Consider the following 72,089-nt stretch of genomic DNA (forward strand, 5'->3'; position numbering starts at 1 on the left):
ACATAAACAATAAAATAAATTAGTTTGATTGTTGATTAAGTCACACGATTCGGGTCTTTAAACCGAATGACACCACCCACCATTTTTGGCAAATTCCATATCCCTCAATAGAATCCGAGAGTTATGTTGAACTCTTAGCGGGGTATGGGAGACTCACCATTACCAAGCCCACCTCAGAATTATATCATGTTGGTTAGCAAAAATAATGATGAGAGAATAACACTTTAGTCATTTACAACTCTTGTAATTACCCATCTAGTTTGGCCTCTAGAGAATGAATGCCTCAGAATTATATCATGTTGGCACCATTGCACTTAGTTAAGTTATTCCCACCATGCTTAGTTTATGTAAAGGTTCAAGCATAACCTCAGAATTATATCATGTTGGTCATACTCGTTGTCTACAGTCACCTCATCATATGTTTATGGACTCCTCCTGGATGTAAGCACATACTTTGAACTTCCCCATTATAGGGTGAAGCCGGTGTACAAGTCACAAACGATTGGAGCCCACCACGGTGGAAGGCCTACGAAGAAATGTTCAAAGCATCTCTCGCTTATCAACTTAATATTCTTTGTTGGTTGAGGGATTTTAAGGTCTCATCAATTTTATTTATTTAAACATATTCAAATAAATTGTCCTATTACAACTACTAGTCCAAAGTTAATGAAATTAGTAGCATATGATATCCCCACTATTCGTTTTCATAAAACAAATCAATATCAAAACATTTTTCAAAATATTGGAGATATATATAACTACTAATTGAAATCATTATAGTTTAGTAGCGTATGATACTCCCACTATTTGTTTTGAGAAAAACAAATCAATATCAAAAACGAATTTTTCAAATATTGGAAGTAACTACTACTACTACGGTTTTTGCAATCCTTTGAAATTGGACTTTATAGTTATCTTAGGCTCTTGGATGACCATGGACTTATTGGGTTATTGCAACAACGAGCCAACATTGTTGAATAAGATCTCGGGGAGGTTGTGTCATTTTAATTACGTGCTTTTCAATCCAATTAAAACATTTTCATTGAGCCATTAGAAATGAAAGACAATCATTCATTGCTTATTAGGGCGTTGGACCCATTTAATCTTTAATCTCATGTCAAAACCCTCTTTTAGTTATGTCTCCTTACCAATAGTTAAAGAAACTCTAGTCTAGCACTAGAGGGAATCAACTAACTAAAAGAGATTAAGAAGTAATAAGAATTACAAACCGATTTGTACAAATTCCTACAAATTACACATACTAAGAGGGAGAGATAGATTAATGTCGAAACGTGACAAGGTCCAATTGAAACAGTAATTAAAACACATTCCCAAGGTTCAAACAATTTGATTTTAGCGCCTTAACTCATAGCTCAATTATCGTTTAAGGCATAAGTCCATAGTCACCCATTTTCTAACTACTTAATCACATTAAATAATTAAATGGAATGCAACATAATCAATTAGATTTAGTGCATATGGGCATAATTAAATGATGAGTTTAAACTTTAAACAAAATTAAAATCAAACATTTCAATTTTTTTAAATAGTAGGGGTCTAAATGCAAATATGAAAAAGTTAGGGGTCAAACCATAAATACTAAAAGTAATACCAAACTTTTCATGATTACAAAAGGACCCTCAAGTGGGAAAACCACTTGAGTTGGCCGGCCAAATGAAGGGGGAAGTGGGTAGGTCTCACCCACCTTGCATTATTTCAACATAAAGAAGAAGAAAAATATATCTTGTTTGCCACTTAGTTTTGCTTTAAGGACTTTAGGGAAAAGGGTGATGGAAATATATATCTAGACAAGTCTAGGTATTAATTTAAATTTTTGGTGTAGGCTATGGATGGTATGTACATCATCCATAACCACAAAACAATGCATGTAAAACCATTTTCACCAAAAACCAAACCATGAACACCAAGAACAAAACCATGAACATATTTTTCAAGATTTGTATGTTCTTGGTGATTTTTCAAACCCAAAAAACAAAAGTGACAAGATCACTACTTTCTAGCTTCAAAGTGTGTGTGTGAGGTTCAAAACAAAACACAAACACTATCAAAAAAATCCCCATTTAGCCGAACCCCCTTTAAGGAATAAAACCCCAAAATTTTTGTTTCTAAACCCTCTTTTCATTCATGCATCCAAAACATTTTTGCATACATATCTTTCTCAACTATTGATACACCTTTTTCAACATTTGAAAAGACAAAAGATAAACATATTTTGAATGAAAAACAATTTAAACTCAAACTTCATTCATGCATCAAAAACACTTTTCTTGCATATCCTTTTCAACTTTTGATTTACAATTTTTCAACACTTTGAAAAAACAAAAGATAAACATATTTTGAATGAGGCAATAATATGACATACATAAAATTAAAACCCATATGCATAAAATCTAAAAGGACACATCATACATAAACCTTTGGCTCTTGATACCACTTGAAGGGAAATCTATGAGATTCATGTGGGATTTCTAGTGACTAGCATGCATATACAATTCAAAATTTATATACGAAAGCAACGGAAGCATGTCATACATTTTATCAAAGCTATAGTCATGCAAATCCCCTTCAAGATGCATAGGTTTATATAAGATGCATCAAAACAAAATTTATAAGAAGAACAAACTAGAGGTTTAGTTTTATACCTCTTGATCTAGATCTTAGACCAAGGATGGACCACCTCCAAGATCTTTGCTCCTCAAACTCCTTGAGCCTAGCCTCCCTCCTTGCTTCCTCCACTTTGTATAGTAAGTGCTCCTAGGTTCTCTTCAAGTTTCCAAAGATATGAAAACCTCTAAAGATCCTCACCCACTTTGTAATGAGAAAGATGAAGGAATAACCAAAAGGGTGTATAGATGATTAGTTAAATCACCCCCTTGGTGGCCGGCCCTTTGTGTTCAAGAGAGAGAGCTTTTCTTTTTCTCTTTTGTTGTTTTAGAACACATCAAAACCCTTATGAACTTTGTGTTATAAAGTTCCTTTTATAGACAAAAGAAACAAGTCAACATTTTAACCTTTCTTTACCTTGGTGGCCGGCCCTTTGTGTTTGGTTTGGGCTTTGGGCTTTTAATTATTTCAAGTCATCCAATGCTTGAATAAAAGCCCAATGGGTTTTGGCCCAATGGGCCTAATTAAACCCGAACGTTTCTTTAAGCCCAAAACGATCTTTATCGCTTTTATGATTTCTTTAGACTTTCTAAATTAATCAAAACACTTAATTAATCCAATTAATTATTTCCTTCATCCATTAGTTACTCACTACAAGAGTGTATTGGTGAACAATCTTTTAGGTTCTAATTAGCAAGGCAGTGAGGTGATTGGCACCAATCCAATTTATTATCTAATCACTTAGTGAATTAAAACTTACTTTTAATTCACCTTCCTTTTGATGACGACTTTTAATCATCTAGAAGAACTCACAAGCCATGAGTGACATCTAACCATATATCATGGCTACCCAAGCTAATGTAGAAGTTATTCGGAGAACCTATTCAGTTGGAATTACAATGTAATTCGATCCTTCTCTAAAACAATACTCTCAATCACATTACTAGGGTATGGATTTATAATGTCAAACCCCTAATGTGATTATTCCTTCTTATATGATTCATTTGAGACGTATAGGAACGCTTTCCTTTATTACGCTCGATACTTCGGCCGAAGATTCCCGAATCATATCTTAGAGTATTCATCCTCTCTTATCGAGGATTAGAGATTCCTTGTTGCGCATTCACTTGCCTTCATGGCTAAGTGGCTTAACCCCAACGATGCCTTGGACACTCGCGAACGGAATGACTTTAACATAATCAAAGATTAAGTACTTAACCACAAGACAACGACGATGCCTCAGGTCAAAGGATTACTTACATTATTCCAACCATTAGAGTTACTTGCTTGACATGTGAGTAGACCTCCATGCAAGTACTCTCGTTCGATTGTGTTCAGTGAACTCATTCCCTTAATGAGCACCTACATACTTGTCTTAGTGTCGCTACACGAATGGGATGAGACTTTCCATCCTTCCAATTGAAGCGGACATAGTATGTACCGGTCTATGGATTGTCAGTATCCCTCCAACAATCCTATGACCAGGAACCTTTTTGGACATGATGGTTATGAGAAGAAGGTCTCTGTAATCTAACATCATTAGGTTACTTCTTCCATCGATCCATTGTCCATGGATTCACTATTTAGGACATATTTTTGTTCATTGAGATAGTCCTAATTAGTATCTTTGCCTTCCGATGTATAAGAGTCATATATACATCAATTCATTGTCCTGAAAGGTTTCTTCCAAAGATTGACTTTCAGGGCATATTTCCAACAGTGTGAGTTCCCAAAAACAAAACCGTGAGGGTGTGTTGGGGGCCCAAAACGGACAATATCGTGCTACGGTGGAGTGGGGCCCGGGAAGTGGTCCCGCCTGGGCCGGGATGTGACAATTTGGTATCAGAGCCTAACCCTGGCCGTGGTGTGCCGACGAGGACGTCGGGCTCCTAAGGGGGGTGGATTGTAACATCCCACATCGCCTAGGGGAGTGATCCTTAAATGTATATTCTCATCCCTACCTAGCACGAGGCCTTTTGGGAGCTCACTGGCTTCGAGTTCCGTAGGAACTCCGAAGTTAAGCGAGTAGCGCGCGAGAGCACTCCCAGGATGGGTGACCCATCGGGAAGTTCTCGTGTGAGTTCCCAAAAACAAAACCGTGAGGGTGTGTTGGGGGCCCAAAGCGGACAATATCGTGCTACGGTGGAGTGGGGCCCAGAAAGTGGTCCCGCCCGGGCCGGGATGTGACAGCATTAGTGAAAGCTGGCTATGGGGCCAAGGTTGCCCCATTCGTAAAACCAGCTACTGTGGTGGACGTGAGAAAGCAAAACAGAGAGTTATCTCCAAGTTTTTTGCGCTGGCTTGGTGAATGCAACCTCTCTACTGATGACCGTTTAATGCGCCTCAAAGAAGGGTATGCTGCTTGCTTGTTTCTAGTCATAATTTTTACATGGTCAGAGATTTTTGCATCTAACTTGTAACTAGAAACTCGTATATGATCATACAAATTGTGAGGTTCTGTCCTTCACAACTTATAGGCTTTTGAGAATATGTTTCCTCCTCGTCACGTATATTAAAGAGGGCAGCACTGTAAGTGTGATGGGGGTTGTCAGACGCCACGATAATGTGGTCATGATTGTTCCTCCAATGGAGCTTGTGTCAACAGGCTTTCAATGGTTTCGCTGCCTTCTCCTGACCTATGTTGAAGGTCTCATTCTGACGTGCGATGATAATCAGAATGTTGATGTGGTTCCTGTGTAGATGTATTCAGTTTCATGATAGTTGTTTTTAGAAATGGGATTTGCACTTTCGTCTGATGCTCGATTGCAGTACACAAAGTAGTTGCTAGGGTTTCTGTGGTTTCCTTTTTTGGTTATAAACCGTCCGGCCTCACGTGTATTTGTATTTCATCTTGTAATGTGTATTGTTTGTGACAAGAAGGAAATGTTATTATTCTATTAAGCATGGGATTATGTAGCGTTAATGTTTCGTGTCCAAGATTGTAAATGCAAAATTTACTCTACTTGCGAGATTTATGTGTATTATTATATATTCCGGTATCAGATTGGAAAGAATGACGAGACATTATGAGATGGCAAAAATTAACGTTGAAAATCGATAGGAGTGAATTTTATTGATATTTGCTTCAAGGTCCAATAGTTACTATGAAAAAAAAACACTTGTTCTTGTAATGATTCGAGCAAAAACATGTTGATAAAGAAGGGAACTAGAGTCTATGTAACAACCCGTCCCGGCATTTACGGAAGAAAATGGGTATTTTTGTATTTTCACTAAATTTGGGGGATATTTTCCTTTTTAAAATTGTTTTTGAGCCTTAATTGGTGAGCCCAAGGGGCCCACCCCCTGTTTTGTCCCCCGGTTCCTTCCCTTTCCCTTTTCTTTTATTTCTTCTTACTCTCTCTCTCTCTCTCTCTCTCTCTCTCTCTCTCTCTCTTTCTTTCTCTTTGTCTTCCTCTCCCTCCCTCCGAGCAGAACACACACACACACACCCATGCTCACACCTATAGCTCTTTTCTAACGCTGTGGTTGTGTTTTGGACGTCAAATCACGAAGAAACCACCCCGGAGACATTTCCCAGTTTTCTGGCGGGCACCGCCCCTTTCGAGGAAATTTCCGGCCAAACCACGGCAAGTTGGTTAGCGTGCAAGGTATCAATCTCTTCATCTCGCTGAGTACTATAACTTTCCTTTTTGTTTCACCCAATTTCATTGAATATTGAAGAAGTTATACTCATTTGAATCTTACCCAGTTTCTGGCGACCTCAGTGACTTTCGAGGTGTTTTCCAGCCAAACCACGGCGAGTTAGACGTCGTGTGAGGTACCATTCTCTTCGTCTCTTCGAGAGCTACGATTTTCATTTTTGAATCACTTGATTTCGTCGAGTATTAACATAGTTATGGACATTCAAAGTTTGTCTAAATTCCGGCCGAATTCTGGCCTTCTTCTCCAGCGTGAAACCCAGCCCAAGAAACCACCTAGGCCTTCAGGCCGTTTCCTTCCCCCACGGGCCTTAGGCCTGTTTTGGTATTTGGCCCAAAACCCTAACCCTTTCTGTTTTTATTTTTATTTTTGTTTACTTTAAAAACCCAAAAGCCTTAGGGCCGTGTGAACCAAGCCCAAAACCCTTTTTAATTGGGCCATTGGGCCGTGAGGTTAAAGCCCAAACCCAACCCACCTAAAACCTAAACCCATTTCCTTTCTAACCCAAACCCAGCCCACCTAAAACCTAAACCCAATTATCCTAACCCAAACCCTTTAGGCCCAAACCCGGATCCAACCCAAGTCCAAACCCTTTAACCCAACCTGGATCCAAGCCCAAACCCGTTTGACCCGTTGACCCGGTCTGACTGTTGACCCGGTCAACGGTCAGCGTTGACTTTGACCGGTCAACGGCCAACGTTGACTTTGACCGTTGCTTTTTGGGTTTCGTGTGGGACCCCTCCTAAGCTAATTTCGACGTCCTGAACCCGTTTCCGATGTCCGTTTTCCCAAATTCAATCGTTTGAGTAGAGTTTGACTAAATGTACCATTTATGTGCTTAGGGGCAATTATTTGTGGTGTTTCCATCTTCGCTAGTGGCGTGGCTTTTCGACGGCGAAATACTGTGAGTGGATCCCTTCTAAAAATGCATGTTTTGATAGTATAAATGCATACATGAAAAGCATGATTTGATGATTATGTTTTATGAAACGTTTTACGAGATAACATGCTTACTGAGGCTAGTTTGAATTACTACTATTTATCCTATAACCCATGTTCTTATAGAATATCTGATGGATGACAATATGATATTTAGAACATGTTTAGAACACCTCGTTATAGTATAGATGATGGATGACTTTATACTATGAAGTTGATTTTCAATATATGTATGTTCACTGGTTTTGTACTTACCTAGTGGTCCTTTCCGCTACGGGACGTAGGGATAGATCCGGTCCGTCCCGGACGACGGTTTGGTGTTGGCATAGGGCCTGGAGTGTGTTTTCCTCTGACTGTCTGCTCAGAGACGGGGAGCCGGCATGGGGCCTGAATTGTATTTTCCTCTGACTGTCTGCTCAGAGACGGGAAGCCGGCATGGGGCCTGAAGAGTTGTATCGGACATTCACTAGTGTTTATTATTTATGCGAATTATGATTTGAGACATTGCACGACATGTTAGGTTTCGGAAAACCTATGTTTATCATTATATATGTGTTTTCATAAAACCTGGGGGTTAGTATGTTGATAACTGTTTTATTATATATATATCAACTTGGTCCACTCATGTTTGTTTTGCGCTCCCTTCAGGATTTAGAATCGAGGCATACAATCCCGACGTCCAGGCACTTCTGCATCGGCATCTTCGAGTCCTCTCGGTGTAGGACCCACTCCTTTGTTTCATTCAATTTTATATTATTTTCTTCTAATGTTCTAGATTAGAGGTGTGCTCTGAACACGGTCCTTATTTGCATATTCATTATTCTTTTATATTTATAAACCTTATTTATCCCTTGTTTTCAGCATTTGCACTCAATAAATGGCTTTCGTCACCCTCGGGTGTCGGCCAGCACGTGCCTATCCTGGTATTCGGGGAATATCGGGGTCGGGGCTTGTCAGTCTAGAGGGGCATCCCTCCGGCCACAACTATAGTTTCTCCGGTTATGTAAGAAGCATCATCGGATGCCAAAAAGGCAGCGGCAGCAGCCATGTCTCCGGTGGTACCGAGCCTGTTGAGTAACGTCTTCTCCTTGAGGGCCTTCCTCTGCAACAAAATACCATTCGAGTTCAGTCAACCACAAAGGTCAATGGCCATTGCCCAAGATCCATCAGAAAGGAACTATATATCCCAACGTTGGCCTTTATATATGCGCACATATATACTTACCACGGCATCAGTTTTGGTAATGTATGAAGCAAAGTTTGTAGGAACAAAACCCGGAGCAACACAATTTACACGAGTATCTGGCGCCATGTCACCGGCAAGGGCCTAAGTAAGACCAGCAAAGAATAAGCTGAAGAAAATGTGTGGCTTCCAGAGCTGAAGAAACAAACGGTGTAAAACAGGAACCACCTACATACCTTGGTTAGCCCAAGAAGGGCTGTTTTAGTGACCCCATACATAGCCATGGCAGCTCCTAGTGGATCGTAGCCAGCAATTGAGGAAATGATAACAACAGAAGAACCCTTCGTCAAGTGCGGAGATGCATCCTGCACATATAATATAGTATTATAACCTAGCAAACAACACCAAAAATTTATGCATATCGAATATGCGAGGAGAGGACAAAATAAGTCATATAAAAGTCCATATTGGCAACTGTTAATTGCAGCTTGAGCAGAAAATTTCCATGGGAAAAGAGCTATTGGTTGTTCGATCACGTCTTCCTGTGGCCTTTTATCTTGAGAAGAAGTATAGTAGCTTTGACGTTGATTTCCCATAGCTTGTCAAGCACAGATTCTTGGGGTTGCAATATGGGGTCAACTGATGGATTGGCAGCAGCGTTTGATACTACCAGATCTATTTTTCCATATTTCTGCAAACAAATCAGCAAAATTCGAACGTTCAACGGAATGACATTGAAGAATCATTGAAATGGAGAAGTAATTGTTTATAAGGAAAAGAGAGAGACCATCTCATTTGGAAGATGACTCAAATCAGAGGTTGTAATCAAGCATTTTTCGTAGTTTTCTGTTTATATTTCGCGTCTTGCTTCAACAGTGAATGTAAAATCATGGACTCGACGAATGTTCTTACCTGCACAAACTTGTTGATGAGATTCTTTCTTTGTTGCTCATTTGAAATGTGGCAAACGACTCCCAGCGCCCCAATTCCTTGAGCTTTAAGTTTCTCAACTGCTTCATCAACGTTTTTTTGGAACAATTTGATCAAGCAAGAAAAAATACGCATCAGCACAACCATTAAAAACAGCATAAAACTCAAACATGTACCATTTAGCTTGATTGAAGTTCATGATATGCAGTATTTAACTTTCCTCTCTTCATCTTTCCCAGGGATATTTAAACGAGAACGGACTGCTGTTAGAAAGGCTAAAAGCACATTCTACTAACTTAAAATGACTGAAAGCGATTTTAATGAAAATATTTTAAGAACCAATGTTAATTAAAAATGAAAGTAAATTTTAGAAAAACACTTTTAAGTTGCTTCTTGAAAGCAGCATATAACTTGTGCTTCTTACGAAAAGCCTTTCAAGTGCTTTTGGAATCCAAAAATATTTTTTTTTTAAAACGCTTTTAGTCATTTTAAAAGTACATACAAACCACTCCTAAAGCTTTTGATCAAAAAACACTTTTGGTGAGCAGTCAGGAAGCACTTATTAGCATAAGTGCTTTCTCGAGAATTTGTCCCAAAAAATCCTGATTTCATTTTCAGCAATCAACCACAGACAACGAAACTCAGCGGTTCAATTTTCGATCCCAATATCCACGGAAACCAGAAAGAAATCAAATTTAACTAAAATTGAAGAAAAACCAAGATGAATTTCATGTAAAAAAGTCAAAGATTCAGGAGGAGAGGATTGATGAGTGTCGGAGACTGACCTGCTTGCCGGAGGAGATGACGACGGAGGCGCCTTCCAAACCTAGGCACTCGGCGATGCCGAAGCCGATGCCCTGAGTGGAAGCCGTCACAATCGCTACCTTGCCTTGGAACCTCCTCCCAATCTTTGATTTCTCCATTTTTCTTGGGTTTCTCCGTAACTAGACAGATTTGTTTTCCTTAGCTGAGCAAAGCGCGGGCAGAGACAATATTGCTTCGCTCATCTTTTTTTTTTCCCCTTATTTTTTTAACTGACAATTATTGCCTCCTGACACCGAGGAAAACGGTTTAGAAGCCAATTACATACTTACCCGCCTCGTTTGGCAGTTCAAATAAGAAACCGATAGTACTAATAATTCGAAGCCATTGTTTGGTGTGTTTATGTACCAAATAGTCACCGAATAATTAATCTGGCCCTACCAGTTTTATACGGCACATGCTCACTTATTTATCCTCTCCACAACTTCCGCGTTATTAGCCGGGTACTTCGTTTTTTTATCCAACAATCTCTCGTTAGCTGCACATTGTCCATGAAGTCCTCCCCATGGACTGGATCTAATCGAAGGACTGACAATTGCAGCAATGGAAAAGATAAAGACTGAATTGGCCATCCCAGAGATTCCACTACCACCCTTCTCCTTTGTCTCCTCTCTACCCTTTGAATTTGGAATTGAAAGTTATGGCAATGATTTGAGATTTCCACCAGCCTTCTCTCTTCTTCATCTTCAGTCTCAATTTGATTTATTGGAATGGCAAAGAAAAGGCTTTTTTCTTAATCTTGAGATATAAATAGGATAAACCGGCTATGTCATTATGCATAAAACTGAAATTACTAAAATACCCACATATAAATACTAAAAATCATTAGCACATTGCATCACTTTTTTCATTTGGGAGAAAGGGATGCGGAGAGAACTCTACATTTTTGGGTTCTGAGCTCAAATTTCGAAGAAAGGGAAATTGTGAGGTTCTGTCGTTCACAAGTTATAGGCTTGTAAGAATATGTTTCCTCCTCGTCAGGTATATTAAAGAGGGCAGCACTGTAAGTGTGATGGGGGTTGTCAGACGCCACCATAATGTGGTCATGATTGTTCCTCCAACGGAGCCTGTGTCAACAGGCTTTCAATGGTTTCGCTGCCTTCTCCCGACCTATGTTGAAGGTCTCATTCTGATGTGCGATGATAATCAGAATGCTGATCTGGTTCCTGTGTAGATATATTCAGTTTCATGATAATTGTTTTTAGAAGTGGGATTTGCATGCAAAAATATGAAAGGCTGAAACCGAAGGAAAAAGCACATGCGACAACCGGCTCTGTTCTTTCCTTTCGTGGTTAAGTGTATGTAAGCCTAAAGATGCAGTTCTGAAAGACTAAAGATAGCTCACTCTGGATTAATATGCTGTGAAGGTGGTAATGTAATAGGGTAAAAAGGCCCTACGACCACCCTTTGAAGAAGTTTGTAGATGATGTAACGTCGGAAATCAGGAAGCTCTGATTTCGTGTACATAAAGTCATAGCTTCATAGAGTGCCCAAAGGGGTTCCGTCTGCCCTTCGTCTGATGCTCGATTGCAGTACACAAAGTAGTTATTAGGGTTTCTGTGGTTTCCTTTTTTTGTTATAAACCGTCCGGCCTCATATGTATTTGTATTTCATCTTGTAATGTGTATTGTTTGTGACAAGAAGGAAATGTTAATATTCTATTAAGCATGGGATTAGGTGGCATTAATGTTTCGTGTCCAAGATTGTAAATGTAAAATTTACTCTACTTGTGAGATTTATGTGTATTATTATATCTTCCGGTATCAGATTGGAAAGAATGACGGTATATTATGAGACGGTGAAAATTAACGTTGAAAATCAATAGGAGTGAATTTTATTGATATTTGCTTCAAGGTCTAATAGTTATTATGAAAAAAAACACTTGTTCTTGTAATGATTCGAGCAAAAAGGTGTTGATAAAGAAGGGAACTAGAGTCTAGAGGGCATCCCTCCGGCCACAACTATAGCTTCTCCGGTTATGTAAGAAGCATCATTGGATGCCAAAAGGGCAGCGGCAGCAGCCATGTCTCCAGTGGTAACAAGCCTGTTGAGTAACGTGTTGAAGATCAACACCAGCCCAATTGGTGTTTGGATTCTAGAAAAGTCTAGCAAATACAAGTAGCAAGCTTGGAAGGTAGAAGCTTCTAGAAGACTTTGTCCAGCTGCAAATGAACTAGACCATTCTAGCAAGTTGTAATATTATATGGCTATTAGCCATATGTCGGTGGCATGCATAATTAGTAGCTAGAATGATCTAGCAATGTCCAAAGTCGGCAAACATGTCCTATAAATATGGGTGTGGTGCTATGTAACCAACCAAGAAATCAAGAAGAATCAAACCAATCAAGTAAGCTTGTAATCAAGCAAGCAAGTGAGAGTGAGAAGAAAGAATAGTCTTGTAAGAGTGTGAGTGCTCTAGAGTTTGTCTCTAGAAAGTGAGTGAGTGTCATAGCTTCTCAAGAGTGTTTTTGATAGTTTGTGTTGTAATATTTTGTTTGTGTAATACAAGTAATTTGTTTACTTGTATTGTCTCTTCAACACTTGTGTTAGAGTTGTGTACTCTAAGTTTTTCCCCAACAATTGGTATCAGAGCGGTATGATCAAGAACCGTCTCTATTGAAGCTTCCGAGAATCGTGAGAAGTTTAGTACTTCGCAAGATTATTGGTTAATCTTGTTCGACTTATCGAAGCTCTGCCGACACGATGGGAGACCTTCAAGTTGTTGGAGGAATAAAGAAGTTGAACAACAAAAATTACAACACGTGGGCAACGTGTATGGAGTCTTACCAACAAGGCCAAGATCTTTGGGATGTTGTCGGCGGTAATGAAGTTACGCAGCCAGAAGAAGACACCAGTGGCACTTTGAGAAAGTGGAAGATCAAGGCAGGTAAGGCCATGTTTGCCTTAAAAACTACAGTTGAAGATGACATGTTAGAGCACATACGGAAGGCCAAGACACCAAAAGAAGCATGGGACGCCTTCGCCACACTCTTTTCAAAGAGGAACGATACAAGATTGCAGCTTCTCGAGAACAAGTTGTTATCAGTGGCCCAAAGGGACATGACGATTGCGTAGTATTTCCACAAGGTAAAGTCTATTTGCTGTGAAATTTCTGAATTAGATCTTAGTGCTGCCATTGTAGAAACCAGGATAAAAAGAATTATCCATGGATTGAGACCTGAATATTGAGGTTTCATTGCCGCTGTACAAGGATGGCCGACCCAACCATCACTTGTTGAGTTCGAGAATTTGCTTGCCGATCAAGAAGCTTTGACAAAGCAAATGGGCAGGGTCTCGTTAAGAGGTGAGGAGGAAGCGATCTACACCAAAAGTAAAGGCAGCTTTAAGCAGCGTGCTGGTGGTGGATCTAAAAGAAATGGTGACAAGGAAAACGGTCATCAAGGAGGAGGGAGTTCTCGACCAAGGGGAGCTCCAAAGCATCACGTCAACTGTGGTCAGTCCCAGAATAATAAAAGGTTTGAGGGCAAATGCTACAATTGTGGATAGAAGGGCCACATGGCGAAGGATTGTTGGTTCAAAAGGCCTGCAGAAAGTAACATCGCCAACTCAGAGAAAAAAAGTGAAGATGATTGGGACGTAGTTGTGTCTCTAGCCCTAGAGGAAAAATGGGACGCTGAAGCATCTGTTGCTATAGAGAAGAAAGAGCTAGCTCTCATAGCAACAAGTCCGGAGGTTATTGACTACCAGAACGATTGGATCGTGGATTCAGGCTGCTCAAACCATATGACAGGTGATGAGAAAAAGTTACAAAGTCTGACTGAGTACAAAGGAGGCCGCTTAGTGGTAACAGCTAACGACTCGAGGCTACTAATTGCTCACATCGGTAAGACAGTAATTGAGCCCCGATACAGCACTAACCATGTGCCGTTTCAAGATGTCTACCATGTTCCAAGTACGAAGAAAAATCTGCTTTCAGTGCCGTAATTAACGTCGTTGGGAAATTATGTCTTGTTTGGTCCACGAGATGTGAAGGTGTATAGACACCTCAAGATCTTAGGGACGCCAACAATGGAGGGACGACGACTGCAATCAGTCTATGTAATGTCAGCAGAAACTGCATACATAGACAAGACAAGGAAGAACGAGACAACAAATTTATGGCACATGAGATGGGGTCACGTTAGCTATCACAAGCTAAATGTGATGATGAAGAAGTCAATACTTAAGGGGCTACCTCAGCTTGACGTGAGAACAGACACGGTTTGTGCAGGATGCCAGTATGGTAAAACACATCAACTACCATACGAAGAGTCGAAGTTTAAAGAGAAAGAGCCATTGGAGTTGGTTCATTCCGATGTGTTCGGGCTCGTCAAGCAACCATCGATAAGTGGGATACGGTACATGGTGACGTTCATTGATGACTTCTCGAGGTATATGTGGGTTTTCTTTATGAAAGAAAAATCTGAAACATTCTCAAAATTTAAAGAGTTTAAGGAGACAGTTGAAGGAGAAGTAGGAAAGAAGATCCGTTGCATACGCACGGATAATGGAGGGGAATATACCTCGAATGAGTTTTCCCAATATCTACGAGAATGTAGAATACGTCACCAGTTCACCTGTGCCAATACACCACAACAGAATGGTGTAGCGGAAAGAAAGAATCGACATCTTGCAGAAATATGTCGAATTATGCTCCATGCTAAGAATGTACCAGGAAGGTTTTGGGCTGAAACAATGAGAACTGCAGCTTATGTGATCAACAGGCTTCCTCAACCCAGGTTAGAATTTGTCTCACCATTTGAGAAACTGTGGGATATGAAACCTACAGTTAGTTACTTTAGAGTCTTTGGCTGTGTGTGCTATGTATTTGTTCCAAGTCATTTACGTAGCAAGTTTGACAAAAAGGCATTCCGATGTATCTTTGTGGGATACGACAACCAAAGAAAAGGTTGGAAATGTTGTGATCCTACGAATGGAAGGTGTTACACATGTGACATCCCACATCGCCTAGGGGAGTGATCCTTATATGTATATTCTCATCCCTACCTAGTACGAGGCCTTTTGGGAGCTCACTGGCTTCAGGTTCCATTGGAACTCCGAAGTTAAGCGAGTAGCGCGCGAGGGCACTCCCAGGATGGGTGACCCATTGGGAAGTTCTCGTGTGAGTTCCCAGAAACAAAACCGTGAGGGCGTGGTCAGGGCCCAAAGCGGACAATATCGTGTTATGGTGGTGGAGCGGGCCCGGGAAGTGGTATCGTCCGGGCCGGGATGTGACAATTTGGTATCAGAACCCAACCCTGATCTCGTGTGTGCCGACGAGGACATCGGGCCCCTAAGGGGGGGTGGATTGTGACATCCCACATCGCCTAGGGGAGTGATCCTTATATGTATATTCTCATCCCTACCTAGCACGAGGCATTTTGGGACCTCACTGGCTTCGGGTTCCATTGGAACTCCGAAGTTAAGCGAGTAGCGCGTGAGGGCACTCCCAGGATGGGTGACCCATTGGGAAGTTCTCGTGTGAGTTCCCAGAAACAAAACCGTGAGGGCGTGGTCGGGGCCCAAAGCGGACAATATCGTGCTATGGTGGTGGAGCGGGCCCGGGAAGTGGTGCCGCCCGGGCCGGGATGTGACAACACATCACGAGATGTGGTGTTTGATGAAGCATCTTCTTGGTGGTCCTCAGAAAATGAGGCGTTGCCTGATTCAAGAAAGATAGAAGATAAGTTGCAGCAAAAGATGGGGGAGCAAATTGTTTGAATCCAGTCGAAACCAGATGAGTATGAGGATTCGCTTGACGGTGATGATGTTGAGCAAGCAGTGCCCCAAAACCCTTGGCAAGCTGACATATATCAACAACCAGAAGAAGATAGACCTAGTGAAGTGGAAGTATTAACTCCACAATCACAACTAAGGAGGTCAACAAGAATCAGGAAGCAAAATCCTAAATACGCCAACGCAGCCATAGAAAAAGAAACAGATGAACCTGAGTGCTTCAAAGTTGGGAGAAGAGGTCATTGCAGCAGAGCTAAATCAAGCTTGGAATCTAGTGCCAAAGCGAAGAGACGTGAAACCCATATCATGCAAATGGGTTTGTAAGAAAAAGCTTCGTAGTTAACTCGACATGGAGGAAAGAATGAGCTGGTGTTGAAGGGGAGTGTTGAAGATCAACACCAGCCCAATTGGTGTTTGGATTCTAGAAAAGTCTAGCAAATACAAGTAGCAAGCTTGGAAGGTAGAAGCTTCTAGAAGACTTTGTCCAGCTGCAAATGAACTAGACCATTCTAGTTCAAATTTGCATGTTAAAGTCGGTGGGCATGCATAATAAGCTAGATAATTCCAGCAAGTTGTAATATTATATGGCTATTAGCCATATGTCGGTGGCATGCATAATTAGTAGCTAGAATGATCTAGCAATGTCCAAAGTCGGCAAACATGTCCTATAAATATGGGTGTGGTGTTATGTAACCAACCAAGAAATCAAGAAGTAGAATCAAACCAATCAAGTAAGCTTGTAATCAAGCAAGCAAGTGAGAGTGAGAAGAAAGAATAGTCTTGTAAGAGTGTGAGTGCTCTAGAGTTTGTCTCTAGAAAGTGAGTGAGTGTCATAGCTTCTCAAGAGTGTCTTTGATAGTTTGTGTTGTAATATTTTGTTTGTGTAATACAAGTAATTTGTTTACTTGTATTGTCTCTTCAACACTTGTGTTAGAGTTGTGTACTCTAAGTTTTTCCCCAACATAACATCTTCTCCTCGAGGGCCTTCCTCTGCAACAACATACCATTTGAGTTCAGCAATCCACAAAGGTCAATGGCCATTGCCCAAGATCCGTTGGAAAGGAACTATATATCCCAACGTTGGCCTTTATATATGCACATATATACTTACCACGGCATCAGTTTCTGTAATGTATGAAGCAAAGTTTGTAGGAACAAAACCCAGAGCAACACAATATACACGAGTATCTGGTGCCATGTCACCGGCAAGGGCCTAAAGTAAGACCAGCAAAGAATAAGCTGAAGAAAATGTGTGGCTTCCGGAGATGAAGAAACAAACGGTATAAAACAGGAACCACCTACATACCTTGGTTAGCCCAAGAAGGGCTGTTTTAGTGACCTCATACATAGCCATGGTAGCTCCTGGTGGATCGTAGCCAGCAATTAAGGAAATGATAACAATAGAAGAACCCTTCGTCAAGTGCGGAGATGCATCCTGCACATATAATCCAGTATTATAACCTAGCAAACTACGCCAAAAATTTATGCATATCGAATATGTGAGGAGAGGACAAAATAACTCCTATAAAAGTCCATATCGGCAACTGTTAATTGCAGCTTGAGCAGAAAATTTTCATGGGAAAAGAGCTCTTGGCTGTTCGATCACGTCTTCCTGTGGCCTTTTACCTTGAGAAGAAGTATAGTAGCTTTGACGTTGATTTCCCATAGCTTGTCAAGCACAGATTCTTGGGTTTGCAATATGGGGTACACTGATGGATTGGCAGCAGCGTTTGATACAACCACATCTATTTTTCCATATTTCTGCAAACAAATCAGTAAAATTCAAACGTTCAACGGAATGACATTGAAGAATCATTGAAATGGAGAAGTAATTGTTTATAAGGAAAAGAGAGAGACCATCCCCTTTGGAAGGTGACTCAAATCAGAGGTTGTAATCAAGTATTTTTCGTAGTCTTCTGTTTATATTCCACGTCTTGCTTCAACAGTGAATGTAAAATCATGGACTCGACAAATGTTCTTACCTGCACAGTCTTGTTGATGAGATTCTTCCTTTGTTGCTCATTTGAAACGTGGTAAACGACTCCCAGCGCCCCAATTCCTTGAGCCTGAAGTTTCTCAACTGCTTCATCAACGTTTTTCTGGAACAATTTGATCAAGCAAGAAAAAATACGCATCAGCACAACCATTAAAAAACAACATAAAACTCAAACATGTACCATTTAGCTTGATTGAAGTTCATGATATGCAATATTTAACTTTCATCTCTTCATCTTTCCCTGGGATTAAACAAGAACGGACTGCTGTTAGAAAGGCTAAAAGCACATTTTGTTAAAATGATTGAAAACGCTTTTAGTGAAAATATTTTAAGAACCAATCTTAAGTAAAAATGCAAGTAAATTTTAGAAAAACACTTAAAAATGATTCTTGAAAGCAGCACAAATTGGTGCTTCTTGCAGAAAGCACTTCAAGTACTTTTAGACCCAAAAATATTTTTTCTAAAACCCCTTTTAGTTATTTTAAAAGAACATACAAACGAGTCCTAAGACTTTTGATCATAGAAGCACTTTTGGAGAGTAGTCAGGAAGCACTTCCCGGTGCTTTGTGGAAAGCACTTGGATATTTAATTAAAATAATAAACTATTTCTAACATAAGTACTTATAAGTGTAAAGATGTATTAGATGTTTCAAATGTTGACAAGTGAACGTAGATTAGGTTGCTAAGTAGTTAAGTTTTTTATTATTCATTCAATACATACAAGATATAATTCCTTTCTCTCTCTCTCTCTCTCTCTCTCTCTCTCTCTATAAAGAACACATATGATGAACAAGAATTTCTTTGTATTCTAACATGGTATCAGAGCCAGAGATGAAAATTTCTCGATCCTGAGCTATTTTTTTGCTTCCGCATTCCTGATCAATCTGTTATGGTGTGAATTTCTGCTCTATTTTCTCTCTCCATAGCTCTGTGCATTTGTGTATCTACGAAGTTGTTTTGTGAAGTATATGCATGATTGTGCGCACCAAGAGTTCGATTAATTGCTTCTTACAAGATCTGTTTACATTGATATCAGTTTCCAAGATCTCTACAAGTTAAATTCTTTGTGATTTTGCATGATTCCTTTTTCTGAAACCCTAATTTTGTGATATTTTTCACGAATTCTCAAATTCTTGCATAGTTATCTTTGCAAATATGGTGACTGCTGCACAATTACATATTGTACAGTCTCCGATCATGAATCTCATTACGAATGTCTCTAATTCTGTTATCGTGAAGCTTGATGATACAAATTATCTTGTATGGAACTATCAAATTCGATTACTTCTTGAAAGTCATGGTATCTTTGACTTTGTTGCTGGCACTCATCCATGTTTTACTCGGTTTAAAGATGATTCAGATGTTGGAGGTGTTGAAACTGAGGAGTTTCAGAGTTGGAAAATGCATGATCATGCTCTTATGCAGTTGATCATTGCTACACTATCTTCCACAACCATGTCTTGTATCATTGGTTATCTCACTTCTCATGATATATGGACTAATTTGAAGGATAGGTTCTCCACAGTCACGAAAGCTAGTATTTTTCAGTTGAAAACTGAGTTGCAGAATATAAAAAAAGGTTCTGATTCAGTTTCTCAATATCTTCAAAGGATCAAGGATGTAAGGGATCATCTCTCTGCTGCAGGAATGATCTTTGAAGATGTTGACATTGTAATTTTGGCACTTAAAGGCTTGCCTGCTAAGTATAATACTTTGCGAATAGTTATAAGGGGGAGAGACAATGTCATTTCCTTCAAGGATTTCAGGTCCCAGCTATTAACAAAAGAAGCTGTTGTTGAAAATATTTTTGTGAGTGAAACCTTTGTGTCTGCAATGATGGAAAATGAGCAAAAAGACAAAGGAAAGACTCTGATGTTGGGAGAAAGGTTTAATCAATCTCAATCACAGAACTATACTCTTAATGGATTAACCAGCACTGATACTTATAATGGTGGCTCTTCTAATCATAATGGAGGGTACAGTTCCAATTATAGAGGAAGAGGAAGAGGCAGAAACAATTATAGAGGAAGAGGAAGAGGAAGAGGCATGAATTCTTGGTCTAGGAAAACCACATGTTTCTACATGTATTGATCATGGTTATGATATTCCAACTTGCCAAATTTGCAACAAACGAGGTCACATTGTTGTTGACTATTTCGAGAGACATTCATCCACCACTACTCCATCCTCCAGGCCACAATGTCAAATTTGTTGGAAATTTGGACACACTGCCTTGCAATGTTATCACAGAATTGACTTCTCATACCAAGGAAGGGCTCTCTCTCCCAATCTATCTACTACGCATACAACTTTTCAACCATCAGCACCTCAGGAACAGTTTTGGGTGGCTGATACATGAGCAACATCTCACATGACTTCTGATTTGGCAAACCTTAATCTTGCAACCCCATTCTCTGGCATAGATACAATAACCACAGCTAGTGGTTCAGGTTTGCACATTTCTCATATTGGCTCCAGTACATTAAGGACACCTAAATATGCATTTGAATTAAAGAAAATTCTGCATGTCCCTCATATATCTCAAAATTTATTATCCATTTATAGACTTTGTAAGGATAACAAATGTAGATTTATATGTGATGAGTTCTCTTACTAAATCCAGGACAAGGTCACATGGAGAATCCTTATCCAGGGATTGTGTAGAGCTGGCTTATATCTCATTCCCTTCTACATTCCACAACATCTCATCAATCAAGCACAACAACCATCTGTATTCACTTCAACACAATCATGTTTTCTTGGACAGCAAGTCAAAATAACATTGTGGCATCACAGGCTAGGACATCCTTCCAACATTGTGACATTTGCAATGTTAAAACAATCCAATATACCTATGCCTGTTTCTCATGTGTCTTCAGTTTGTAAATCATGTTTAGAGGGCAAATTTACAAAACTTACTTTTGTTTTCCCTGCAAATAAAACTGTAAAACCCTTGGAGGTGATACATAGTATGTTTGGGGACCTTCATCTACTGTTTCAGTTGAAGGTTACAAATACTATGTTACATTTGTGGATGAATGTACTAGGTTTACCTGGATCTTTCCAGTGATAAATAAAAGTGAAGTGTTCAATATCTTTGTTCATTTTTATCAGTTTTTCAATACTCAATTTTCTGCCCATCTCAAAGTCTTTCAAAGTGATGGATGAGGTGAATACTCTAGCCATCAGTTCAAACATTTCTTACTTGACAAGGGTATAGTTCATAAAAAATCATGCCCTTACACCCCTAAGCAAAATGGTCTTACAGAATGAAAGCATAGACATATTTTAGAAACTGCTATCACCTTTTTACAAAATGCTTCCATGCCCTTTAAATATTGGTTTCATGCATGTGCTTATTCTGTGTACCTTATTAATCGAATGCCCTGTTAAACCTTACACATGTTTTCACCATATAAATGCCTTTTTGGTCAGCCTCCTCAGATTTCTCATCTTAAAATCTTTGGTTGTGCGTGCTATCCTATTTTAAAACCCTATAATACCACTAAGATGCAACCCAAAACAACTCAGTGTGTGTCTATAGGATATGCAGGCCAATACAAACGTTATTTGTGTCTTAATCCACTTACTGGAAAAATCATGGTTTCTAGACATGTGTTATTTGATGAATTTGATTTTCCATTTTCAAATTCTCAGACTTATTCACTCACTCTCAAAACATTTCATCTCAACCACAAGTATCTGTCCATATACAACAGTCATTACCATCATTAGTCACTTCCCAAAACATAGTCATTCCTCCTCACCCATCTCCTTCACTTGCTTGATCCCCTACAGCCTTAGAGTCTTCGAATTCCATAACTACTAGAGCCACAGAGTTATTGTAAAACCTTCCCTCTAATGCCTCATAATCTTTGGATTCCTCTAACCATATTCAATCTTATGAGCCAGCATCTCAGAGTTCTACACAATCTCAAATCCCTGTTGATCCAGATTTTCAAACAGAAAATCTACCTGTTGTCATTCCCAGTCCTTCAGTTAGTTTGCATCCCATGCAAACTAGGTCCAAAAGTGGAATCTCTAAAAGGAAAGTGTTCACAACAAGTGTTAAATCATCTGCAAATGCCATTGAACCTACTTCATACATATCTGCTTGTAAAATTCCTAAGTGGCAAGAAGCTATGCAAGAAGAGATAGATGCTCTTTATGTTCAGAAAACCTGGAGTATAGTTCCTCTACCCTTTAGGAAGAATTTGGTTGGTTGTAAGTGGGTATATAGGATTAAAACACACTCTTATGGTTCTATGCCTTGTGAGAATTAGATGTTAAGAATGCATTTCTGCATGGTGAGTTAAATGAAGAAGTGTATATGACCCAACCTCCAGGATTTCAGAGTGCAATTCATCATTCTCAGTATATGTGTAAGCCAAATAAGTCATTGTATGGGTTGAAGCAAGCTCCCAGAGCTTGGAATGAAAAATTTACAAGCTATCTGCTTGGTTTGGGTTTTAAGTCCTCTTTTGCAGATCCTTCATTATTTGTTAAACATAATACTGTTGGTACAGTTATGTTGTTACTCTATGTGGATGACATTATTCTTACAGGCAATCCATCTACAATGATTGATGATGTTATTATGGAATTAACCAAAGAGTATGAAATTAAGGATTTGGGCCAGTTGAATTACTTTCTAAAGTTGCAGATTACTTATCAATCTGGTGGCCTGTTTGTCTCTCAGTCCCAATACATCAAGGATATGTTACACAAAGTTGATTTGCAAGATTCCAAGCCTTGTCCTACCCCTTGTTTACCATATCACAGACTTCTCAAAGATGATGGCACTCCATATCATAGTCCAGAGCAGTACAGGAGTATTGTTGGGTTCTTGCAGTATGTGCCTCTTACAAGGCCAGACATAGCTTTTTTAGTAAATCAATGCTGCCAATTTATGCATAATCCCATGAATTCTCATGTTATTGCAGTTAAGAGAATTCTTAGATACCTCAGTGGAACAATAGACTATACTCTGAGCTTCAACCCTGGAAAATCACATCTGCAAGCATACAGTGATGCAGATTGGGCAGGTGATCCTAATGATCGCAGATCAACTTCTGTTCATATTGTATACTTTGGTTTAAGTCTAATATCTTGGGCTTCTAAGAAGTAACACACTGTGTCAAGATCTTCGACTGAGGCTGAATATAGAGCATTAGTTATTGCAGCTACATAATTGGCTTGGATCAGACAATTATTATGTGATCTTCATGTTTCTGTGTTCACTGCACCAGTGATTTACTGTGATAATATTTCAGCAATTGCTTTATCTTATAATCCAGTGTTTCATTCTCGGGTGAAGCACATTGAAATAGATTACCATTTTGTCAGAGAAAGGGTGATTTGAGGAGATTTGAATGTTTGTCACGTGTCCTCCAAAGAACAGTTTGCAGATATTCTCACCAAGGGTCTTGCTGCACCTTTGTTTCAGTCTCATTGTTCCAATCTAATGCTTGGTTCATCCAAGCATGAGATTGTGGGAGGATGTAAAGATGTATTAGATGCTTCAGATATTGACAAGTGTACGTAGATTAGGTTGCTAAGTAGTTAAGTTTGTTATTAGTAGTTAGCTTACTTAGAGACTAAGATAGTCTTGTCTATATATATGTGTAGCTGTTGTAACACAAAATTATTCATTCAATACATACAAGATATAATTTCTTTCTCTCTCTAGAAACTGCTATTCTTTCTCTCTCTCTCTCTCTCTCTCTCTCTCTCTCTCTCACTCAAGAACACATATGATGAACAAGAATTTCTTTGTATTCTGACAATAAGCAGAAGTGCTTTCTCGAGAATCTGTCCCAAAAAAGCCTGATTTCATTTTCAGCAATCAACCACACACAACGAAATTCAGCGGTTCAATTTTCAATCCCAATATCCACGGAAACTAGAAAGAAATCAAATTTAACTAAAATGGAAGTACAACCCTGATGAATTTCATGTAAAAAAGTCAAAGATTCCGGAGGAGAGGATTGATGAGTGTCGGAGACTGACCTGCTTGCGGGAGGAGATGACGACAGATGCGCTTTCCAAACCCAGGCACTCGGCGATGCCGAAGCCGATGCCCTGAGTGGAAGCCGTCACAATCGCTACCTTGCCTTGGAACCTCCTCCCAATCTTGGATTTCTCCATTTTTCTTGGGTTTCTCTGTAACTAGACACACTTGTTTTTCTTAGCTGAGCAAAGCGTGGGTAGAGACAACATTGCTTCGCTCCTCCTTTTTTTTTTTTTTTTTTTTCTTTTTTTTAACTGACAATTATTGCCCCCTGACACGGAGGAAAACGGTTAAGAAGCAAATTACATACTTACGCTTTCGCAGTTTGTATAAAGAATCGGATAGTTGTGATATCCCACATCGCCCAGGGGAGTGATCCTTAAATGTATATTCTCATCCCTACCTAGCACGAGGCCTTTTGGGAGCTCACTGGCTTCAGGTTCCATGGGAACTTCGAAGTTAAGCGAGTAGCGCACGAGAGCACTCCCAGGATGGGTGACCCATCGGGAAGTTCTCATGTGAGTTCCCAGAAACAAAACCGTGAGGGCGTGGTTGAGGCCCAAAGCGGACAATATCGTGCTACGGTGGTGGAGCGGGCCCGGGAAGTGGTCCGCCCCGGGCCGGGATGTGACAATTTGGTATCAGAGCCTAACCCTGTGTAACAACCCGTTCTGGGATTTACTGAAGAAAATGGGTATTTTTGTATTTTCACTAAGTTTGGGGTATACTTTCTTTTTTAAAATTGTTTTTTTAGCCTTAATTGGTGAGCCCAAGGGGCCCACCCCCTGTTTTGTCCCCGGTTCCCTTTCCCTTTCCCTTTTCTTTTATTTCTTCTTACTCTCTCTCTCTTTCTTTCTCTTTGTCTTCCTCTCCCTCCCTCCGAGCAGAACACACACACACACACACACCCATGTCCACACCTATAGCTCTTTTCTAACCCCGTGGTTGTGTTTTGGACGTCAAATCACGAAGAAACCACCTCGGAGACATTTCCCAATTTTCCGGCGAGCACCGACCCTTTCGAGGCAATTTCCGGCCAAACCACGGTGAGTTGGCCGGCGTGCAAGGTATCAATCTCTTCGTCTCGCTGAGTACTACAACTTTCCTTTTTGTTTCACCCAATTTCATTGAGTATTGAAGAAGTTATACTCATTTGAATCTTACCCAGTTTCCGGCGACCTCAGTGACTTTCGAGGTGTTTTCCATCCAAACCACGGCGATTTAGACGTCATGTGAGGTACCATTCTCTTCGTCTCTTCGAGAGCAACGATTTTCATTTTTGAATCACTTGATTTCGTCGAGTATTAACAAAGTTATGGACATTCAAAGTTTGTCTAAATTCCGGCCGAATTTCGGCCTTCTTCTTCGGCGTGAAACCCAGCCCAAGAAAACACCCAGGCCTTCAGGCCGTTTCCTTCCCCCACGGGCCTTAGGCCTGTTTTGGTATTTGGCCCAAAACCCTAACCCTTTCCGTTTTTATTTTTATTTTTGTTTACTTTAAAACCCCAAAGGCCTTAGGGCCGTGTGAACCAAGCCCAAAACCCTTTTTAATTGGGCCATTGGGCCGTGAGGTTAAAGCCCAAACCCAACCCACCTAAAACCTAAACCCATTTCCTTTCTAACCCAAACCCAGCCCACCTAAAACCTAAACCCAATTATCCTAACCCAAACCCTTTAGGCCCGAACCCGGATCCAACCCAAGTCCAAACCCTTTGACCCATCCTGGATCCAAGCCCAGACCCGTTTGACCCGGACCTGGTCTAACCGTTGACCCGGTAAAAGGTCAGCGTTGACTTTGACTTTGACCGGTCAACGGTCAACGTTGACTTTGACCGTTGACTTTTTGGGTTTCGTGCATGACCCCTCCTAGGCTAATTTCGACGTCCTGAACCCGTTTCCGATGTCCGTTTTCCCAAATTCAGTCGTTTGAGTAGAGTTTGACTAAATGTACCCTTTATGTGCTTAGGGGCGATTATCTGTGGCGTTTCCTTCTTCGTTAGATGGCGTGGCTTTTCGACGGCAAAGTACTGTGAGTGGACCCCTTCTAAAAATGCATGTTTTGATAGTAGAAATGCATACATGAAAAGCATGATTTGATGATTATGTTTTATGAACGTTTTATGAGATAACATGCTTACTGAGGCTAGTTTGAATTATTACTATTTTTCCTATAACCCATGTTCTTATAGAATATCTAATGGATGACGATATGATATTTAGAACATGTTTAGAACACTTCTTTATAGTATAGATGATGGATGACTTTATACTATGAAGTTGATTTTCAATATACGTATGTTCACTGGTTTTGTACTTACCTAGTGGTCATTTCCGCTACGGGATGTAGGGATAGATCCGGTCCGTCCCGGGCGACGGTTTGGTGTTGGCATAGGGCTTGGAGTGTGTTTTCCTCTGACTGTCTGCTCAGAGACGGGGAGCCAGCAAGGGGCCTGAAGTGTATTTTCCTCTGACTGTCTGCTCAGAGACGGGGAGCCGGCATGGGGCCTGAAGTGTTATATCGGACATTCACTAGTGTTTATTATTTATGCGAATTATGATTTGAGACATTGCACGACATGCTAGGTTTCGGAAAACCTATGTTTATCATTATATATATATGTGTTTTCATAAAATCTGGGGGTTAGTATGTTGATAACTGTTTTATTATATATATATCAACTTGGTTCACTCATGTTTGTTTTGCGCCCCCTTCAGGACTTAGAATCGAGGCATACAATCCCGACGTCCAAGCACTTCCGCATCGGCATCTTCGAGTCCTCTTGGTGTATGACCTACTCCTTTATTTCATTCAATTTTATATTATTTTCTTTTAGTGTTCTAGATTAGAGATGTGCTCTGAACAGGGTCCGTATTTGCATATTCATTATTCTTTTATATTTATAAACCTTATTTATCCTTTGTTTTCAGTATTTACACTTAATAAATGGCTTTCGTCACCCTCGGGTGTCGACCAGCACGTGCCTATCTTGGTATTCGGGGAATATCGGGGTCGGGGCGTGTCACCCTGGTCGCGTGTGTGCTGACGAGGACGTCGGGCCCCTAAGGGGGGTGGATTGTGACTCCTACATCGCCCAGGGGAGTGATCCTTAAATGTATATTCCCATCCCTACCTAGCACGAGGCCTTTTGGGAGCTCACTGGCTTCGGGTTCCATGGGAACTCCGAAGTTAAGCGAGTAGCGCACGAGAGCACTCCCAGGATGGGTAACCCATCGAGAAGTTCTCGTGTGAGTTCCCTGAAACAAAACCGTGACGGCGTGGTCGAGGCCCAAAGCTGACAATATCGTGTTACGGTGGTGGAGCGGGCCCGGGAAGTGGTCCGCCCCGGGCCGGGATGTGACAATAGTACTAATAATTCGAAACCATTGTATGATGTGTTTATGTACTAAATAATCATCGAATAATTAATCCGGTCCTACCAGTTTTATACGACACATGTCCACTGATTTATCCTCTCCACTACTTCAGTGTTATTAATTGGGTTCTTCGTTTTTTTTTCGACAATCTATCGCTCGCTGCGCATTGTCCGTGAAGTCCTCCCCATGGACTGGATCTAATCGAAGGACTGGCAATTGCAGCAATGGAAAAAATGAAGACTGGATTGGCCATCCCAGAGATTGCATTACCACCCTTCTCCTTCGTCTCCTCCTCCACCCTTTGAATTTGGAATTGAAAGTTATGGCAATGATTTGAGATTTCCACCAGCCCACTTTCTTCTTTATCTTCTATCTCAATTTGATTTATTGGAATGGCAAAGAATAGGCTTTTTTCTTAATCTTGGGATATAAATATGACAAACCGGCTATACCACTATCCACAAAATTGAAATTACTAAAATACCTACGTATAAATACTAAAAATCATTAGCTCATTACATCACTTTTCTCATTTGGGAGAAAGGGATGTGGAGAGAGCTCTGGATTTTTGGGTTCTGAGCTCAAATTTCAAAGAAAGGGAAGTCCAAAGAGAGGTGAGAAGAGTGAGCTAGATTTTGGGTTGACCTTATACCTCTGATTTTGAACAAAAGGATGCGAGAGAGGTGAGAGGAGTAAGCTGGAGTAAGTTGGGTTTTGTACCATATTTTCTGTTTTGGCTGGAAAATTCTATATTTTTTTGCTACTGAAGCTTTGGCAGGCATAGTAAAGTAGGGTGTTTAGTTCCAAGTTCTATATTAGTTATTTATGGAATAAATGGGTTATTTGTAAGATGAATTAGTACATAGAAGTTAAATTAGGGTTTGTGTTTCATCTTGGGGCCTATGGGTTGTGGAATAAACTTTACTTTTTGATGTGCCACAAAATTGGGATGGAATAATTTCTAACTAATTTTTACCTGTTGTGGTTTACTAATACATCTATTTACTGATGTAGCACTACTCGGAGCTCTGTTGCAGACTTACAGTAATTACTTGCAAATTCAAATATTACTTTATAAGCTGGGAATAATATATTGAATGTGATGCATTATCTGAGAATTAATGTTATTCTTCTGCATAATGGAATATATACGATCAACAAACAAAAGCTTTAGCATATGGAATAAAGGCTTTTTCGAAAGTGTTTTCCAATCTAGTGCTTTCCCACATGGTCGAAATTCCAAAGTAAAATAAAAGGATTTCATGCTTGATATCTACATTTTAAAGAATAAAAGCTTTGCAACGCAATTCATCTTTCTTCTACATTATCTGAGATTAAATGCTATACTTTGCATAATGGAATATATATGATCAACAAACAAAAGCATTAGCATATGGAATAAAATGCTTTTTCGAAAGTGCTTTCTAATCTAGTGCTTTCCCACATGATCGAAATTCCAAAGTTAAAGAAAAGGAATTCATGCTTGAAATGTATATTTTAAAGAATAAAAGATTCGCAACGCAATGCATCTTTCTTGTCCTCATCCGCATGTTGCGGGGACTTGTGGAAATGACTGGCTTAGCCCTGTATTCCTATGTATATGTAGTGAAAACATGATTGAAGACCTGCACGAAGAGATGGCTAATAATAATGGAGCGCAAGAACCCGCAGCAGCAGACCCACATAATTATAAAATCATTCTGGAAAATTTTGGCGCACGTATCGACATGTCCTCACCTGAAAAAGTCCGTTCGGAGCTCCGAAGACCAGGAATTTTCGACCAACAGAAAACGGTGAAATCCATGCATTTAACTTTCTGACAATTTTTTTCAGTTTTTGTGTGAAATTATCAAACATACTTCAGAAATGTGAAATTGTTCTAATGCTTACTGAAGTTTAGCACGCTCATTTTCTCCGTCTGGACACCGTGTTTGTTTATTGCATTTGAATATTTGTATAAACAAGGGGAGAATCAATTAAAGGGCAGAAATAAACAGGGTGTGCAACGGAAGAAAACGGGTTTGCGGAAATCATTGCCTTTCAAATATATTAAAAGATGAACTCTTTGAAATATCAACAATCATGTTTATCCCATTATTTTCTTGACTATTATTAGCGTAGGTATTGGGTTGATGACAAGGGCAGGAACTGTTTTATGGTGTACGCAAGAGCTCTCACAATTACTTTCGCTGACGACAGTCGTTACTGGCGCTGGCACACCGTGAAAGCAGCCAGGTACCGAAAACTTGAATCCGTATATCACAATTGATATTGGTTACTGCTATATAGTAATCGGTCCTAACTTAGGGTTTAACTGCAGCGATGTCAAAGTTGAGGTTGCTGAACTGTTAGATGTATTATCGCTAAACGTGCACGGGACTTTTGAGACCAGATACCTGACACCCGAAACTTATTATGAAGTTTCATATGTGATCACGCTGAAGGACCCAAAATACGGATGGGAAGACGAAGTCGACTTCAGCCTCACTCTCCCTCAGAACAGGTCGAAAACCCGTAAATGTGATCTGAGGAAATTACCAAGACGAAGATGGAGTTATGTCCGAGTTGGTGAATTTAAACTATCGCCTGGGCAATCTGGCCACATGGAATTTACGCTCAATCAAATTGGGAAATGGAAGAAAGGGCTTCTTATCCTGGGTGTCGACATTAGTCCTAAAATCTAAGTTGCAGAGTACCTAGCAACTTCCCTTACGAGCAGAGAAATAACGTTCTGGTTTTTATTTTATTAAAGCAGAAATCAGACAAGTGCGTATGTAGGAAATGATGAGAACAGAATAATGATGAAAGGATGATACACTTTTAACTACTGCCCAGATTTACATTTTTCTTTCTGCTTCGGTAAAGAGAGAGTAGTGAGTCCACATAGGACCAATTTCTTGACGATAAAGAGATCGAAGATTATTTCTGAATCACAGCAATTCACAGCTATTCCACTTGCCTAAAGCAACATAGGAAAACATGCTATGCTGTACTAAAACCCCTAAATCAATATTCATATCAGTAACGGAAGACATGCTGAGATATAACATATATATCACGCGCTTGAAATGCACTTTACAGCGAAAGTCACCAATGAAACAATGAGAGACCACCTTCCTGTGGAAGATATCTTCTCAGCATCATTGGCAAAAACAAAGAAAAAATGAACTGTCAGGCGCATCAAATGTCTCTTGTGTAATCTTCGGGCTTGTACCACAATGAGAAATCGATTCCTTTGCTCTTCAATTTCTCTGTTGCAGATGCAACCCTCTCTAAGAGCTGCATTTTACAAAAATTAAATTGATTACAATCTACCGCATCTTTTACAGGAAACTATAGCACTACTAAAAACTCTGTTACGGACTTACAGTAAACATCTGTTCTACTCACCTCCCACCCACCCCCCGACCTATCCTAACAGAAAAATTTGAGGAAAAATATGGAAAGGGAAGGGAAAGCTTGCCACTTCATGAGTAGAAACATACATCAAGTTAGGGAAACTAAATTGACCTTTGACTCTTCGGAAATGGTTATATAACTAGTGAACAAGATTAGTGGTAGTAACAGAAAGGCAATGAAGAGTTAAGATCTTGCATTCTATAACCGCGATCTTAACACGTAAGGTTTTGTAATTAGATTCTGGATAAAGCAGAAGACTAACCTTGCCATGCAGCACACAGTTGGATACCAAGATAGATCTATAATACAGAAAATTTTCTGCCATCCATGCACGTAACCTTTCCTCCAGCCTCTTCAACTATCTGCTCAAAATTGCAATACCAAATTCTATGAATACTTGAAATCACACTTCTGGATGCCATGATTCTGCAGAGAGAAAAGTGAACTATAATTTTCATGCATCAGTTTAAGCATCTTGTCACACGAGATTGTCCCAAGCAACACTTCCAAACACTTGCCATAAAAACGTAAGGGATATGTCTAATGACAGAAAGTCTATTATTTGTACATTCTTCCCGCGTAAATTGTTCATACTGGAACCAAACTGTCAATTGATACATTATTTTGTTATGTGCTCGATTTCCGATGTATACTTTGAGTTATCACAACTCTTTCCAGGTATTCAGCAAGGAAAAATAGAAATAACTAACCCATGTATAAGAAAGTATCAATGATTATTTAGGCTCTCGTAACAAAGTAAAAACAAAATCTAAAAGAAAAACCTGCACAATATATCATATAATGCAAATAAAAAATCAGACCAAATTGCTTTAGGGAAAAAAAAAAAACTAAAATTGAGAGTTATAAAACAGAAATCTCTGCCGATGTATTATGTTTCCACAAACCCAAAACAAGAAGGTATTCAATTGAGGGTTATAACAATAGACTTCCAAATATTACTATTCCACAAACACCAAACAAATGCATTTCTGAGAAGACAAAACATTACCAAAACACCAGCTGCCGTATCCTATGGCTTTAGTCGATATTCCCAGTGGGCTTCTACAATCCGAAGAGCAACATGGCACATGTCTACTGCAGCTGCACTGAGCCTTCTTACACCCTAAACATTACGATGTAGGGATAAAACCTAGGGGGAAAAAAGAGTTCAAGTCATAAACATGAAGGGAGAGAGGGAATAGGAAGTTAATTAATCCTAAAGCTAAAGCTCAAATAAAAATTGCTTAGCACTAAAATGAAAGGTTATTACCCTGCTGATGTCGGTGAACTCTTTAAATAACTCTATGTTGGTGATCCATACGTCATCTTGTTCATAACCAAATCCAGTAACAAGAAGAGATCGTCCCACCTGAAATATGGAAGAGTATGAGCCTAAATAAAATATAAAATGGTTTCTCCTTTATACAGTAAGCGATACACATGAGATAGCTCATCTTTCTCTCTAATACCTTTTCTAGTTTCTAACTTGCTACCTTTATGCCTAACATTCTGGTGGTGGTTGGAATTTCTGAAGAAAATTGGGTAAAGATAATCACAGCCTAAGGTATGTTATGGTTTTGTACTTTTATTTATTGCATTCTAGTACAAAGGAATAGCAATAAGTGTTAATCAATGTACCACTGCAAATATTCTAACATCCAATAAGATCAGACTTAGTTATAGGTTTCAAAATTCTTTTTCTTCTAATAAAAGAAATACTAACCTCATCAGTTTGGCTCACGTGAATTCTTTGGCTATTACAAAATGCTCCCCCTCCTATCATAACACAGATTATCAATCGAGCTCAACATCAATAGTACACTTGGAAAATCAATTAAGGCTAAGGCAACTATTTAGGCAGAACTTCCATACCAGCACTAGCAGAAAAAATGCGGGTATTCCAACACATGGGGCCCCCAACGAACTCTATCTGAAAATATAAACAGAAAACCAACATGTTAATTTCCACTATGTCAGTCATAGACGTTATAGTAATAGATGATTTTTGGTCCACATCCTTACAGTTCGAGCTTTTGAAAACAATGGTAAAACTTAAATCATAGCATCACAACCTTGCAATAAGTTGAAGACATTTTCGCCTCTAATAATGAGGCCCACATGTGAAGGGAAGTACTAGAAAATCAAATAGACATCTTAACATATCATGCAAGCAACATATCAAATAAAATCTACTATATGTGATCAGTACCACGGCAGCAGCAACAGGTCTTCCTCGAAATAAAACTCCAACAGAAACTGCAAAGCTAGAATAACCATGTGCAAAAATTGTTGTTCCATCTACGAAGATATCAGAGGTTAGATAAGACAAAACTAAGAATTTTCAGGCTATTCTTATTAAAGGTACGGGATATAAAACGACAATCCAGCTACCACCCTAATAGCTCTTTCCAATTTCATATCTTTTATTAGAAAGTTCATCTCTAAACATTCATGTATGAAGTATATGAACTGCCGTCAATATACATAATCATAATACTTACTGCAACTATTAGTTATGAAAAAGTAAAAGTCAAAAGTATTGAGGCAAGAATTACGAAGGCTGAAACAACCTGGCAACTGATTTACACTAAATCATGTTCCGAAACACACCACTATCATGAACCATATCATACTTGGTGGTCTTGAAAAACCCAATATGCACAAGCATACCTATACTGCACCTTGGAAGATACTAACCTAAATGATCAATGCACCACATATAATCAGATGATGTATCTCCAGTTATTCCACCCTCCTCTCCAAGAATAAGGTGATCTCAGAAGTTCTTTCTCACAACTTCTAAAATTGCTGCTTCACTCTTTTTATATGTGCTGCAAATAGTTTTCATATCACACGAAAATTCTTGCTAGGCTGTTATACTTTATAAGAATGAGAACGGAACACATGATAAGTGAATTTTCCTTCATGATTAGTGTATCTTGCTTGTAAAAGGTTCAACCTTTACATGTAAGTTTCAACATCTACTCTATTCTAGAAAGTGTTATCACTACAAGTCAATTGAAGCATCAAAACAGACAAAACTAGTGAAAGCATGTCAATTCAGTTCTTACTCAGTGACCAAGTCCGTTAGTCCTTTATAGGTGATATCCCGAGGCTTATTAAGCATCCATCACAACCTGAAAAGTGACGCAAATAACATAAGCTGTAAGGAGTTCATGATGATTCAGTAATGGACAAAACGGCAAGTAGTACACCTAACGCGTTGAATCAACATACTCTCTAGCAACAAAACAATGTCATCATTTATCACACCGGCAATGTTTTTCTCCTTTAGTACCTCTTTTTTGTAAAAATATTTTGACCATTAGTTGCTATGTTACACCCCATCGCCGATTTTAAAAGTAGTTTTGGTTTTTTTATTTAAAAATTGTTTTTAGGGCCTTAATAGGTGTGTCCAGGGAGCCCACCTTATATTTGTGTCCCCCGGTCTCTCTCATCTCTGTTCCCTCCCCAGCTCTCTTTCTCTCATTCAGCTCTCTCCCCTCTTATCTCCCTCTCAAGCTCATCTCTCTCACTCAAACTCTTTCCCGATCGACACCCACACACACACGCAAGCACCTGTTCCTTCACAGCGATAACGACGGCAGCACTACACAAAAAGGGCCTTATAGTGTTAGTGGGTGATGTCGGTTTAATATAATATAGTGGCGAACAAGACAGTTGCGAATCCTACTGAACATGACGTCGGATTTACTGTCGCTTATAAGCGTCATAAAATGTCTATGTCGCTTTTAAACCGACGTAAGCATTTAATGTCGCTTATAACCGACATGCATTTTAATAATTTTTAAATACTGGTGTCACTTTAAATAAAACAGTGTCGCTTTTAAACGACATAAAGTATAGGTGTCGTTTCTAGCCGACACTAATTATTGTTTTTAAATATTTTAAATCCTGCCTCAATTATGAACGACATAGATTTTAGTTTTTTTAAATATTTTGAAACCCGGTGTCGGTTGTAAGCAACAGATTGATAGTCTTTATATACTCTCCCCCGTGTTTTCTTCTTCCTCTCTTGCATTTTTCTTATTCGTTCTTCCAATTTACATACCCTCCCTGTGTTTTCTCTCTTGCACCTTTCTTCTTTGTTATTCCAACTTCATTTGTTCCTTCTTCACAAAAGTAAGTTTTTCTTGCTTATTCTAATATTTTTATTTTCTCCTCTTATGTTTAATTTTTATTTACAATTTATTTTTGTAGGAAATTTATTTGAGCTAGTTGAGTACATAAAGAATTGATCGACGACGGAATTCTTCCATAATTCAGGTTTCTATCACTAAATTCTTTAATTTTTAAATTTTATAATACACAAGTTTATTTATTTAAAAATTCTAATTTAAGTACTTAGATAAATTTCTACTATTTTTGTTAAATTAATAAATATTTAGTTGAATTAATTAATTTTGTTACTTGAATTGTTATGAGAAAATGGAAATGAATAATATTTATAAGCATTTATGTTAAATTAACAATATTAAATATAACATAAACTTATAATATTTAGTAATATAATAATATATTATGTTAAATTAATTTGTTTTGCACTCTAATTGTTATTTTAATTTGTTTTTGTTGTTATTTTGATAACTTTGATAACTTTTGTATGCTATTTACTAGAATGGATTAGATGAGCATAATTTTGATAACTTTTTGTTGTTATTTTAATTTGTTTTTGCTATAATAGGTGTTGAAAATTAAAAGATTGCAATTGTGATTAGGGGTGGTTCGGTATGGGATCCCATACCGAAACCCTTGTCCCGATTCCCAAACCGAAATTTTCGGAAATCCCAAATTCAATACCGATCCCAAACCAAATTTTCGGGAATCCCAAAATAATTTCAGGATTTCAGGACAAATCGGGAATCCCGAAATGCTTTTGGGCTTTTGGACTAAAATTTGACATATTATGCTTTTGGGCTAAAATTTGACATATTATGGTTTTGGGCCCAATTTGCCAATTTGTTGTTTCTACTAATCTGCCAATCAAATGACAAGGCCTGTTTCTACTAATTTGCCCACTTCCCACTGCACAAATTTGACATAGTTTCATAAATTAAGTTTCAATCTACCCACTGCCCATCTGTGCACAAAGTTTCAATCTGCCCACTACACATGCATGCAATAAAAATAAATTAAGTACCAAATCCAAAAGCAAAAATAATAGTTACAAGCCAAGGTTTTAAAATAAATAAAGTAACAAACCCAAAATCAAAAAAATTAGTTATGAACCAAAGTTTCAATAATTAATTTACAAACCAAAAGCAAAAAAGCAAAGCTTAAAGTTTATAAAGATTGTTGGCCTCTTCGGCCCCTTCGTCCCCTTGATCTTGTTGATGCTTGTGGTTGCTCCCTTCTTGTTGGTACTTGTACCCTTCCCCTTGATGTTGATGGTTGAGCCCTTCCCCTTACAATGTGTCACATCCCGGCCCGGGCGAGACCACTTCCCGGGCCCGCTCCACCACCATAGCACGATATTGTCCGCTTTGGTCCCCGACCACGCCCTCACGGTTTTGTTTTTGGGAACTCACACGAGAACTTCCCGATGGGTCACCCATCCTGGGAGTGCTCTCGTGCGCTACTCGCTTAACTTTGGAGTTCCCATGGAACCCGAAGCCAGTGAGCTCCCAAAAGGCCTCATGCTAGGTAGGGATAGGAATATACATATAAGGATCACTCCCTTGGGCGATGTGGGATCTTACAATCCACCCTCTTAGGGGCCCGACGTCCTCGTCGGCACACCACGACCAGGGTTAGGCTCTGATACCAATTGTCACATCCCGGCCCGGGTGAGACCACTTCCCGGGCCCGCTCCACCACTGTAACACGATATTGTCCACTTTGGGCCCCGACCACGCCTTCACGGTTTTGTTTCTGGGAACTCACATGAGAACTTCCCGATGGGTCACCTATCCTGGGAGTGCTCTCGTGCGCTACTAGCTTAACTTTGGAGTTCCCATGGAACCCGAAGCCAGTGAGCTCCCAAAAGGCCTCGTGCTAGGTAGGGATGAGAATATACATATAAGGATCACTCCCCTGGGCGATGTGGGATCTTACACAATGGGTGGTTGTGGAGGTAGTGATTGATTTTGACGTTGTTGAACTTCAACTTGAAGTGGTCGAGGAGGTGGAGGTGACATTTCATTTTCTTGTGTTGTATTCTCCTCACCTCCCAAATTGACCGTGCCTAAAACAATAAACCACAAATCATTTACATTGAATTATAGTCTAATAGATAATAAATACTAAGAAAATAAAAGAGGAAATTAAATTGTTTACTTACTTCTTTCTAAGCGTTCAAGCTCCTTGTAGAAATGGAATTCATCAAGTGTAGGCTCCTTGTAGAAACAAAATTCCTTTCCTCTAAGCCAATCACTAGTACACACTAAAGCCTCAACCGTTTTAGGTGTTAAGGAAGTTCTAAAAGGATCAACAACTCTCCCACCAAGACTAAAGGCATTCTCACTAGCAACAGTGCTACTAGGAAGGGCCAAAACATCCTTAGCAACTTTACTAAGAGTTGGATATTGAGCACAATTTCCTTTCCACCAATCCAAAAGATTGAAACCCTCATATGTTAGGCTTTGATGTGGATCATTGAAGTACATATCCACTTCATTGGCTATCTCATTTTGTTGTGCCTCCGCTCTCTTTCGTTGGATCTTCTTTGTCATCCTTGAAGCAACATTAATATCTACGATCACACCCCCCACATCATCTAGTACAACACTTGATCTTTGCTCCACATTTGAGGTAGCACTACTACTACTACTACTGCTACTAAGGACCACTCCCTCCTTGTATGCATTATACAACTCGGTTACATAGCCTTTAACCCTTACTTTCTCCTCCCTTATTTTGTCTCATCCATAGCCGAGCTCTTCTAGATTTGTCTCCAACATATCAAATTTGTACCTAGGGTCGAGTGCTTGGGCTACAAAGAGAATAGGATTCACCTTTTCAATGTGACCCCAATATTTGTCAAACTTGAGCTTCATTGAGGTAACCACACTTTGCAAAGTGGCATTAGAGGCGTTTAAAATTTGTTCTATTATCTCCACTTGCAAGGCAATCATCATGCTAAGTATTAAGTGTGACGTTGGAGTAAGGGTTGCACTCAATGTCAAGGTGGCATCATAAAACTTTTTAAGAAAGTGAGCAAAACTCATCGACCTTTCCCAATCATCCACCTCCGGAGGACCCACCCGCTTGGCCTTTGTTGTCACCCCATTAACCTCTTTCAAGACCTCCTCTTTAAAGTAAGCAATAAAAGAGTCACACTCAAAGACCTTCTTAGAGAACACTTCTTTAAACTTGAAAGCACTATTAAGCATCTCATACATGGCATTCCACCTTGTGACAACATCAAAAGGGTTACTTGACATCTTATCAAATCTCAACAAGACACAATATTCCCTAAAAGAATCCAACCTTGCTGGGATGAGTGTATAAACTTCACACAATTTCTTATGGCATCAATCTCACAACTAAGCTCCGTCATTCCATCCTTAACTATCAAATTGAGGATGTGACAAGCGCACCTCATGTGCAAGTGAGCCTCGTCAAGTAAAAGAGTACCATTTAACTTGAGTCTTCTTTTCATGTATGCAATAGCGGTGTCATTTACACTAGCATTGTCAACAGTAATGCTAAACACCTTGTCTATGCCCTAATCATTCAAGCAAACCTCTAGACATCTTCCAATATCATCACCCTTATGAGAAGTAACTTGGACAAAGTTTAGGATCCTCTTATGCAACCCCCAATTAGTGTCCAAAAAATGGGCCGTGATGACCCATGTAGTTTATCATTTGAATTGAGGTCCAAGTGTCGATTATAATACTCACTCTCAACCCCTCAATCACACTTTTTATTTTAGCCTTCTCTTCAACATACAACTCCAAAACCGCCGCCACCACCTTATGCCTATTAGGAAGTTTGTACTTTGGATTCAAGTCACGAATAAAATCTCAAAAGTCCTCTTGATCAACCACCCTAAAAGGCATCTCCGCTATTATAATCCACCTCACACATCTCCTATCAAGTCTTTTTTGATTGAAAGTGTGAGTGACAACCGGACCTCCCATCCTCGCTTGTGTCAATGTAGGTTGCTTCGGATCCACATTCTCAAAGAGACTAGAACCCGGGCATTTCCTCAAATGCTTAAGAATTCCCGTCGTCCCATGAATTATAGGGTGTGTCGGTGCTAAGAGTTTGCAATGCTTGCATTCGGCCATGAAAGATTTCTTCCCATTATTATCGGTGATCGTTACCCTCTTAGCATCATTCCACGCCGGACTTGGACCCTTTCTCCTATTGCCTTTTTTCCGATGAGGACCCTACCATTGTCTCACTACTTCTTCTACTTCCTCTTCCCCCTCTTCTTCTATTTGTTCTAATGCAATATCCTCCTCCATATCCAGATCATCATCCCAACAATCTTCATAATAATCATTATGCAAATAATCTTGAGGTGAGGGAGTGCCTAGTTGAAGGGTACCACTAGGTTGAGTTTGTTTTTGTTTTCCTAATACCAAGACCATAGGTGTACTAGATTGGCTACTAGACCCGTCCATCGTAACAAATAAAATAACGATGCAAATTAATATATCACAACCACAGTTCATCATATATCCAAATTCCAGTCAATAAATAAAATAAATGGTTCAAAAATCTAAGCATTCGACATAGAAAATATATGGTTGTGAGAAAAAGAACTCAAAATATATAACAGAAATCAAAATCGAAAATACTATTTCCAACTGCTGTCTAGTCCTACTTAGTTTATAGCATGGTCTCCGGCATAAAATATTAAAATGTGATATTCAACACGCGAAAAATTTAGAATTGTAATCAGCCCATAAATAGAGATCAATTTCAACTACATCAAAGCAAATTCAACATAGAATCAATATAAACATTAGCCCAGTATCATTACCAAACAGTGAAACAGATATTCGGAAAACTTGCAATAAAAAATTAAACAATTCAAACACATAAGCAGAATATAACAGCTAATCAAAATTAAACAATTCTAAAAAATTTAGAATTGTAATCATCTAAATAGTATGTATAATCGAGCAAACAAGTGCAAGTTGTTACCTCAATCCTCAGATCAACAACCCGATAAACCATGGTGCAATCAAGCCTGACCAAAAAACAAAATTGATTAGATACTAGCATCAAACCAAAACGTAAATGAATTTATAAACAAAATGTTTAATCGAGCAAACAACTGCAAGTTTCTCTAAGTGTAATTGTGTGGTTATGGAAGGAGCAAGTTAGCAACCATGTTCAACTGTCCAAGGCAGTAGGAAAAAACAAGCCTTGAAAAATGAAAAGAAAAAGGCAAGAGTGAGTGAGTGGGTCACGGATTATGGAAGATGTCTAGAGTTCTGCGACTTCATAATTGGGGGTTGCACCGACAGGCGACAGTCACTGATCTCTTCTAAGCACTGACAGTCATGGATTATGAAGCATGTTAAGTTGTCAGTCCAAATTAATTACCTAATTTGGGATCGAGAGTTCTGTGACTTCTGTCTGTGAGAGAAATCGTCCGAGCGAGAGAGATCGAGAGAAAAAGCGGTGGTGTGGCAGTGGTTGTGTGGTGAAGGAAGGCTGGAGAGTCAGAGACAGAGAGGCATAGTGAGGGAGGCTCAGGGACAAGGGCTGGAGAGGCACGGATTATGAAGGCTGGAGAGGCACAGTGGTGTGGCGGTGGTTGTATGGTGTGGTGGTGGGCTGGTGGCTGGCCGGAATTCGAGACAGAGAGGCATTATGAGGGAGGCTCAGGGACAATAAGGGCTGCGCTTCTTCGATTCGAGTTCAATGGAATGGATTATGGAAGAAGTGAAATAGGAGATCAGACCTAAAAACAAATGAACGGCACATATTAAATCCAAAACAATGAACGGTTGAAATAATTTTCTTATAATTAAAAAATAATATATATATATGTATATAATATTTATTTTCGGTCGGTATGGGAATACCAAAAAAATGGAGATGAAAAACCGAATCCCGTATCGAAAATTTCGGGAATTTTGGTTTGGGATCGGGATTTTTTAGATTTGGTTTGGGATTTTTGAGATTTTTTTCCAGCCCTAATTGTGATAGAGTTCGAGGGTTGAAAGATAGAAATTGAAAATTCTAATAGTTATGCCTACATGATAGGGATTGAAAGATTGTAGGCATCTTAGTGTTAACGTAATATTTTGCCCTCGTAAAGTGGTAAAACATGGACAAGAGTTGGTTGACGATACCCCGAAATTTTGAAATGTATACAGCTGGAATTAATTTGTGTTTGGATCAAGCAATTGCAAATGGTGTTGGTCCTAATAAGTTTAGATGTCCTTGCAAAAGATGTTGTAATCGATATACTTTTGTTAGGAACACTATTGTTGAGCATCTCATATTGTATGATATGGATAAAGATTATAAAAACGCTTGGTGGCAACATCATGGCGAGCAAAACAAAGGACTGGTAAGCTTCGAAACTCTTGAAATCCCTTCATCCTTGTCCTTGTGGTCAAATTCTAACCTAGATTATGTTTTTGGGATGACGAAATCACACGAAGATGCCACGGGTGTGCTAAACCCAGTTTCCAGCAAGCCGTGGGTGTGCATGTCCAAATCCGGCCACTTCCCGACCATCACTCGTCGTGAAACGGGTATCACCTTCTTCCTCACCTCCACCTTCAAATTGATACCTAGATCGGAGCTTAGGGTTCACATTTACGGTCGGCCGGAGCTGGAAAAGCTCGAGCGTACACCCTCGTCTAGACAGGCCTTTCAGGTCGTGTTGAAGAATCTAGGGCCTTAGGCCTTCACCCAAGCCCAAGCCTTTGTGAGATCACGCCCTACAGGTCGTTCCAAACCTTTGGGTCTTAGGCCTGTTTGAAAACCCAACCCAAAACCCTTTTTAAGTATTTTGTTTTTATTTCCTTAAAACCCAAATACAATCGAGCCAGGCCTAAAAGCCCAGCTCAATTGGAAACCTTGTGAACCCATGCATGTGTGAACAAACCAGGGCTTCAAGCCCTTTTAGTTAGGCCTTTAGGCCATGTGAGAACTAGGGCCTTCGACCTTTTTGCCTAAAACCCTAAACCCTTGGGCCTTAAAACCAAGCCCAAGAACCCAGGCCCTAAACCCGGTCCAACATTAAGCCTAGACCCGTTTGCTGGTTCGACCCGGACCCATGACCTGTTGACTTTGACCCGGGCTGAGCATTGACCCGGTTAACGTTGACCATTGACTTGGTTAACGTTGACTGTTGACCATTGACTTTGACTTTCGGGTTAACTTTTCTGGTTTCGTCCTAAACCCTTCCTAGGCTAATTTCAATGTCCTGAACCCATTTCTGACGTCCGCTTTCCCAAATTAAGTCGTTTGAGTAGAGTTGACTAAATGTACCCTTTATGTGCATAAGTGAAATTAATAACGGCGTTTCGTTATTCCTTTTGGCACGGATTTGCACCAACGGTGTACTGTGAGTGGACCTCTTCTAAAATGCATGTTTTAATAGTAGAAATGCATACATGGAAAACATGATTTAACAATTATGTTCTTTATAGAATATCTTATGAATGACGATATACTATTTAGAACATGTTTAGAACACCTCTTTATAGTATATATGATGGATGACTTTATACTATGAAGTTGCCTTTCAAATAAATGTATGTTCAATGGTTTTGAACTTACCTAGTGGTCCTTATTCCGCTACGGGGCGAGGGATAGATTTCGTCCTAGGCGACGATTACAGTGTTGGCAAAGGCCTGAAAATGGTTTTCCTCTGGCTATTAGCACAGGGACGAGGAGCTGGCACGAGGCCTGGGGGTAATTTTCCTCTGGCAGCTGGCACATAGACGGGGAGCTGGCATGGGGCCTGGGGATTATCGGACATTCACTAGTGATTATTATATCTACGAGATATGTTTTGAGACATTGCACGGTACGCTAGGTTTCGGAAAACCTAGTTTTATCATAATATATGAGTTTTCATAAAACCTGGGGGTTAGTATGTTGATAACTGTTTTACAAATATGTATTTCAACTTGGTCCACTAATGTTTGTTTTGTGCCCCCTTCAGGACTTAGAATTAAGGCATACAATCCCGGCGTCACGGCACTTCCGCATCGGTATCTTCGAGTCGTCTCGATGTAGGACCCACTCCTTTGTTTCATTCAATTTTATATTATTTTCGTTTAGTATTCTAAATTAGTTGTATGCTCTGAACTATACTTATAAGTCTTATCTACCTCTCATTCGTATATTAATTATATTTAAATTCTTCTATCTTATTATTTTATATTTACAAGTCTTATCTACCCCTTGTTTTTAGCATTTGCACTCAATAAATGGATTTCGTCATCCTCGAATATCGGCCAGCACGTGCCTATCCTGGTATTCGGAGAATATCAGGATCAGAGCGTGTCATGCTAACTCCTATCAGGATGAAATTTAACAACTTTTATTACCTAAACATATATTTAACGGAAAAAATGCGTTATCGGAGTAGAATAAGACGCTCTCAGAGCAAACAAAGGTATGATCAAAAGCCAACAATGCTTCCAAAATCAAATAACATACTGAACAGGATTAAAAACAATAAAATTCAAGCAATCCCCACAAGAAACAAATGCAAATTCCATCTGGGTTCTTATTCAAATTACAGAATTTACACAATGCTGGCACATTCAAAGAATTACAAAAACAGAGCTAAAGAGCAACCTCAGCGCCAGTCTTAGCGGCCTTCTCTACCATTTCAGCGAGCTGACCAATTGGAATTGGTCCAGTTGATTTGGCGCCAACTTTCATATACAGCTCCGGGTTTGGAATTTCAGAGAACACAGCCTTTGTGCAGAGACTTCTCGTCGGTTTGGCAATCGAAAGTCCAAATCTTTGAAACCCATTTTGCAAGTTTTGCTTTGAATTCAGTAAAAATGAGTAATCTGGTCGATTGGGCGGTAAAATTGATTTTGGTATTTGAGAAATTCAGAGAGGAAGGTTTGGCGAGAAAACCAGGGACCTGCCCATTTGAACTGAATGAAAATGTGTTGGTAATTTTCCTCGGTATTAGTTTGCACTGTGTTTCTGCCACGAAATTTGCTAAATGGTATCGGGTGATGAAGGCGGCAGCAACATTTTGGGCTCCACACACTTCGGACACTTGTTCCTCCCATTTTCAACTTCATAATTTACTCTTAAACAAAAAAATAATAAATAATAAATTAAAAAATTAAAATTAAAAAAAAAAAATTTAACCTCGGTTTTTTATTTGAGCAGATTTTAATTTTCACTTTTAAAATATATTTCCAAATAAGTTAAACATATAAATTTTCTTCCTGAGTGAGAGTCTTTCACAATGCTCAAAATTCAGTTTTCACTCTTAAAATATATTTCCAAATAAGTTAAACATATGAAATTTCTCTCCGAGTGAGAGTCTTACTCTCAATGTTGAGAATTCTTCTCACTTCTAGTGTGAGGCTTTAAATCTTGAGAAAATCCGGTAGTGCCGACCTTAGCTTCGGCTGAGGTTGGTTGCTTTTCCCCTTTCTTTCTCCCTTTTCTCCTTTCCTGGTTTCTATGGTTCCTTTGACCCTGTGGATATTCCTTGTACCAGCTATCCCTATTCCAATCTTTAGTCATGCCATTTAGTACTAGGTTCAAACCCTGTTGGTGGCTTCTAAGTTGTGCCACTTAGTACTATGGTCTGGTGGTATTCATCTTCACTTGTAAGTACTATGGTCTAGTTGACACGCCCCGACCCCGATATTTCCCGAATACCAGGATAGGCACGTGCTGGCCAACACCCGAGGGTGACGAAAGCCATTTATTGAGTGCAAATGCTGAAAACAAGGGATATAAAAGGCTTATAAATATAAAAGAATAATGAATATGCAAATAAGGACCGCGTTCAGAGCACACCACTAATCTAGAACACTAAAAGAAAATAATATAAAATTGAATGAAACAAAGGAGTGGGTCCTACACCGAGAAGACTCGAAGATGCCGATGTGGAAGTGCCTAGACGTCGGGATTGTATGCCTCGATTCTAATTCCTGAAGGGGACACAAAACAAACATGAGTGGACCAAGTTGATATATATATATATATATATATATATATATATATAATAAAACAGTTATCAACGTACTAACCCCCAGGTTTATGAAAACACAAGTATAATGATAAATATAGGTTTTCCGAAATCTAGCATGTTGTGCAATATTTCAAATCATAAATCGCATAAATAATAAACACTAGTGAAAGTCCGATATAACTCTTTAGGCACCGTTCCGGCTCCCCGTCTTTGAACCAACAGTCAGAGGAAAATACACTTCAGGCCCCGTGCCGGCTCCCCGTCTCTGAGCAGACAGTCAGAGGAAAACACACTCCAGGCCCTATGCCAACACCCAACCGTCGCCCGGGACGGACCAGATCTATCCCTACGTCCCGTAGCGGAAAAGACCACTAGGTAAGTACAAAACCAGTGAACATACATATATTGAAAATCAACTTCATAGTATAAAGTCATCCATCATCTATGCTATAAAGAGGTGTTCTAAATATGTTCTAAATATCATATCGTCATCCATCAGATATTCTATAAGAACATGGGTTATAAGAAAAATAGTAATAATTCAAACTAGCCTCAGTAAGCATGTTATCCCGTAAAACGTTCATAAAACATAATCATCAAATCATGCTCTTCATGTATGCATTTATACTATCAAAACATGCATTTTTAGAAGGGGTCCACTCACAGTACTTCGCCGTCGAAAAGCCACGCCATCTAGCGAAGAAGGAAACGCCACAGTTAATCGCCCCTAAGCACATAAATGGTATATTTAGTCAAACTCTACTCAAACGACTGAATTTGGGAAAACGGACATCGGAAACGGGTTCAGGACGTCGAAATTAGCCTAGGAGGGATCCCGCACGAAACCCAAAAAGTTACATGCCCATGGAGAATGCAAATCTCAACAGTATTCAACTAAAAATAAATTGCAACAATCAAATATTAATCTCTATCTACTTATATCTGATAGTAACTTGGCATAAACCAAGAATTGTAACACTATCAATTGTAGGGATTTCTGAATTTCTTCAAGAGCTCAGGGATGTCATAGCCAAGCATGTCATCCACAGCTTGAATCATTTTCTGCTTCAACTTGTCGAATTTATCGATGTTGTAGCCGCCCAACACCTCCGGGAAGTGCTCCACGTCTGGAAAGTCGCCGGCTGGTAAATAGAAGTCCCTCTGAACCTGTTTTTGGAAAAATTAACAAGAGTAAGCATGCCTGCAACGATATAGGTGTAAAGATCAACGAGTGTTGTTTAAGAATCGATAGACCTTTGCAAATTCTTCTTCGAGGTTGTCGATGAGTTTTCACTGAGCCTTAGATTTTCCCATCATAGCAGGCATCTCCTTCTTCAGATGACTCATTATGTAGGCATGAATCTTAGCAGCTCTAGCACGTTTTACAAATTCATTGATCTGCAACATACGACATATATAGGTGAAGGGAATTAAACGGAATGCAAACAGGAACAGCAACCAAGTCTTCTTTTGTCTATCAACCAAAACAAAATCAAGAAAGATCGAAATGAGACAGATCTTACCCGGCGATCACATGCGTTCTTTGGTATATCAACCAGATCTGATAGGAGGTCATCTTGTTCTTTTTCAAACAGTTCTTTGCCGATAGGACCAACAACTCCTTCGTTGACAGGCTTATCATTGAATGAGCTGCAAAGCCATGAAGAAATAACAATATTCGATCAAATCAATTATGCATCCAATCCCAAAGGATTAACCACTTTGGAAACAGAAAGCCTACCCGATATAAACACGCACAACCTCTGGAGTATTCAAAACTTTTCCAAGCGACCACATCAATGCCCCATAAACTCTCATCAGCTTCAGTATGTAGACAAAAAGTTAATAACTTGAAAATTTCTTTCCACAGAATGTATAATGAATTCAATATAAACCAGAGGTACATCTCACTTGTTGAGTATCAACTTGATCAGCTTTATTCAAGACCACTTGAATCTTGTCATCATGATCAGGCAGAGATGAAATTACACGTTTAAATTCATCGCTGATGTCAAGCTTATGAGGATCAAACAGAAGAAGAATGACATCACATTTTGCTGTAAACCATGATATAGCACCAGTGAAATCGTAGCTCCTTTGTGTTCGTTGCTTTTCTCCAGATAGAACTCCAGGGGTGTCTACAAATGTAATTTCATCTAGCAACTATAATCATAGAAAAAGGAAGATTAACACAATCCAAGAGGAAGATTATGGTGACAAAATCAGCAGAAATGCTATATAAATAGAAGATTATAAAAAGTTCAAAACTCACTGGATGTGGCATTTGTGAGCACTCAAATTTTGACAAAATACACCTCTGAAAGTTGTTAGACCACTGAAAGGCATGTCTGCGTGAGCAGCTATAGTATTTCCAGGAATACTCCTCTCATCGGGTCCAGACTGAGAACAGAATTGCAATCAACAATTAGCATTACCAAAAACATTTAACATACAATATAAACCTCAGAAAGTACAAAGAAATAAACTTGGTAAACTTTTTAGAAGGAAACCAGGTGATTAGCAATTATACCATCACTACAACGAATCTATCTGTAGTAGGTTCTGGTCCAATGTGAGCTCCTGTTCCAACAAGTGAATGTTAAACCCTTCAACGCTGAGGTTGTCAATTAATAATTTCAAAAATAAATAGAGATAACTTAACCAACCTTGATAGTTGCATCGTAACAAATGTTTAATAAATGTTGTTTTCCCAGTTGAATACTGACCCAAAAGCATGACCATGGGTTTAGAATCAAAATCACAATTAGTCTGCAAAGAAATAAATCATCCATAGGTTTAGCAAATGTAGTATCTGAACGAAACAGTGCAAAGAAGAGCAAAAGGATATTTGATTCCCCAACACACTTTGAAGGATATACATCCAAACATATAGAAATCCACTCACCAACGATAGAGATGCAAAATCGTTGAAACGATATGCAAGTTCCAAGGGCTTTAGTTTCTCATTGTACATTCTCTTCAAGCCATCAACAATAGATGTCACAGCATTAAGGGGGAGCTGAAGAAAAATGTTTTAAATAGTCAGGTAATTAGGAAAGAGAAGACATCCCTCCATTAATATGTAAAAACAAGTTGATCTATAGGTGACAAAAAAGATAAAATGTTTCAATCGAATAAGTAAAGAAACTTGTTAAGGAGATTGTTTAACTCATGAAAAAACGAATGACAAGTATAAAAATACAGCAGTAGTCAATGGCACAATGGACATCTGATCTTACTTTCTTTGCTGATTTTGAACCAAACCGCTGAACAGATGGTTGAAATTGAGCGGTTCCTACATCATTTCCAACGAAGACTTCAGTACAAGATTATAACAAGTATATTCCCAAAAAAGTTGGATGAATTTTCTAACCATTTACTTCAACTCCATATGTTTGTAACAGCATTTGGCGCTCGGGTTTTATTCCAAGGCAACGTGAAACGACATCGCATTGGAATTGTGTGGGGCCAGCGTCGCTGTGGAACGTTACGGATGATTTTGAATGACTTTTATTTTTATTTTTTATTACATCAATATTTTCACATTAAGAATAAAATTGTTTACCTAAGCCACATAATGAGTAACTTAATTTGGTATCAAATTCATTATTTATGAAATTCAAATTTAAAACATCTCACTTTTAAGTGAAAGAATACTACTAAATCATAATACTGACTGATCAATTTTGAATGATTTTTAACAGCTGGGCCATGTGATAATCATGCTGATGGTCGGATGTTGAAAGCGGGCCCCCGCGGGGATCAACCGGTTTCAATTGGGCCGTTGCAGTAATAGAGCACAGCATAATATGTGGGCGCTTCCTTAGGGAATTCAGACTTGCTATAATATTTGTTGGGGGTGATATCCACACACCCTATTTTACTTCTCACACACCCCTTTAATTTTTTATCGTCTGATCGGATGAATCGAAGAAGATCAACGGACAAAAATTATCAAGGGGTGTGTGAAAAGTAAAATAAGGTGTGTGGATAGCACACTTCTATTTGTTTGGGTAACGATAACGATAACATAATTTTGAAGTTTTGAACTTTAAACCCAAGCACTAAAAAATGCTAAGAGATCATGTGAAGTGAGATTCTTCATGAATTTTCTGTTACTTATAGTTTAATAGTAATTTTGGTATCAATATTGTAAAATATTGTGTTTGTAAGTGAGGTCTTAGGTTCGATTTTCATCAAAAACGAATTTGAACCACATTGTTGCTATCCCAAATATGAGTTGGTAGAGATCTATTGAGAATCCAATTTTGAGAGAATCTCCTTAACATTTCTCTTCGAGCACCAACTAAATTCTAATGAAATGTTTTTAATGTGCTATAAACACGATCAAGAACATTTAAATGTTATAATATAAGTGGTTAAATATTTGAAAAAAAAATTAACTACTTATATTATGACAATTGGTGTACCCGATCGTGTTATTGGTACACTGAAAAAATTTATTCAAATTCAAAAGGTATTTGTTTTCACTTCAAAAAGAAAGAACTTGAATAGCAATGTCAACAAACTGAATTTAAATATTTCTCTTTACTTGTAAGTAAGAGGTCTTAGTTCGATTCTCGTCAAAAAGCGAACTTAAACTATATTATTATGGCTAATTCATTGTGAGACTTAACTTACCCTTCTACTCCTTTAACATATATAATATCGTTTGTTAAAAAAAATTCAAATATACTTCCATTAACAAAATGAAATGCAAGAAATCCTTTGTTTACATAAATATTAAACATGTGAAATACTATCCATCTCACTGTCTTTCGGTTCAAAATATGCAGAACCATCTCTGCACAAGAACACAAAAATTTATATATCAGAAGTAATTCATCGAAGATATTTTAGAATATCGAGAATATATAATCACAAAACTCGGTTTGGCCGCAAAATTACCTTTGATTTGGACGGAGATTTTTCACGTTCGTTCGCACTGTTGAGATTGTTGTTTGGTTGTTGAGGCACAACTGGGAACTCTAATGCAATTTTCTTTTCTTCTTTCACTTTTTCAAATGTGTAAGTAAAACCTTCACCAGATTTGGGGTCCTTTTCATCCCAATCCCCAAATTTGGGTATTGAAGATACTCTAGTATGCTGTCACAGTACAAATTTTGCACACTTTACCAATGAAATCTATGTTCAAATAATTTTATTTTTTATGTGACAATCACACTTTACGTGTTATAATATGAGTAGATATGAGATTTATTGTTTTATGAATTAAAGAACACTATCAATAAATAGATATATGCGTATTATGACGTTAACGGGATTGTTACACTTTCATTTCTTTTCATTGTTAATATGTTTAATAAACCTTATGCTATAAGGAGTTAGATTATTTCCCTTGTTGAATTTTCTTTCAATGTGCTGGAAATATAATTCGGTGCACCAAGTGTTATAGTACAATTGATTGAATTTTTTTTCTCAAGTTTCTAACCAATTGTATAATGACACTTGGTGTATCTACAAAGAAGGTAAAATAAGATGATAATGTGGTTTAATCTTCAGCGTTCAAATAGGAAGGGAGGAAAGGGAAAGAATTTAGATCTATGCTATAATTAGACAGAAACATGAAGAAGGATAACTTACAGTATCGTGTTGACTAAGATTACTAGACTGATGAGTACTACTGTCAGTACTTTTAGGCTTGCTCGGAGAATTGGAAATGCTATGACTACGAATGCTATGATTGCGACCACTCCCTGATGAAGCCAATCTGCTCTTTCTTTCCGACCTCGCACGGCGGTGTCTCGGTTGTTGCTGCAAGAGAGAATAATCGGAGTTGCTCCTTTCGCCACCAGACTCCGATCTGTAACTCTTGAAAGCTCCCTCCAGAAACCCTACGCTCATGCACAACGCCATTTGGCCGGAGCGCACCGTGGCTAGTGTCTCCCTCAGTTTGGCGTACATTTTCGCTTGAGGTTCGTGGCTTGCTGCTCGAACTCGTGGCGCTGTTAGGAGGTTGTGCGGCGGAGGACTTGAGCATGCCTTTGATGGCCTCTGGATTGTCTTCGGGGTCATTTGGATTTCCTTTCCCTTCATTTTTTTGAGCGGTCTCAAAACATGCAGTGTATAATATACTTTCATCAGTGTCCCAGTCCCCAAATTTTGGGACATGGGATTTTTTCTGCAACAAAATAATCTCTTTAATTAAGAAGGTTTCTTTGTTTTCAATAAAGTTAATAATATACAAATAACAATTCGATTGTAGGTAAGGTTTCATATTATTCCCACGTAAAGAAAAGGAACTTGACTAAAATGATAAAAAAAAATAAAAATAAAAAACTTAATTGATGAGCTAACTAAAACTTAATATCAAAGACATATCGATTAAATATCAACGACATATGATTAAAGACCGACGACAAAACAAAGTCACGTCAGATCTTCAACATGAGGACCTTAGGAGAGCAAAACTCCAATCAACGAAGACAAACATCTACATTTATCACTTCAAATCCATCATTATGGTATGAATTAATCAAATAAAACATTGATATTCCTTAAGAAAATGAAATAATTTACCAATCATCACAAACCCAGAGAGTATATATGCCCTAAAATCATAATATATGTATGTGTGTGTGTGTGTGTGTGTGTGTGTGTGTGTGTGTGTGTGTATGAAATAAATCATAATCAGTTTCTTCAAAAAAATGAAAAAACACAGTTAGTGGCTATTAGTCAAATTCTAATACTGAAAAAAGCATAACATACACTAAGAACTTCAATACTAAAAACAGAAAATGACTTACGGCCATAATATTGGGTGGATAAAGTATTGCAGAAATAAGTCCTTAAAGAAGAACGAGAACAAGTGAAGGGGATGACGAAACTTAAAGAAGGAGACCGATTGATATCCGATTCCTTGTTTTCAGAAAAAAAAAAAAATTCCGTACGGGATTCGAGCACCAAGAAAGGTTGGGGACATGGACGTGCCTTAGGAAATTGCCCATCCGATGGCTACAAGGCTTTCTAAGCGTCTAAACCATTTCAAACTCTTGACCAAGAGTGTATTAATTTGTTTGCTAGCTTACTATAAGTTCAAGTTTTTCTTAAAAAACCTCCTATTGGTGAAAATTTGAAAAAACAAAACAAACAAGAACAAGAGAACAAGAGAACAAGCATATGCCATGGCTCCGATGAAAGTGAAGGTTTTGCGCGTCTTCGTGCGCATCTTCTCTTCAATGTTGGAATTTTCACACAAGTTAAACATTATCATCCCGAAAAGTGTTATCCATACAACTATTTTTACTTCTCATATACCCCTATCAATTTTCAGTGGTCAGATCGAACGAATTGAAGAAGATTAAAGGTAAAAAATTAACAAGAGTGTATCAGAAATAAAAGGGAGTGTGTGAATAGTACTAACCATTCTATAGATGTTTTTTCATTTCATTAATATATATATATATATATATATATATATATTTGTGTAATTTTCCCATGGATATTTTTTCATGGGGAAATGAAACAAATAGAGTACATTATGAACATGAATATTATATTGTAAAGAATAACAAAATAAGAAAAATTATATACCCAATAACCGGAATTGAAAAGAAAAAAAAGAAAAAAAAACAGAAAAAACATGCTTATTTTCCATTTGTGACATATCATATGGTTTGCAAATGTGGTCTAAAAAGTTGGTCTATCTAGCATTATGAAATAAGCACGTTAATTAACAATTAAGTAATAATCAAATTATTAACAATTATGTCATATGGTTTGCAAAATTTGAGTTAAAAAGTTGTTCTTCATGGCATTACCCTATTAAAAATATTTGCACCTGTGAGAGTATTAATCCCACATCATGGAAAAGAGGGACCTTGTATGTGCTTATAAGGCCATCTCTAACTGAAAGCTGGTCAGATGGCTCGTTTTAGCCCTCTGGCCCTCTAAGATATTAATATTTTAATGAACAGTGCAAGACCATATTCTTTACCATCTCCAACTGAGGGTGTGAAATCCCATCCCCGGAATTTCACCATGCATTATGTACCCCGTATTTTAAATTCGTATTTCGTGATTACGTGATCTTTATTAGTTAATTTTAATACCATTAATTTTAAGTTTGGAAATTGATTTGGCATTGAGTTGGAAGTTTCATAATCAATCTTTATCTCTCATTGACATTTGGAATTTACAACTAGTTTTTTTTAATAGATCTCGAACCCACAAATACATAGGCGAAAGCCGTTTGCGAGTCCGAATTATAACGGTATAGTTACAGATGTTTGAATTGTGAACTTTAGATTGTGGGAATTATTAAATTCCCACAAGTGGGTAAAGGTTAAGTTAGTTTTTTTAAGGGAACAATCAGTTTTTTTTTTTGGGATTATAAAAAGACGTTGAGGGAGGTGAGAAGGGGACATTCCCCCCCCCCCCCCCTTAGTTTGTGACCCGTATGCTTCACCAGCATAATTTCAAGCCAATTCCTCCGGTTCTCAGCTGACCTTCTTGTCTACTTCACATGTAACTTGCTTGACTATCTCCTTCCTTCCATCTCCACCAAAAATCAAGTTTGTTTGAGGCTTACTTCAGGTAGAACTCCACCGGAGAACCCAGTGATACTCATCGGCGATTCGTCATTCCGGTGAGTGTCACCATTCACCATCACCCTTATTCAACTTCCCTTGGACCCAGGAACATGACCCAACTGGTGATTGGGGCGTTGGAACACCAAAGAAACCGAATTGAAGAACACCCACCTTAGGGTTTCGTTGGGTGCGAGCCAATTTGAGGGCCTTCCCGGCCAAATTGGACTCGGCCCCAGGTATAAAGTTTATTCTACTTGTTGAGATATTTGCTCTTGTAAAATTTGAGATTTTTTGGGAAAAAAAAAAGGGTCGAATTTTTTTGTTGTGTGACATTGGTGTTATGGAAATGTTGATGATTGAATAAGACATTGGAATGTGAATTTTCATGCATTTTGTAATTCTAAGTCTGCATTTGGATGCTTTATGTTAATGTGTTCAATTACATTAGAAAATAGCCTTACGTTACTGCCTTGATTTATAATGGGCGTTTGATTGTATTTTCATGCCTGCTTCTTGGGTATTTGAAGGAAGGTATGAAGAAAATGATTGTAGGAAGGGAGAGATTAAGGAAGCCGGTGGGGAGGAGACTGTGTGATACCGGGCACCTACGTTTCAAGTAGTTAATTCAATTGTTTAATTTAGTAGTATTGCCGCTGGAATCCCTACTTTTCGACTACGTAATTGCTGGAACTTTTCCATCTAAGTGTGGTTTATGTTCAAGTTTATATATATTTAAAGGATTTGGTATCACTCTGTTTCTGGTAATGGGTCATAACGATACCTGGAGTAGTGAAAATCTAGTGATTGGGTCTTATGGAGTAAATGATGTAAGATCATGGACCCTGCCTTAGAACAATGGTTTGATCCCTTATTAAATGTGTTATGGGAGGCATATAAGAGTTTTTGATTATGTGAATTATCGAAGGAAATCTAAATGTGGACTTGTGCTTTGTTCAGGAGGTGATAGAACGTGATGCCTTGACTCTCGTGCTAAGGTGCATTAGCGTGGGTTCCAGGTGAGTGACTTCAATATATGTGATATTAGTGATTACCTTGCTTTTGTAATTACTACTCTGTGAGGGTGTGACTTAGTTTTATAAATATATTTCTATTGAATTATTATGTTAATACCTAGTTTTGATTTAAGATTATGGAATGAGATTTGATTATTACATTTTGAAATATGATGTAAATTGTTTAATTGGCATGATGTGATGAAATGTGAGGGCTAGTGGTGGGTCATTAACCCATTGGGGATTTGCTGTTTTGATATTATTTCATTTACGATTCGTTGATCCATTCTAAAAGTTAGTATTTATGCCTTACTTCTCTTAGTTGAGCTTTTGTAAATGAAGTAACTTGTGCTGGTCTCAATTCTTTGAACCGTTGTACATTATGGGTGTTGGCTTACCACGATTCTGTTGAGTGATGGTCCGGAATCGTACCCATTCGGATTCCATTGAGAGATGGTCCGGAATCCCTCCTACTCCGCGATTCCGTTGAGTGATGGTCCAGAATCGTAACCATTCGGATTCCGTTGAGAGATGGTCCAGAATCCCTCTTACCCCGCGATCCCGTTGAGTGATGGTCCGGGATTGTATCCACCTTGGTTCCTTGAGTTTGGGTTGAGATAGTTGAAAAGGTGTAGGCTTTGGATAAACTATGTCACCCTAATTTTACTTTCATTGTGTGTATGTGAAAATGGGTGTGAGATGTGATAGTTGTTTCAAATGAACTTTTGGATGTCCGGGTGACTCCTTTGGAGTTTCAAAGGTTTGGTATTGATTGTTATCAAGGAATTACATTCAATGTTTATAAATTATGTTTGATGGATGATTTTTAATAATTTTCTCTCATACTTGGTATTATTGTCACTTACACAAACTACGCAGCTTATATTGTGTGGATGGTTGCCGATGTACCATTTCGATGGTGTAGGCACTGAACTTACAGGTGACAGGTTGAGTGGACTTCGAGACGGTCGTAGGTGGGGGTAACAGTGCGGTATCAGAGACTTGGAGCGTTAGGTTACCCTTAATTCACTCTTGTACTTTTTATTTTGGGACTTTCTTTTGAGCATCTTGAACTTGTTTTTGGTCTGGCGAAGGTTGTACTTCTTTTTGGAATGTACATATTTGTAAATATCAAGTGGTGAAATTAGTTATCTTCATATTAATTTGGGTTATCATTTAAAGTATTTCCTTCAGTCGCTCATACCGTATTCAACGAACGTTATTTTCCTTGTCACGTATCGATTCTCGACGTATGTTGGGATTGGAGCGTGACAGAGGGCCAAAGGGCCATAGGACTCGTTTTAGCCTTGTCACAAAAAACCGTCTCCAACTAAGGGCCAAAGGGCTATAGTATGGAATGTGAAGAATTGAAATAAAATGAGATAAGATAGTATGGAATAGAGAAAAATATGTGAGAAATGGTGTAGAAAAAAATTAGAAATATAAAAATAAAAAATAAAAAATGTCAAAAAAAAAAAAAAAGGGCTGTTGGGCATAAAAACAAAAAGTGGGCTGGGACCATAAAAAAAAAAAAAAAAACCTAAGCCCTAAACCCTAAAGCGAGCTGGGCAATGAACAAGAACAAAAAAAAAAAAAAAAAAAAGGGCTGGGCTAATGGAAAAGAACAAAAAAAAAAAAATTGAAATTGGGGCTGGCTAGCAAGTGGCCAGACAGTTAACCCATTGGCCCTTTTAGATTCTGTGGGCTCACGAGCCTTCTGGCCTAGCCCTCGGTTGGAGACGGTTTTCGGGCATTTTTCGCCCCTCTGGACCCTTCAATAAGCCATCTCCAACCAAAGGAGGGCCAGAGGGCTTGTTTTAGCCCTCTAGCCCTCCAAGAAATTAATATTTTAATGAACAGTGCAATGCCATATTTCTTACCATCTCCAACTGAGGGGCCAGAGAGCCATATGCCAGACATAGCTCTGTGACAAAAAATCATCTCCAACCGAGGGCTAAAGGGCTATAGTATGGAATGTGAAGAATTGAAATAAAATGAGGTAAGATAGTATGGAATGGTGAAAAATATGTGAGAAATGGTGTAGGAAAAAATTAGAACATAAAAAAAAAAAAGTAAATAAATAAAAGTGGGTTGGCCTGATTGGCTGGTTTTGGCCTATGGGGCCCACAAGCCTTTTGGCTTAACCCTCGGTTGGAGACGGTTTTCGGGCTATTTTTGGCCTCTGGCCCTCTGGACCTTTCGGTTGGAGACGGCCCAAGTAACTGTGCTAGCTACTCCTCATATTCCCAATTTGTTTTATGGTAGAACCTTAACTTTTTTCATGGTATCAGAGCAGGTTGTCCTGCTTGTGATGACCAACAGCCACACTTACTCCACGTCACCCGATTTGTGTTGTTCACGTACCAAACTTAAAAATTTGCTCCCCGTCAAGCCGCGCGTTGAGTATCAATCCAATATCGGAGAAATTAGGGACATTGCACCTTGCATATACTTATAAATAACTGGACTACTCCTCATATTACCAATTAATTTTACGATGGAACCTCAAATTTTTTGAGCACCTCTCTTAGTTGGCGCCTATAGTTTTACACTTTTTTTTTTTGTCAGATAGTTTTTAATTTAAGTAAAAAAAAATTTTCTTAGGAATATTTGTTCGAAGATAGTTCGTAATTTGTTTATGTATTGTCATTTGAAGATAGGTCCCTTATGTCATGCGGGACACTCTTTTCCCTTCGACCGAGTTTAAAGCTCCAGCAAGATTTATCGAGGCTCATTATGCACACTATCCTCAGTTTGTACGTGTTCTGATTTCACTGCAATGAATATCGTACTTCTCTTTAAAAATAAAACAAATAAAAAAAAATAAAAAACACTCCAAATTAAATGAGCTACCAAAAAAATGAATTCATGGTCCAAGCCATACTCGAATCTTCAAGTTTTTGCATTTCCTGAAAATCAGCCATCATAACCAACATTACCCACCAAGCCTTTAAATATTAATTCCGACCTTGACCACCCAACCCTTAATTAATTGCTCCATATTATAATAATTTCAAAGATTAATCAATACCCACAAATTATTAATTTAAGGACCAAAGCTTCACCTGTATCAAAATTTAAGGACCATTGCTCTAATTTTTCCTAGCTATATATATAGAATATTAACTTTCTCCATAGTATATATCATAGCATGTTGGTCATTTTTTGAAGCCCAACTACAACATATGCTCTATGTCATTGCCCAATAAATGTTGTTCACTTATTTGACATGAGTGTCATCATATGTACATGTAACAAGGTGTTTGACAATGTGAAGTGTTGTCTCACATCGTAAACTAAGTTATGAAATTTTACAGGGTTTATAAAGAGTTAGGTCACCGGCCACTCCCCATAGGGAGACACTCTTAATAATAATATACAATGTCAGCGTAATCTTATGTATAATGATATAGTATCCGTCATAACTCATAATTCATAAACTTGACCTACGTATGTAGTACGTACTCTGAGTTGGGTGTTAGTTAGCTAGGGTTTTTAAGGAGGAAGACAAACGAACTCGGGATTGTTCGAGTTGGTTTTTCTTCTTTGTTAGCAAAAAATCAAATTTTCAATAATTCTTTGCCGACTAATTACATCCTGAGAATTGGATTCAAATAGTACATCAGGCATGCATTCGGGTGCAGTTTTTGTTTTGGGGTACTGATGGAATATACAACGCATGCACTGGTTCAAACACGTGGTTATGCAAACAAACACAATGAACTCACGAGTTCCATTGAGCAGTAGAAGATTAGATCTGCGTTTTAATCCTGAACGGCTTAATTAGCTTTGGATTTTACTGAAATACAAGCATGCTTTCACTTGATCAGTTTTCTTTTATATTTCTGGCCTATAAAGCGTTTTACCAGCAAATAAAACGTTTCTTCTCCATAAAATTAAAAACCAGCTGCCACAGATCATATAACGCTCTCTCAACTGGAAACTAGTTGTTGTTTTGTTTATATGATTTTTTCGAAAATGCCCCCCAATTCAAACTCCACAATCTACATGAAAAATCTTTTGAACCCCAAAATTAAACTTAAAAAATAAAGAATTAAATTATAATTACACTATCCATCTACATACGGAGTTTGCTAGATTTCGGTCATTGTGGAGATTTTTATTAGTTGTTTGTGCAACTTTTATTTGCTTTAGTTTTGCCTTTTTCGAATTGTTTCACACAAGTGATATCTAGGGTTGTTGGAGTTTTGAGCTCCTTTAGTCCCACGTCGGGGAACTCAAGTTCCCTAGAGGTCTTTATATTAGGTTAGTCACCTTTGTTGGTGATTAGGTATTGGATCATTTGGAATGAGAATTGAGGTTTGAGCCACTAATTGTGTGGAATTGGACTTGTGATAATTATACCATAATATTAATATAATATCAATATTATGATATTAATTAATCAAGACAAGGGCCTTGGCCTCCTACGAAGTTAAAATTAATCAGAGTCAAAGGTATTTGAAAATGTATGAAATAGCCTATATAACTGAAGACTCTCAGTTTCATCGATATCATCTTTTTCCTTTCTATCTCTCCCTTACAAAACCTTTTTCCTTTCTATCTCTCCCTTACAAAACCTTACAGAGAGTAAACACACAAATTAATTCGCCAGAATTCTATAATCCAGGGTTCTAGAATTAAATAGTTGTATCCTGGTCGAGCAGACGTCATAGAACCACAAGCACAAGAGTGGGACGGAAATACTATTCAAAGGACATAGCTTTTGCACTAGCCTCTATCTGTGTAAATCAAGTTAGTACCATTTTAATTCCTATATTTATTTCTGTTATTTCATTCTATATTGCAAGTATTTTTCGGTAATAAAGATTTAGAATTTCAATTTTTGTTATTTTTATTCATTTCTGAATTGTTCTTGAACAAGGGTTTGAGACTTCATATCCAATAATGAATGCTCAACAGAGCTAGCTAAGAGCTCTGTTAGAAATGCGGTAAAATAAGAAGCAAAATATTATGAAACCAAAACCCTAAAAGAAACACAGGTTATTAATGGTATTTGCAATGTCCTCGATTAGTTGGCGCCTGTGGTTGTTAGTTTTCAACCTGTTTTTCTTTTGGTCTGACATAGTTTTCACTTTTAAGTAAAAACTAGCTGTTTAAGGAAAAAAAAAAAAAAGTAACTCTTAAGACCATCTTCAATGGTTGGGCTAAAAACCAAATTTTTTACCCCGAAAAATTTAACTTTTAGCCCAGAAGCAGCTTTTTTGATCCAACCGTTCTAACCTAAAATTTTAGCCCGGAATTATTAAAGAATGAACTTAGACTATTATTTTTTTTTGTTAAATTAAATTTAAAAAAAAATATATATATATATGTAGACCATCGTAATTTAATTTTATAAACATTTTAATCTAAAAAAATTTAAATTCCGATAAATATTGGGTGGAGTCCACTCCGATTTCTGGGCTAAATTTTGGGGGGAATTTGGCATTGGTTTAGCATTTAGCATTTAGTCCAAAATTTCCCCTTGGGTTGGAGTGTGTTTGGGGGGAAATTTTGGGAGGTAATTTGGCTTTTAGCCCATCACTGGAGTTGGTCTAAGGAGGAGAAAAAATCTTGACTGCACCTATACACGTAAAATGAGCCACTAAAAAGCAGCCGGCGACTCCCTATAAAAAGAGGATGCAGTTCATGCTCCAAGTCACACTCAAATCTAGTCTTCTGCATATCCAAGCTAAATAGTATATATAATCAAATATTTGCCTTGTTTTTGTGTCCCAAAAGAAAATGGAGATGAAATTGGTGATCCTTTTCGGGCCGATGATGGTTATGGTTCTGAACCATGCAAGTCCTGCCAATGGCGACATCACATGCCAACAGGCCTTGATGGATTTGATGCCATGTAAGGAATACTTGACCGGGTCTGGCCCCGGGACTCCTCCGATTACATGTTGCAGTGGTGTGCAAAGATAGAAAATAAAGGTTGAGTATAATATTGCTCGGATAATTATCCCTTCTGTATATTCATCCTTATATAGAGATTACAAAAGAGAGTTTGATGTAGAACAAACTCTTGTATAATAAACAGATAATACAAATGATAATTACAAGTGATAAATGGATTAATCCAAAATACAAAAATCAGATAAGTTCACAGCTAGGACTTATCAGCATCTTTTAAATGTTCTTGCATTTGTTGCGGCTGCTGTTGCGTTTGTTGCGGCTTCTGTTGGCCAGAGGAAATATTTGAATTTCCTCTTGGCGGGCTGGATGGTTTATCACGCCCCCGCAAGTTGAGCGGTCAACGACGAACGGGAAGCTTGGACAGAAGAAAATTGAAACGTGCTGTGGACAAACCTTTGGTAAGGAAATCGGCAAGTTGGTCTTGGGTGGCAACAAACTCCACAGTAAGTTCGCGATGAGTTACCTTTTCACGGATGTAGTGATAGTCCACCTCCACATGACGAGTGCGAGTATGGAAAACCGGATTAGATGCCAAAGAGATCGCGGAAATATTGTCACACCAAATTTTAGGAGGTGATAATGGAATACGAAGATCATTAAACAACTTGCGAAACCAGGAAATGGTGGCAGCAGTATACGCAAGTTGCCGATACTCAGATTCAGTGCTCGAACGAGAAACCCCGCGTTGCTTCTTTGAACTCCATGAGATAAGATTGTTGCCCAAAAAAATACAGTAACCCCCAGTAGACTTACGGTCATCAGGATCACCAGCATAGTCAGCATCAGCATAAGCCACAAGATTCAAAGAACTTGGCTTGTACACTAAACCATGGTCAGGAGTAGTCTTCAGATATCGTAAGATACGTTTAACCGCGATCCAATGAGTAGTAGTAGGACGATGCATGTACTGACATACCTGATTGACGGCAAAGGCGATATCTGGTCGAGTGAAGGTGAGATACTGAAGAGCACCAACTACACTACGAAATTCAGTTACATTGGAAAGTGGTTCACCATCATACAAGCTGAGACGACGACCACTGATGGCAGGAGTGGAGACAGGTTTGCAATCCAACATGTTGGTGCGTGTAAGTAAGTCCATGACATATTTAGCTTGAGACATATGCATACCATTCGCAGACCGATGAACTTCCATACCCAAAAAATAACGTAAAGGACCCAGGTCTTTCATGGAGAATAGCCGAGCCATTTCTTGAATCAAGAAGGAAATGGTAGATGTATGATTGCCAGTTATAAGTATGTCATCCACGTAAATGAGTAAATAGATGGTGACGGAACCATGAGAATAAATAAATAGAGAAGAATCTGCCAGGGATGCAACAAATCCTAAGTTCTCCAAATGATTGGAAAAACATTGAAACCAAGCTCGTGGAGCTTGTTTCAATCCATATAATGAGCGTCGAAGTTGACAAACATGAGTGGGATATTGTGGATCAACAAAACCAGTGGGTTGCCGCATATAAACTGCATCAGAGATGGTGCCATGTAAAAAGGCATTTTGGACATCCAATTGTCGTATAGGCCAAGAAAAATGTACAGCAATGGATAAGATCATACGGATGGTAGAATGAGTAACAACTGGACTGAAAGTCTCACCATAATCAATACCTTCTTGTTGATGAAAACCATTGGCCACTAAACGAGCCTTATAGCGCTCAATTGAGCCATCAGAACGTCGCTTGATGCGAAAAACCCACTTGTTAGGAAGAACATTCATGTGAGACTGAGGAGGAATTAAAACCCATGTTCCCGCACGTTGTAATGCATTAAACTCGTCAGCCATAGCTTTACGCCATTCTGGATACTTTTGAGCCTGTGAAAAACATGTAGGTTCGGCAATAATATTAGTAGAGGACACATGAGCATACTTGGGATTCGGTTTATGAATACCAAGTTTTGCTCGAGTAACCATTGGATGCATTGAATTACTCATATTGGAAGAGGAAGATGTCGGTGGTGGAGACAAGGGAATGGACTGAGGTATATGGACTGAAGGGTGAAGCGGTGACTGAGAGTGTGCAGGCCTAGGGGGGTGGGAAGGAATGAGGTGGAGGGCAGGCTGTAAAGAAGAGTTGACGTGTTGGAGAGGGGCAACAGGTACATGTTGAAGAGGTGGGGGTAGTGAGGCGGTGAGTGGTGGGGTAGATATAGGATTGGGATATGTGTGGTCACGGGTTTGACTAGGGATGGGGGGGGTGGGATGGTCCTATTTCATGGATAGGTGGAGGAGGCATAGGCTTTCCAGAAACATTAGGAGAACATAAGGATGCATATGGAAATGAAGATTCATCAAAAATTACATGTTTTGAAAGAAAAACTCGCCCATTTTGAGGATCAAGACAACGATAGCCCAATTGATTTAACGAGTAGCCTAGAAAAATGCATTTGCGAGATCGAAATTGAAGTTTATTATTATTGTAAGGACGAAGATACGGAAAACACGCACAACCAAAAACTTTCAAAAAATCATATGTGGGATCTCGTTGAAACAATTTAGTATATGGTGAAACAAGGTTGAGAACTTTAGTTGGAAGACGATTTATTAAATAATTTGCCGTATGAAAAGCCTCAGCCCAATATGTGGGAGGCATTTTAGCATGAGCTAGTAACGTTAAACCAGTTTCAACCAAATGACGATGCTTACGTTCAGCCATACCATTTTGCTCAGGATGATGGGGACATGTATAACGATGAAGAATCCCATGAGTTTCAAAATATGTTTTAAAAGCATTGTTGACATATTCACCACCACCATCCGTTTGGAAAGTTTTAATTTTAGTATTGAACAAATTTTCCACTTGATTTTTAAATTTGACAAAAGTGGCATAAACATCCGATTTTAACTTAAGTGGATACAACCAAGTGTAACGAGAAAAATCATCAATAAAAACCACATAATAACGGAAACCAGAAATAGACAAGGTGGGTGATGACCAAACATCCGAATGAATTAATTGCAATGGAAAGTGAGAAATAGAAGTAGACAAAGAAAATGGCAATTTCTTGCTCTTTCCTAATGGGCATGAATGACAAAGAGAAGCAGAGACATGTCTGGTAATAGACAATTTTCTACATGAAATTAAATGTTTTAAAATGAAAGGAGATGGATGACCCAAACGCGAGTGCCAAACACGATCATCCACTCGGACTCCAACATAGGCAACGGCTCCATGTGTTTTATTGTTAGCACTTGTAGCATCAAGAAAACTGGAATAGGGATAAAGACCACTGCTACTCCGGCCGGATAAAAGGATCTTCCCCGTGCATGAATCCTGGACACGAAAATAATTAGGATGCAATACAAAATAACAATCATGATCAAAAGAAAATTTGTTAATGGAAAGAATATTATGAGAGGCATTAGGGCAGTGGAGGGTATTAGAAAGAAGATAGGATTTGGTAGGAGTATGAATATATGAATTTCCAATATGAGAAATTTGCAAACCTGTGCCTCCATTGACTCCATTCACTTGATCAGTACCATTGTATTCATGGGAGTTGGTAAGCTGGGTAGCATCATGAGTGATGTGGGTATTAGCACCCGAGTCGAGAAGCCACGTGGTGGCAGGCGGTACAGGAGGCGCACGAGAAGAGCTTTGAGCAGCATAGGCGGAGAGATTAGCAGAAGGTACACGTCCTTCATATGAAGCATTCATGCGATTAAAACAGTCAATAGCTGAGTGTCCATACCGTCGACATATCTGACATTGAATCTTACCACCCTTGAACCGATCGTGGGATGGAAGACCACCGGGAGCAGGACCCAAAAGACCAGGACGAGGATGGGCATTGGAGGAAGAGCCAGAAGATGAACCTCCACGAGAACCAGAGAAAGATCCACCCCGAGAACCAGAGAAAGAGCCTCGACGAGAGCCAGAGAATGAGCCACCACGAGGTGGGTTTGGAGGAATACGATGATCACGAGTCGCAGCCATAGCAGTGACATTAGAATCACCAGGAAGAGTAAACGTCAACTGACGACGTTCAGCACTAAGCAACAGAGCTTCAAGAGCAGCATAGGAAATTGGTGTTTCACGGGCTTGAATGGATGCAACAGTATGCTCATACAACGGACCAACATTGTTCATTATGGTCGCAACTAAGTCTTCATCAGTGATGGGAGACCCAGACAGGGCAAGCTGATCAACCAAAGAATTAAGTTTGTCCAAAAAATCCGTGATGGAAAGATCACCACGGCGCTGATTCATGAGCTCCCCACGGAGCTGAACAACCCGATTATGCGAAGAAGACGCATACCGGTCTTGAAGAGTGCGCCACGCATCAGCAGCGCAGACTTTGTTCACAATAACAGAGAGAACGTTGGGAGTTAAGGAACTCGCCAACCAAGAAAGGACCAGTTGATCTTGCTGTATCCAAGCCTCATACAGCGGATTAACCGTATCAGTCACTGTGCCATCATCGTCAGACAGAAAAGCAGGTGGACAAACGGTAGAGCCGTCCACAAAGGAAAGCAGACCACGGCTACGAAGGAGAGGAAGGAATTGAGCCCTCCAGAGAGGGTAATTGGTACGGTCTAATTTAATAGTCAAAAAGGTGGTGACATTAGGATGGGAAATGGTATGTGCAGCGGGTAAAGCCATTGAGATGGGAGAAAGGTTTGAGTCGTTGGACAGAGAGAGGATGATACCAAGATAGAAAATAAAGGTTGAGTATAATATTGCTCGGATAATTATCCCTTCTGTATATTCATCCTTATATAGAGATTACAAAAGAGAGTTTGATGTAGAACAAACTCTTGTATAATAAACAGATAATACAAATGATAATTACAAGTGATAAATGGATTAATCCAAAATACAAAAATCAGATAAGTTCACAGCTAGGACTTATCAGCATCTTTTAAATGTTCTTGCATTTGTTGCGGCTACTGTTGCGTTTGTTGCGGCTTCTGTTGGCCAGAGGAAATATTTGAATTTCCTCTTGGCGGGCTGGATGGTTTATCATGCAAACCGTTTATACTGCGGCTAGCACCAGAGAGTGTCGGAGGAACCTCTGTGAATGCTTCAAGAAAGCAGCTGCTGGCATGCCGATCAACCCTGACAGACTCAAGCAGCTTCCTGATTTCTGCAGTGTGTACCTTCCCGTTCCTCTCGACCCCAAAATTGATTGCGAATCGTAAGCTCTGTCTCAATTTTTTTTTTTTTTATTTGAGTTGCTATTGACACTTAAAACGAAAAAAACCAAAACAATAAACTCTCAATTCGTGTCGTGTATCTAAAGGGCATGGAGCAAAAACCCAAACTGTCATCTTACATAATTTTCATTATATACTGTGTGTATTCAAATTTAAATAAAATATTTAAAATAAGTTTTTATTACACAATATACGATAAACTTACATAATTTACGGATTTACGAACTTACAACTTTGCAAGACGACACAAATTACTCCCCAACAAAACATGAAATAAAATGCCATTTTTCTCCACTCCCTCCCGCGGTTGACAATTTCCCTTCACACCAACTGACTAATCCAAATACCAAATTCCAGTTTTGAACCACGCAGAATGGCAGCGGCGACTCTGCCTTCGCCGGTGTTTGCAATCTCCGCCTCCTCCTCTTCTTCTTCTTCTTCGTCTCTCAGAGCAAGGAGGAGCTTCAAGACTTCAGCTTTTTCATCCCGGAATCGTTTTCCATACAATCCCATTTCCGCTCGTCCGTCGATTCCCAGGTATGTTAATTTTCCACCACTTCAAACGTCGAAAAATGGGATCTTTAATTTTGGGTTTTTTTTGGTATTTTATGTTCTGAATTTCTGAAGTTTTGTTGTCTGTGCTTCATGGGATCTATGAACTGGATTCTAAATTCAAATTTGTGGGCTTTTTATTCACTCGATAACAAAAATTGTGTAGAGTTCGAGCAACTATGCTGCAAGAAGATGAAGAGAAGGTGGTAGTGGAGGAGTCCTTTGAGTTCAAGGCTTCTACCTTTGATGAATTGAAAGCTAGCAGCGGGAATCTCTCTGAGAGTTCGTCTTCAAGTGTGAACAATCCTTCAACATCTTCCTTACGGTAAATCTTTACTCATTGTCAAATTAATCGTTTTGCTTTGCTTGCCTAGTTCCAATGTCATTGTCGAAGAGATGTTAATCATTTTTGTTGATTGTTTGGGGGTTATGCTTATGAGCTTTTGTTTCTGGCAGTTGTTATTGATGTTTAGATTTTAATTCCGTTCTACTACCATTCTAGGATACAGTCATAAAGGTACTTGATACTGTGTACTGCGACCGAGATTATGCAAGGTTCTCTGTACTGGAAACTATTGCAAGGGTTCCTTACTTCGGTGAGTGCTAAACTTTGTTTATTAATAATTTTGAATTTTCTGCAGTTCTCTAAAATAGTATGTGTAATGAGATGCAGAGAACTTCCTTTTCAAGCAAGAGGAAATCTTGAAATGAGCGAGGACAAGTTATCAATTCATTTGGTGGCATTTTATGTCAAGAAATGTACATCCAATCATGCATGTCCTGACATACAACATAAATTGGCCCTATTTTCTGTTAGAATTATGATTCATATGACATACAGAGCTGTCTTTGCATTATCATGTTTTGGAGGTCAAGATGATAGTGATGATTTCATGGAAGGATGTGCCTATATGTTCCTTTTAATTTTCTCTCAAATTGTGTGTACAACCTGTTTAGGAACATGTTCCTGTGTGCTTCTTTTCCCAATTAATTGTCAACTGCGATTCCCAGTTGCAAGTTATAAGTCGTGTCCTTGTGGTATATATGTGGCAGCTTTTATGTCTGTTCTGCACATGTATGAAAGTTTGGGTTGGTGGAGAAGGGCAGATTATCTGAAGGTGCATTTTGCTGAGAGCTGGAATGAGATGCACTATCTGCTTGTCATGGAAGTAAGGATCTTCTATCTGTAATATCATCTACATGGTTTGCTTGATTTAACAATAGAATATGGATCTAATGCAGGAATTGGGGGGAAATGCTTGGTGGTTTGACTGCTTTCTTGCTCAGCACATTGCAGTCTTCTATTATTCTATGACAGCCTTTATGTATAAGCCCAAGGATGGCTTGTAAGTATGAGTTTCTAATTTTTAATGTACTATAATGCCTCTGCTTTATCGTCTCTCTTGCCTCCCAGTGTCGTGTTTGCTGCATTATCCTTAATGGTTACTAACTTAGAAGAAAATCGTCCATTGAAATCAATATCAAGCCATTTTTAGGAGTAGACACATTTGGTCAGAATTTTGTTTTCTTAAAATCCCTTCCTAAATTTAACAACAATTGCATTAAGAGGTCTTCTGTTTAAGTTTGTAAGTTCATCTTCAAATGACACTATAGAAATAGGTGATCCGAGAACTATCCTGCATCCTTAAATGTGTGTTTATTTATTTTGTTCAATGCTAGTGCAGATCTCTTCTCTGAACGTGTAGAGAGCCATGCATATTCAACCTATGACAAGGTTATCAAGGCCCGAGGAGGTATGATTTAGAGTTTTTCAGGACTTGATGCCTTAAAACCAAGAATTACAAAAAGGTATTTGTTGGATCACATCGAATATTCTAAGCATTCAACATCCAAGTGATGATCTTAATCGATCAGTTGTACAATGCACCGTCTTACACTTACCTCAAATACAAATTCACTTATCTTGACATGGTATTTTCTTCTGTTGTAAAGGATTTGAAAAAGATGCCTGCTCCTGAGGTTGCTGTGAAATACTACACTAGTGGTGACATGTACTTATTTGGTAAGCTTTGTCTATTTTTCAGTCTTTGTTTGTGTCCTGAAGGGTAATAATCGAAGAATTAACAATCCCCCCGAATTTTATGCATATGAATTTCAAACTTCAAGACCTCCCAATTCTCGGAGGCCAAAAATAGGTAAGCCTTCAGTTCTGATTTTTTTATGGCAGTTCATAGATTGACATGCTAGGAGTTTGATCATTTTTTTATACTTCGTGTTAGTTTCCTGTCCTAAAATAGTCTCGCTCAGCTTTGTACAACTTAACATAAGCGGGAATAAGTTCATAATGATTGTGCACATATATGACCTAGTTTGTACCGTGCTTTTAATAATGTTTCTTTTTTCATAGAATTTGTACGACACATTTCTGAACATAAGAGACGATGAAGCTGAACACTGTAAGACGACGAAGGCCTGCCAGACTCATGGGAAGCTCTTGTCTCCTCACGCACGCACAGAAGACTCCTTAGAAGATGAATCTGCCTGCGTTGTTCCTCAAACAGATTGTGAAGGTATTGTGGATTGCATAAAGAAATCCATCGCAACAACGCCAGCAAAGAGATGGTTACTCGACAGAAGAGAAGAACAGGAAAATTAGGAATTAGGGAATGGTGAAGGAAATTAATTTGTATACAGAAGAATGATCATATAGTATAGATCTAATTACAGAAGAAGTATTTGGTTATTTGATGAAGACTGCTTTTCTAGTTTTCTCTTCCATTGAGGAAGAAGACGACGTGGTTGTTTCTACTTTCCAATTTCTTTGACAACTGTAACTAGGAGGGAAGGAACATTCCATGCATGGAATGATAGAATAGAACAGCTGACAGCTACTAGGGTTAGGCGGCTCAGTGAGATAGGGAAGAGCGAATGAAGTGAACTTTTATATGCTTAGAGCGGCATGGAACCCAAGATTGGCCGCCGAGTGTGTAGCGCTCGCTTTATCACAGTGCAGGAGAAATTTAGAGTGAAATGGCATGGCTAGATCGCGTAGCAAGAAAGCCATAACAGTAGGTAGTAAAGGCGACTTCCTTGTACTTTGAGACTTTTAATTTTAATGATACAGTACAAACAAGTATTAAGTACGAAACGCCTCTGCAAATGAACAAGGTATGGTAGACATCAAGGTGCCAAGCTGTATTGGATAATGAGGCCATCTCCAACCGATCCGGCCAAAGGATCATAGAGCTAAAAATAGCTCGGAATGACACGAAAATTGTCTCCAACCGAGGTCTAGGCCAAAAGGCTTGTGGGCCCCACCGGGCCCAAACCCTCAAATCAAGCCAACAGGCTGGCCATTTCTAACTAGCGAACTAGCCCTCTAGCGCCAGAATGTCAAGCTTGACATTTTGCCTTCCAGCTCCAGAATGTCAAGCTTGACATTTTGCCAGCTCTCTAGCTCAACCCATTTGAATGCGAATGGCTACCTGGCGTTAGCATGACGCCAGCTAGTAACGGCAAACTAACGTCATGCTACCGTCAGGTTACCGTTGGAATTTGAATTTTATTTTTTGGATGAATTTAAAAATAAAAAAAAATTCTAATTTTTTTCCTATAAATAACTACACCATTCCTACAACATTGAAAGTTGAAGATAATAAGTGTCACATAGATAAGAATTCTATCTAAAATTTGCACAACCAATTACATTTCAACATGTGGTACTTGAAATCCTATCCGAAAAATTATTAAGATTACATAAAGATAAGAAATTTGGAGAGTTACTCACTTTAGCGACACGTGTCACGCGAAATCCTATTCGAAAAGTTATTGAGATTACATAAAGATATGAAATATGGAGAGTTACTCACGTTAGCGATACGTATTAATCGAAATCCTACAAAAAAAATTATTGAGATTATATAAAAATAAAAAATACGGAAGCTTATTCATTTAGAAACAAGTGGCATTCAAAATATGTTCGAAAACTTTATTTTAATATAGTAGTTTAATTTAATTAATCATATTAATTTAATTAAAATAATAAATTATGTTTGACCTATAGTTTTTTGACATTGTCGATTGGAGATGATTTTTTGTCAAATGGTTATATTTGAATTTTTTTGATCCCAAAAATAATATAAAATATAATCTAACATTGTTCAGTAAAATATAATTTCTAGCAAAAACTATAAGGTTAAGGAGAATCATTTTACCCTCATTCGATTAGTTCATGCTAGCACATCGTCCTCGTAGTGTTTCGTGCCATAATTCTAGGTTATCACCGACTCCTACCTCGGGCCCCACTATTTGGGAGGAAAGCCGCATAAGATCGGCCGTACGCAAAATTTTCTCCTCTCCATGTCTCCATCAAGTCTAATCCCAGTAACGGGTCATCATCCGCCCACGCAACCACCATAGCGCATCCCATACAAGATCCTCTTTCTCTTGCAATCCTAATATTCCTCTCTCTCTCTCTCTCTTCCTATAAATGCGGATCCTCCTCCTACCCTTAGATTCTCAGAATCCCTCTCTCTCCTCCGTCTCGCTCTGATCATCCTAACAGAACCTCCGAATCAATTAAATAATAAATAAATATTCTCTTCTTTTTGCTTTCACATTTTATTTGGCGCGAAAAAATAGGACGCAGCGATGAAAATAGATTGCGGAGAGCAGGAGGTCTCCACGGCGTCGCCGGTGGCGAAGGCTCCGGAGATCGGAGACGAGAATGAGAGGTACGGAGAGGCGTTCGTGCCGCCTCTGAACTTCGCGATGGTCGACAATGGCGTGTTTAGGTCCGGCTTCCCTCATTCCCCCAATTTCAGCTTCTTGAAATCCCTAGGCCTCCGTTCCGTCATGTGAGTCAAATTCCAGTGAACTTTGTTTCTGTTGATTAATCTATCTTCAAATTTGGTTTTGGTTTGATTAGATTTGGGGAATTTCGACTGATCCTTGTTTTGATTGGGTTAGATATTTGTGCCCGGAGCCGTATCCGGAGGAGAACAAAGAGTTTTTGAGAGCAAATGGGATTAGGCTTTTCCAGTTTGGGATCGATGGCTCTCATGTTTCGTTTTCTTTTGGATTTATTTTGCAGATATTATATTAATCTTGACATAATTACTCTGCAATTTGTGTCTGGGGTTATGCTTGGATTGCTTGGAAGTTGGGATTGGAGAATAAGATTATACTGATTGCTTTATAATCGTGTGTATTTTCAAATTGGGATGTTCCCTTCTCTGATGAAGAATGTAAAGTCCGCACCGCTAGTATGTGCGGGTGGTTGAGGAGGGACATTATCATTGATGATTAGGAGGCCGTTGGTCGTCTGTTTGTTGTACCAAATGTTCGTAGATAAGATTTGAACTGCTTAGACAAAAGCCTGAAGTTAGTAGAAATCATACGAGGGGTTGGGGAAAAAGGATTATTTTGTTGATATTATGGGATAGAAAATCGTTTCAGAGTGAAGAGTTTCGGGTTTGAGTTGATAGATTTTGGAAATAATTTTCACCATCAACCCATTTTAGAAAGAGAGATGCCAAATTGCATGTCTATATCACTTCACTTCATTAGCTCAAGTGGTAGTTGGATGAGGCTTTTGGCCTTGCTGTGTCCCACTCCCACTATGTCCTTTTGCAAGCCCTTTGCCCATTGTAATTTTATTCCCACTATGAATTTATGATGCCCCCTTTCTGCCAAACCTCAGCTTTGCAAGAGAGACTAGTCACTAACATGAAATGGGGACGCCAAAGGTGGCAATGACCCAAACCTTTCATGCGTCGTTGTGGCTTGCCTTGCGTGAATACTAAACTTGAATGGAACTGCAAGATAAAAGTCTGGAGCACCACTATATGCATCTACACATATTTTAGGTGATTGAGTGGCTTCCCCAACACCTGTGAATTGCATATTTATTCTTGCTTTATCTGTTGTTCTAAAAAAATGCATGAAAGCTGGGTGGTTAGACAAACAATATTGACAATCCTACTCAGCACTTGGATTTTTATATATGGATTATTACTCGCTAATGACGTATTTTCCATTTTGAAGTCGCCGTCCACCTTTAGCCTTAGGTTGTTTTGCTTTCCCTGTGCTTTGTTGGTTTACTTTACCTATTT

General features: G+C 38.8%; 4 protein-coding genes and 3 pseudogenes across 4 annotated transcripts in view; 3 read left to right on the plus strand and 4 right to left on the minus strand.

The window, feature by feature from the left end:
- Positions 1–8,182: 8,182 nt before the first annotated feature.
- Positions 8,183–10,275, minus strand: LOC137726900 (short-chain dehydrogenase/reductase SDRA-like). Its single transcript, XM_068465854.1, has 6 exons — positions 10,122–10,275; positions 9,320–9,435; positions 8,966–9,098; positions 8,644–8,774; positions 8,450–8,551; positions 8,183–8,326 (listed from the first exon to the last, which is right to left on the minus strand). Exons 1-6 carry the CDS (start codon positions 10,258–10,260, stop codon positions 8,183–8,185), a joined length of 765 nt encoding a protein of 254 aa, XP_068321955.1. The 5' UTR covers positions 10,261–10,275.
- A 1,702-nt stretch (positions 10,276–11,977) lies between these two features.
- LOC137726455 (tropinone reductase-like 3) lies at positions 11,978–24,038 on the minus strand. The gene is made up of 7 exons (XM_068465389.1): positions 23,901–24,038; positions 17,878–17,994; positions 17,522–17,656; positions 17,202–17,330; positions 17,007–17,108; positions 16,865–16,885; positions 11,978–12,217 (listed from the first exon to the last, which is right to left on the minus strand). The coding sequence occupies exons 1-7, from the start codon at positions 24,036–24,038 to the stop codon at positions 12,089–12,091; spliced, it is 771 nt and encodes a 256-aa protein (XP_068321490.1). The 3' UTR covers positions 11,978–12,088.
- A 4,875-nt stretch (positions 24,039–28,913) lies between these two features.
- LOC137726908 (protein PHLOEM PROTEIN 2-LIKE A1-like) lies at positions 28,914–29,960 on the plus strand. Its single transcript, XM_068465858.1, has 3 exons — positions 28,914–29,069; positions 29,393–29,511; positions 29,597–29,960. The coding sequence occupies exons 1-3, from the start codon at positions 28,914–28,916 to the stop codon at positions 29,958–29,960; spliced, it is 639 nt and encodes a 212-aa protein (XP_068321959.1).
- Positions 29,961–30,456: 496 nt separating this feature from the next.
- On the minus strand, positions 30,457–43,731 carry LOC137724392 (phosphatase IMPL1, chloroplastic-like; annotated as a pseudogene).
- A 2,047-nt stretch (positions 43,732–45,778) lies between these two features.
- LOC137726915 (EH domain-containing protein 1-like) lies at positions 45,779–48,204 on the minus strand (annotated as a pseudogene).
- Positions 48,205–65,836: 17,632 nt separating this feature from the next.
- On the plus strand, positions 65,837–68,768 carry LOC137722325 (ubiquinol oxidase 4, chloroplastic/chromoplastic-like; annotated as a pseudogene).
- Positions 68,769–70,469: 1,701 nt separating this feature from the next.
- Positions 70,470–72,089, plus strand: part of LOC137726530 (inositol diphosphatase DSP1-like) — a 2,709-nt gene continuing 1,089 nt past the window's right edge. The window contains exons 1-2 of the mRNA XM_068465461.1: positions 70,470–70,832; positions 70,945–71,038. Coding sequence (XP_068321562.1) covers positions 70,627–70,832; positions 70,945–71,038 — 300 coding nt within the window. The 5' untranslated portion in view covers positions 70,470–70,626. The remainder of the gene's footprint in view (positions 70,833–70,944; positions 71,039–72,089) is intronic.

Source organism: Pyrus communis, chromosome 2 (genome assembly GCF_963583255.1).
Source record: "Pyrus communis chromosome 2, drPyrComm1.1, whole genome shotgun sequence".
Lineage (NCBI taxonomy): Eukaryota > Viridiplantae > Streptophyta > Magnoliopsida > Rosales > Rosaceae > Pyrus > Pyrus communis.

Coding starts and splice junctions, on each gene's coding strand:
- LOC137726908 (XM_068465858.1), top strand. CDS start 28,914: ATGGCTAATAATAATGGAGCGCAAGAACCCGCAGCAGCAGACCCACAT. Junction 29,070..29,392: donor TTTTCGACCAACAGAAAACG/GTGAAATCCATG, acceptor GACTATTATTAG/CGTAGGTATTGGGTTGATGA. Junction 29,512..29,596: donor CACACCGTGAAAGCAGCCAG/GTACCGAAAACT, acceptor GTTTAACTGCAG/CGATGTCAAAGTTGAGGTTG.
- LOC137726900 (XM_068465854.1), bottom strand. CDS start 10,260: ATGGAGAAATCAAAGATTGGGAGGAGGTTCCAAGGCAAGGTAGCGATT. Junction 9,099..9,319: donor TCATCAACAAGTTTGTGCAG/GTAAGAACATTC, acceptor ATTTGTTTGCAG/AAATATGGAAAAATAGATCT. Junction 8,775..8,965: donor AGCTACTATACTTCTTCTCA/AGATAAAAGGCC, acceptor TATTATATGTGC/AGGATGCATCTCCGCACTTG.
- LOC137726455 (XM_068465389.1), bottom strand. CDS start 24,038: ATGGAGAAATCCAAGATTGGGAGGAGGTTCCAAGGCAAGGTAGCGATT. Junction 17,331..17,521: donor CTACTATACTTCTTCTCAAG/GTAAAAGGCCAC, acceptor TTATATGTGCAG/GATGCATCTCCGCACTTGAC. Junction 12,218..16,864: donor GGAAGGCCCTCGAGGAGAAG/ATGTTATGTTGG, acceptor TTGATCTTCAAC/ACGTTACTCAACAGGCTTGT.